A 72,089-nucleotide genomic window follows, 5' to 3' on the forward strand; every position below is an offset into this window, starting at 1 on the left:
GTCAATCATTTATGCTTTTTGATGCGAAAAAGGAGATTGGTTATCATCATTAGAAAGTTTGGCAAGGTCTAAATGAAGATTGATATGCACTAGATTCTTATGCTTTATGTTTTCACGGTTTTTGGTTTATTGATGTGATGAGAGGAGATGTTCTCTTGATGATTGGCTCATGTCCGTAGGAGTGGAGTTTGATGGGAGACTTCACCTTTAAGTACAAGAAGTGGAGTTACACTAAGTTCACCTCTCATAGCTTTGGAGATGGTAGGGATTTGGGTGTGGTTTAGTCTTCTTCTTCTTCTGTGCGTGATAACTTTGTGCTGACCATCTCATTTGATTAAGGCTACTATGGTGGTGACAATTTGCATATATTACAGTTGGCCCTCCTTTGTTTTTATGTTAAATTATGTATACATTTGGCTCCTCTTTGATTTGTAAAGAACTTCAGGTCTATGATAGTTTAATATAATACCAAGTATATCACTACTTTAAAAAAAATCAATAATTACGTTACCCAAGATGACTTGATGGTCACCTTTCAAACTCTTTGTATAGGAAGTAAATCTGGTGTGCTCAGAGTTGCATGGCTCTCTGGAGTGTGGACTAAACACTTTCTAGACTCTATAATCAGGAATGATAAACAACCAAATATGGCATATTAGAGACTCTAAAAGAAATCAAAATAAGCATTTTAAAAAGGTTTGGGTAGGACCAAGTGAAAAATTTAATCTCTTAAGTCTTGGTGATAACATGGCTAAAAGGGGATTTGGGTATGCATCATGTAGATTCAATGGTCAATTGGAAACTGTAAAACATTTGTTTATTTAATGCCCTAATATCAGAGCACTATGGGAAACTATTACCATAGATGTCATGGAAAGAGGTCCTTTTATCACATGTGTATGAAAAGCAAGCCACAAGGAATTCACATTATTTGGGATGCACGTTATGTAGATTCAAGGGTCAATTGGAGACTGTAAAACATCTATTTATTTAATGCCCTAATATTAGAGCACTATGGGATATCGTTACTATGCACGTCATGGAAAGAGGTCTTTTTAGTAGATGTGCATGAAAGCAAACCACAAGGAATTCACATTATTTAGGATGCAACTATCTGGTCAATCTAGAGGCCTAGATGCTGCATTTCATTTCAAAGAATTAGAATAATGTGTTATCATTCTTTTAAAAAATCATGGGAAGTCTATTTGGTTAAAGAAATCCATTGAATTGTAACGGTGGTGATCAATTAGAACAATAAGGGCTAGTGATGAGTATATACTCACATCAAATTTTTTCATCTTTGATAAAGACTAACATTGTCGATGGTGTGCTTCATCCTTAGTTCAGAGTAGGGTTGCAATGGTGTGCTTCATCCTTAGTTCAGAGTAGGGTTGCAATGGTTAACCACCTATGCGAAATGAGCTTCGTATGGTGCTGATATAAAATTCACCACTTTGTGTGCTTTTCTAGGCTAGTTTATGGAGTAATAAGCTTTTGTAAGCTTGATATTTTTGGTACTTTTGTGAACTTTTATTGTTGACATAGTCATTTCCCAAAAAAAAAACAACTTTTGTAACAACCAAATATCTTCGAGCACTCTATTATTATACGACACATTTGTTAACATATTTAATAGTCAATAAACCAAATGCAAAGTCCAAGCTACAGAAGGATCCAATGCTGATTAGTAAGCTTACATAGCTAAGAGAAGTCTATGGTAATAAGAGATGCATGGGAAACTTTAATTAATAGCAAGGGAGGGATCTAATGCTTGTTAGGAAGGTTATATATAGGAAGAGAGGAGGATGGTTAACAAGAGATGTATGGGCAACTTTGATTAATGCCAAAGGTAATGTGAGACAATGGGAAGAGTTTGCTTGTGCACGTTGGTAAGGGTGTGCTAAGCACCATCTAAGAATCATGCCTTTTGATTAGTAAGGAGTCTATGTAGAGAGTGGATTGCCTTGTTGGCTTCAATGTTTGGTTGACAAAGGTAGGCACTTTAGTGCTAGTGAGTGACAAATCTCCTTGTAACCCACATGCACTTTGTCATTGCAAAGTGATGGTGGAGCGTTATGTTGGAGGATTGTTGAGCCAAGTCTTGAATGTGTCCTTTATCTTGTTTTTGTTTCTTATTACACCTCCATAGATATTTAGAGCTTGATTTTAGAAACTTATATTTTGTACAATCAATTCTTAGCTGGAAAGAATCTTAGGTATATAGTCAATAAAATTCAATTATTAATTCTTACTTGGGAACGAATCTTAGGTATATAGTTTGTATACAATCAATTCTTAGTTGGGAAGGAATCTTATGAATATAGTCAATAAAATTTAATTATTGGCTGAGGAGGCATATAGTCAATATAAATCTTTTAAACATAATCTTTCTTAAAACAGTTTATTCAATGTCATCCCTCTCTCTCCATGACGTGTGATTCTTTCATGTGACACTCAAAGCATGCACAATAAGGTTTCATCCGTTCATTGATTGTTTTTCTTAGTTCATAGGTACCATTCTACTACTGTGAGAGCCTTTGAGCCTCATGGAGTTTTTGTTGTTTGCTAGGGTTAAGCTTTTGTTGTTATTGAGGCTAAGATTTTATGGAGTAGGAGATTAACTTTGTGGAGACAACAACCTTTGTGGAGAATGGCTGAAAATGGGTGATGAGTTGTCATTATTAGTTTTGTGTGTGAGAAAAGCCTCATGATAATGTGAAGACTGTTTCTAAGGCAGAGAGAGAGAGAGAGAGAGAGAGAGAGAGAGAGAGAGAGAGAGAGAGAGAGTATAAATGATTTCAAAGATTTCCTTCCAAAAAAGATGTTTTTTTTTGGGACCAATAACATTTATTTATCTTAACTATTCAAAATCAGGTATACATCACCCCAAAGACTCAACTATCTACTCCTTTTTAACCTCATTCAAGATTTTTACTAAGAAATTCCCATCTTTTATCCTCACTCAAGAAACTAGACTGATCTCATGAGATCTGATACCCCAGTAATAAACAAGCCTCTATCATGGCCTCAGTAGTGCAGCCCCGGGGAGACTTTTTTTTAAACATTACCCCATGCTTTGACCACACCTTGACAGTAGGTATAGTGCCAACCGGGTTCTCAATAAAGGCCACAAAGGTGTGATCCATCTGTTTTACCTTACGGTACCATCTCTGAGTTTTAGGCCCAAATGTTGGAGGCCTTTTCTCCAACAAACCAACATTAGGGGGAGAACCCTAGTATGCATGAAGCTCAGCCAAAATCAGGGAAATAATCAAGGCATATTCCTCTATAGATTCTGAATCAACAAATCCAAAAAAGATGGTTTTCATAAATTGCCAAACCACATGCTCATTCTTATAAATAATCAAATATGCTATTGCGTCCCAACTAAGTTAGTGTAGTGGTCAAAGCTTGTGACTTGTAACCTCTAGGTTATGAGTTCAAGTCCCACTAGGCTCTCTCATGTTATAAAGGGACACCTATGCTCGCTTGATGTGTTTGGTTGCTCGGGCTCTTGCCCCTTGAACAGTCGAGTGACTCCTCCTCCTCGGGTGGTGGATTACCCGAGATAGGAGGATCCATACGAGACCCCTTCGCTGTTCCAGCGCTCGACTCATCGCGGTGGTCATGGGGGGTGCCTAATTCGTGGCCCTTGCCCGATGGTACGTGGCCCTTGCCCGACCATGATAATTGGCTAATTGTTGGAAGGGGAAATCGGCTCCACCCACTTGAGTGGGCCTCGGGTGTGTACGAAAAAAAAATCAAATATGCTATTGCATGTTTTTTACATGGGGGTCTATAAAGGCTATTGATCTAAAAAGGGAGGTCTTAAGCTTGCACCTATGCAAGTACAACAATACATTAGAATGTAGAATAAGATAATGTCGTGGCAATTGGAACACACACATCAAAACTATGAAACATGGAAATGAATGAGATAGAAGGGATGTATGTTGGATAGAAAAGAGTGTGTGCGTACGTATTTGAAGTTTTCTGAGTTATTCGCCTGTGCAGAAGCCACCAGCGTGTGAAGAAAGGGGGTCAGTCGCACAGCACGGAGAAAACTAGAGTATGATATGGTTCCTGCTCGCCTCCACGCCCTTTCTCTCCCGCCCAGCGTTCGTGTAAGTTTTTAACTTTTGAAAGTTGAAAATATTCACAGAATAAAAGAAATAGAAAGCGGGTTACTATGTTTCAATAATTTATTTATTTATTTATTTGTTGGGGGGGGGGGGGGGGGGGAGAGAGGAGGAGGAGGAGGAGGAGGAGGAGTTCTGGTGGGCGCGGGGAGGCACTTGGTTGGGATTCTTGGTGGTTAATTTCTGAACATCTTTTCCAAAAGAATTCTTCCATCGGCTTTTTTTTTTCTTTCGGGGGGGGGGGGGGTGGGTGGCTGGGTGTGGGGAATCATTTTATTTAACAATGATTCTGTATTAAAAAAAATGAATTTATCTTCCTTATAGTTTAACTATTAATCAAGCTCCCTTTATTATTACCACTGTTAATTTCTGTTTTGGTTTGGGTGTAAATTGCTTATATTTGGCAATATTCACCATGTTTTGTACTTGCTTTTTTTCTTCTGCAGGCTCCTCCTGGTGTGTTTAAGTCATGGCCAGTTTCTCAGATGCCTTCAAGGTTATTGAAAAGCAAGGTGATCATATCCATGAAAAGCAATAACCCTGGGGACATTGGATCAAATGGAGAATTCCACAAGCTGTCCCGATCGTTATTCATGGATGAGGTTCATCTTTCAAACCTTCAGTCATTACCATGCATTCACGCCCCACCCACACGCACTCACCCCACCGACCCACAGGCACATGCACTCACACATACACAGCCTGAAAGTGACCATTGCGTTATTCAGTTTATAAGCTAGTCCAGCATGATAGACAAAAAGAGATTTCCTTACGAGAGTGATTTAGGACCCCTTTTTTCATGGGTAAGGTTGAAGTTGAAAAGATGGTCTGGACAACTAGTATTGAAGATACTGGATTATTGGGGCCTGCTAGTAGCAAACTATGGGGTATTTTAGTCCAAGGAATTTTACGACACGTGTATGGCATCTTTTAGATGTGTCGAGAGAGTGAGCCATTGGAATCTTCTGTGATGAAAGCTTGAAGGCGGAATCAGTGCACATGGAAGACTAGTGACCTGTACTGCAAAGAATGTGAAGGGAATGGCATTACACCACTATAGAGCCATAATTTTTGGAGTTGCAATTTTGCAAATCTTCTAGTGAGGGGATTGATGGAAAGCTGACAGGCTAAGATAACTCTGTTTCTAAAATTATGGGCACCTTGTGTTTCCAATCAATGCTGTATGGACCAAGTAAATGTCACATCCGAAGGCCCTTCAGTGGGTAATTTGGGACCCAATTTGGTGTACAATTCTCATCTCTCTCTCTCTCATATCTCTCTAAAGTTTGAAGTATTAAAGTGGATTGCTAAACTCACGAAACCCAGGATACAGAAGACGGTGTGGGCATTTGTGTGATAGGATCCTCCAATACGAAGACTTCCACTGTAATCACCATGCATATTGGAAGTTTTGTTCTTCCGATTTTGCTCCTCTTGTAGCAACAAACCAACCAACTCTTCAAACAAGATTGGTTCAGGGTTACCCCGCATAGATAGAGTGAGCGATGTGTGGAAATTTGAGTAGGTTTCTGGTAAAGATGAAAGTGTCTTGGAAACCAACTCCTTTTCGGAAATGACCTCATCAATCTTGAGTAGCTGCTCCCGAAGATCTTGGATCTTCGTAAGATGATCAGCCATACTATCACCTTCATTCATGTCGAAGTTCTCAAGCTCTTTCTTGAGAAATGCAACCCTGGCCTCATTCTTTGCCTGATACATGGTTTCGAGTACATCCCAAGCTTGTCATGAGGTCCTGCAAGACCGAATATGCGGTATGATTGATTGCTTTACTAACAAAGCAATCAAAGCCATCGCTTGGGCATCTCGAATATCCTATCTTTTCTGCTCCTGTGAGGGAGGAGTGGGTATTGCTGCTTGTTGAGCACCACGGCCAGGCATGTTAGGTGCTATGTCAACAGGGCGTACATCTTCACCTGACACATAACCCCATAATCCTTTGGCCACAATTAGATTTCAGACCATGAAACTCCAGAGGGAGTAATTACTACCATCCAATTTGTCCTCTTGACAGATAACCCCATAATCCTTTGGCCACAAGTAGATTTCGGACCATGAAACCCCGAATATATCGGTCGTACTTCTAGCCATTTGCTCAAATCTATTCACTAAGAGATATGCAAACACGTGCACTCAAAGATGCTGTAAAAAGCATTTGCAGGCAAAATCCAAAATGCATCGGAGTGCAATGCCAGGTAACCACAATGTCCTATGCAAATGTTTTGCCCCAAATTTCAGGCTGCAATGTTGAAAATCCCCAAATGTTTGAGCACCAATGGCGTAATTTATGTGTCAATTGCACATAATTGACAAAAGCTCCAAAATCTGTGTACCAATGAGCTTCAATTTTGTGATTAAGCAATGATTTCACGAAAGCCCCAATTTTCTCTGTATCCTGTAGATGCAATTGTACAAATTCTGGAAAAATTCCCAAATTTTCCCTGAATTTTGTAGCCAAATGTTGCCTTGACCTATTGCCTACACCTGGTTTTTGCAATGAAGCAAGAAATTCACTAAAGCCCCTAAATCCAATGAAAAATCAGTTACCTGATGAAACCTTGATTTTTGTAGTAGGCTCGTGATTTATGAAGTAGGCTCCTAACCCTTCTCCACAATGCTGTTGGTTGCTGACGTGGCGGGAGGAGCTGCTGGTGGTGGGTTGACTTGCTGCTGGTGAAATAGGCAGGAGGTGGGACTCTGACGGCGAAGCACCGGAGGCAGGCGACAATTGGGAGGCATGAAGACGGGCGGAGCTGTGGGAGCCGCATGTGTTGGTGGGCTGCTCTGTGCAGAGATGGAGACTGTGCAGACGGGCTCCTCAGGCGGCCAATAGATGGTGAGGAGCAGCCGGGCAGACCAGGCGACATGTGGCGAGGAGGAGTCGGCAAGAAGCAGAGTAGGCGGGGAGGTGACCAGACGTGGCGAACACGGTAGGCACTGTCGCCGGATGTAGCAAACACGGCGGGGACATAAGCTGGACGGTGACGACATCAAAGTGCCCGGATGCAAGCCCAAAATAACACCGATTTCCGTCGAATGCCACATACGTCCGGAGTGGGGCTGAGCGCCGCCGGGGGCCGTCTGCTCTCGTGTGAGCGCTGCTCTTGGGCGGGGTGGTGGAGGAGAAAAGTGCCCTTGGTTAGCCCATGTTCACATGTGGCACTACTCATAGCATATGTGGCATAACTCATAGCATATATGCCAATAATGATGAATCAGTTTGTGGTTGGTAAGGGAGCATCGGCAAGTTCTAGTATGGAGTTCTCTAGGGTTGAGGAGCAGCCTAAGAATGAGAGCATTGATCCAAGTGAGGGAGAGCTTTCAAGGTAGGAGGAGCTCTTGGGTGATACTATCACTTATGTTAAGATTCCAACAGAGGTTTCATTGCCCGAGTTGCCAATGTTCAAACCCAAACTCGAACCCAAATGAGAACCCGAACTTGAACCAGAGTGCCAGCGGGAGCCCGAGGGAAGAAGGATGGGATCAGCGTGATAGTTTTAGAGGTGGTGGATCTAATTGAATCCCAAGAGGAGAATGGGCCCAATGTATTGGTTCTCCAGGAGTGTCAAGAGTGTCTTTCCGAAGTTGATAAGGAGGATGAGGTCACCAAGCCAGAGATCTTGGAGATCGAGCCGGCGAAGCCTCCTGATGGATTGGACTAGAAGTGGAGCAAAGGTGCATCATGTGCCTCAATGCTCCAAGTTTAGCAAGAATGGATCAGGCACACGTCCCGTGTAATCCACAAGTCCAAAAATGATCTATCAAGCCCGAGTCCTGTTCTTGAGCAGCCATAATGATGTCCGTGGTGCCCGGAACCCAAATTTTAGAAGGTATGAAACATGTTTCATAGCAACCTTCTCTTCCCAAAAGCCTCTTTTTTTTTTTTGTTTCATGCCCCTATACATGTTAGTTGCACCTTCGATGTTTTTACCATGGTCCTGGACTCTTTGTGTTTTTTGTCAATCATTAATAATAGGCTTAACGCAAGCTTCATTATGAATTGAACACTGCCCTTCGTCCCCCTTCCCCCCTTCTTCTTTTTTCTTCTCCCCTGCAAGTCGGTGTCGTTCCTTCCTCGTATGGTAGGGTAATGCGTTTAGTTACTTGTACCTAAGGGGTTGTCTACCGCTCTTCGATTTTTTCCCCAAGCTTTGCCTTCACATTTTTTCCGTTTTGCTGCAACATTTTTTGCTCCCCTCAAGTACCTTGTCTTATTGCTAGCACTTGTCACTCCTTTCACAGCAAGAGATTGAACAAGTCAAGATAGCTTCTAAGTATGGGGCTTGGAGTTCTTTTAAAAAGTCTATAATCTCTATAATTCCTTGGGCCTTGTGCTATCTACTGCATGGCATGTAGCAGTTTGTAAATATGATTGCTTGTAATTTGATAATTTTGTTTTGGCTGAGCTACTAGATGAATTGCTTGTGCAGGACATAGGTGCTGAGCATGGCGAGGGATTTGAAACTTTCAGGCCTCGTGGTCCATTGAAGGTGGATGTGGTGAGCTCGCCTCTCTAGCATATATTGACCCTTGGTGATGCCAAAAGTTACGAAGTTTAAAGGAGTTCATGTTCTCTAGGGATCTTAGTGTTGTTTCTGTTGATGGTGGAGGTTTCTAGGAGCAGTGCAATGTGTATTTTCTGCTTTACTATTTTCACAGGATTTCTTGAACGATCGAATGTGTGAGAGGGGCCTACAAAGGATTCGATATGCCATGAAGCCTGATGAAGCTTTTGGGTTGATCTATTCATGGGACAATGTTTTGGTGCGTGATTTTTTTTTCTCTTGAAATCAAGTCTTGGACAACCTCGATGGCATGTGGTAGTTCTAATGCTAGACTCCTTCAATGCTTGTGTGGAGGTGCTCCATGAGCACATGGTTTTATGAGGGTGCTCTTACTTTGATGCAACATTGTAAGTCATTTTTCCTTCAAATATGCAGGCAGACACTCGGGCTATAATGCTGGATGCTTGGAAACAGCTCGCTTTTGAAGAAGGTATTTACCTTTTCAAATTGTGTTTTTTTTTGAGATACATATTATTTATTCAGTCATAGGCATCCATCGGGTGTAGGCTGGTACCACTACCATCAAGTCTATACGCCTGTGGAGTTAAAATGCAAATTTCTATACGTCCAATTCCTTGACAAGTTAAAAAATGAGGGAGCTCTTTGAAGGGTAGTCTTGCTTGAACGATGTCAGTAGCCAAGGAGCTCTAGATGGGAATGAAGAGAAGCAGTTGGCATTGGAATTAGTAAATGAACTGGAAGTGGAGGCCCCTGTCTATGAGAAGATAACCTCATATCAAAGACCCAAGCTGACAGCGGGCAGCAATGAGCTTTGATGTAGATGGACAGCAAGACTCAAAGGCCATAGAACTCGAAACCAAACGAAGCCAAGTCAGGGATATACAGAAGAATTTCCTTGACATGCGGCCAAAAGAAAGGCTAGTAGACATGGTTGAGCCTCGAGGAGGCAGGGCAGAAATTTTGAATCCTAGACCTGACCATCATAATAGGGCAGCTGTTAAGGATTTCCCCTTGCTACCTTGATTTGATCAGTTACCAGATTGGATCGAAGAAGCAATGGAGAGCTTGTTGAAATAGAAGCTTTCTTTGATTAGACACTAGTAGGTATTTTGTGATTGTGCACGTGAAGGAATCCAGCGTTGCACATGAAGAAATCGTAAAGCTTTTATAGCTTTATTAACATGATTAAGACTTATTTAATGAACATAAGACAAATACTGCAGGAAAAGACTGAGTGATTGCATTGAGACGGGGGCCTTTCTTAAATAGAGGCCGAAAAGGTACAACTGAAGAGGCACATCCCTGTGAAGGGGTGTGGCTCTTGAATCAATGGTTATGTCCTTAGGACGTAGGGGTGTGTCTTTAATGAATAGGCATGTCCTTTGATAGTGACCCATGTGCAAGGGTGTGATCCTTCTCACAGTTGTCTTTATAGTCAATGAGGGATTAAGGAGTAATTAGGGAGAGATTAAGAGAGTTAGTCACAATCGTGACATTCCCTTCTACTTAAAATAAGACTCCATCTAAGAAGAGATGGTTGTCTTTGAAAGAATTCTCGAAGAAGTTATGGATATTCCTGTAAGTCTTCATCACTTTGCCAAGTAGAGTCAGAATCATCAAGATCTTTCCATTTAACCAAAAATTTTGTAGTGAGCTTATGTCGTGTTTCTTTCTATCTGACATCAAGAATTGTTTCTGGAATTAAGAGTATGTGTTTAACTTCGATTTCTGGAATATAATCCAAAATATCTAAAACTGGAAAATCACCGTCCATAAACTTCTTGAGCCAAGAAATATGGAAAGTTGGATAAATTCTACTCCAAGAAGGCAATAATTCCAACTTATAACTGAGGGATAAGTTCTTCTTAATAATACGAAAGGGTCCATAATATCTTGGGCAAAGCTTTGTAAAGACTGACTTCACTGTCTTGTATCGTTGAGGGGCAATATATAATAATACCAAGTCTGTCAGAATACGCAGCGGAGATGATGACCAGATCTGGAAACACGAGCAAAAATGCATGCAGAAAAACAGCACAAGAGAGAGAGAGAGAAGTAGGCGTGTAACTTTGCTCTGATATACACAAGAAGATTCCGAATATGATACACTGAGTGGTATGGGGTTGGGGGCCTATTTATATGCCCCCAGATGGGCAGTCGGCCTGGTGAAAAGGGTCTCCACGACTGCATCAACAGTCGGCCAGCAGCAGATGAGGCCCACGACTGCAAACATCCAGTCGGCCAGCATCACAGAAGTCCACGACTGATGTCTGGGCAGTCGGCCAGCTACTAGTCCTCTAGCCGCCTCAGGGCTGCCTCCCAAGCCACAAAAAAAATGGGAAAAATAGGGGAAAAATACGGAGAGTGGGGAAAAATGATAAAACACCTCATAAGGGCGGGCACACCCACAACAAAGGCCCTGGTGTATAAAACTGGACAGGAGATGACTTCTAACACCCCCTCTCAGCTCCTGGCTGTGAAACCAACCACTGGGAGCTGGGGTGCCGCCTGAGCAAATCCTGAGAGAGCGACTTCGTGAAGAGGTCCACCGTACTGTCCTCCGTCGAACAGAACTCTAGCAAGATGTCATCAGCAACGATCTGTTCACGAACAAAGTGCCTCTGGATGACCATGGGTTCCTCCAGTGGAAGCCCAAACCTGCAATGCAACCTTTGCATCCTCACCACCTCACAAGCAGCACCACAAACAGCCCGGTACTCTGTCTCTGTCCGTGACAAGGCAAAAGATGACTGCCTCTTACTGCTCCAAAAAACTGCTCCTGGGCCTGAAGTAGATTCCCTCGTGTCCGGATCTCCTCCCCAAACCGAGTCACTCCAATCGTGGAGTCGGACTCCATCCAACAATCCCCCTCCTGTGTACAAGAGTCCATGATCCTTCGCATGCCGCAGAAACCACATGAAACGCAATCCTGCCTCCCAAAGAGTCATCCGTAACCATGAGCTCAACTGCCTCATCAGGAAGCTCCCGTCCAATCTGGTGTCCATCAACCAAATCAATGAACCATTCTGCTTCTGAGTCAAAGAGACATCACACTGCTCACAAGGATCAACACCTGTTACGGTGCACAAACATCTCATGATCTTTCCCCTCTCTGAAATAGAAGAAAGATCTTGTTTTAACCTATTTTGACCTAAAGAGAGAAAATGTCTAAAGAGTGATAATTCAAAATTGAGATATCTTTGGATACAAAAATTCTTTTAGTGTCTAAAATGGATTCCCTTGAAACAGAAGTTCAAAATAAACTTTTCAATGTACATTAGGAATTAATTGAAAATGGTATAAGGGAGACCTTAGCTTAAGGGTCGACATTTTCAGAAATTTTTGAATTATGATCCAATTAAAGTTTCAATGGACCAATTAGATTAATCCAAGTGTTGGGATGAGATAAATCCAAAGAATTAAAAAAAATACCCAAAAATGAATAAATGCTCACATAAAATAAAGAGTTGACTGAGTACAAGGTTTATTAATCTTTATGCTTAATTGTAATGCTTTCTTTAAGTAAATCTCTCTCTCTAAAAGAGTAGCCATCTTTATGACTAAATTTCTTGAAAAATGATGCTTCTCAATGATAGTCTCTTAATTCAAATCTAAACTCTAGGCTCGATGAGCTAGAGGATAAGAATTGATATTTCATAATTTTGAATTAGTGAAAATAATGATTAATTCTTTATAGATTGTTTATGAGTAAATAAAGATTACTTTAATTCATTCTAAAAGAGAAAGATTATCCTAGTAAATTGAAAAAAAAGAAACGTCTAAATTAACTTAATCTAGTGAAATTATCATAATTATGTTTATAGTTATGGTTAAAATTATGATTTGAATACATAGTTTGATTTTAAGCATAAAAGAAGAACTTCTATCATATTTTCATTACAAGCTTTTATTCTTTTAGAAAAAATTGAGAATTATCAATAATAGCAGCGAAGCTATGGCAAATTTTTCAAAAAATAATACATATCTTATTTTTATACATAATGCTAAAAGAGGACTTTCTACCATATTTTAGGGTTAGACATCTTATGCAAAAAGAATGATTTTCATCATATTCATGAGAAATATTTTTTTAGTATTTATGCATAAATATTTAATTTAAAAAAAAGAATTTTTTTTTATAAATTTATTTTTATGCAAAAAGAGAAATTCCCATGATATTCGAGATCCAAATAATTAAATGTTAAAAGAAGAATTTTTGACATAATTCAAATTATGAGTATTTATCAAAAGTAAAATTTTGAGTTTTTTTTTTAATTGAGAAATATGGCTAGAATTGATTTTTATAAATTCCATGAATCTTTTATTCAAAAAAAAGAATATTGAATATATCTTAATTGAAAAATTTAAGAAAGACTGTGAAAATATCCATCGAACAAACTTGAATAATTCTTATTCAGAAAAGAGAATCTGGAATCCCAGTGGAAAGATGGAGGATCCCATGAGTAAACGGAAGTTTAGAATTAGTTCTCATTAATGAAGCTTAAGGAATGAAAATACAATATGTAAATGCTCTTTCTGAGTTTTTACTATTCAATTTTAATAAAGTTTATTTTCTTTTTTTAAACCTTCAACAACACTCTCATACTTACATTTAATGGGATCGAGTAAAAATACCTTTAACTAAGTCAAGCAATTGACAGAAACTTAGAAAAGTCTTATCAGTATCGAAAGCAAAGAAACTATACTAAAAGTAGATGTGATAAGATATGATGTGGATCTCAATAGATGTAGATGGATATGATGAGATGTGATGTGGATCTGAATGAATGTAAATGGATGTGATGGGATGTAAATGGATGCGATATGATGAGATGAGATGTAAATGTGATATGATGAGATATGAATGTGATGTGATGAGATGTGAGTGGATGTGATGAGATGTGATGTAAATGGATGAGAATGAGATGCGATGATATATGAATGGGTGTAATGAGATGTGAATGAATGGATGGATGTAAATGAATGTGATGAGATGTAAGTGGATATGATAAGATGTGGATGAGATGTGATGTAAATGGATATAGATGTGAATGTGAATGTGATCAGATGTGATGATATGTGAACAGATGTGATGTGATGTAAACGGATGAGAATGAGATGTGATGATATGTGAATAGGTGTGATGAGATGTGAATGAATGTGATGAGATGTGAGTGGATGTGATGTAAATAGATATAGATGGATGTAATGATATGTGAATGGATGTGATGTGATGTAAATGGATGAGAATGAGATGTGATGATATATGAATGGGTGTGATGAGATGTGAATGAATGGATGGATGTGAATAAATATAATGAGATATCAATGGATAAGATGTGATGTGATAGATGTAAATGTGAATGAATGGATGGATGTCGATGAATGTGATGAGATGTGAATGGATGTGATGTGATATGCATAGAAGTGGATGGAATGAATGTAATGTGATGTGGATGGATGTGAACGAGATGTGATAAGATGAAGATGGATGTGACGAGATGTGAATGAATGTGATGTGATGTAAATAGAAGTGATGAGATGTGAATGGATGTGATTAGAAGTGAATGAATGCGATGAGATGTGAATGGATGTGATGTGATGTAAATAGAAGCGATGAGATGTGAATGGATGTGAATGTGATGTGATGATATCTAAAAAGATGTGGTGAGATGTGAATGTGATGTGATGAGATGAGATGTGATGTGGATCTGGTTCGATATGAATGGATGAGATATGATGTGGATAGATGAGATGAGATGTGATGTGATGTGGATCTAGATAGATGTGAATAAATGTGAAGTGATGTAAATAGATATGAACGTGATGTGATGACATGTGGATGTGATGTGAATCTGAATGAATGTAGATGGATGCGATGTGATATGAATGGATGAGATGTGATGTGGATATGTTGTGACGTGGATAGATGTGATGTAATGTAATGTGGACTTGGATAGATGTGAATGGATGAGATGTGATACGGATGAATGTGACGTGATGTGATGAGGATAGATGTGGGATAGATGTGATGTAATGTGATGTGAACCTGGATAGATGTGAATGGATGAGATGTGATGTGGATGGATGTGACGTGATGTGATGAGGATAGATGTGGATAAATGTGATGTGACGTGATGTGATGAGGATAGATGAGGATAGATGTGGATAAATGTGATGAGATGTAATATGATGTGATTGGACGAGAATGAATGAAGGACGATGGGAATACATATAACTAGATGTGGAATAAGCAATGTAAATTGATATAGAAGAATGTGAAATTACGAGAAATGATGTAGAACAATGTGGAAAGATGAGAGTTTGTTAGAAACTGTATTTATGAAACCTGTTTTTAAATGACTGTTTTATGTTAAGAATGCTAAGGAAGCATTTTGACCATCTTGTGAATGAGGTCGTGGGGACCTAAGTGATAAAGTCGCAACAGCTGGTTTCATTAAAAGATTGTCAATGGAGGACGTCTTGCGTAGCAAGGTCGGCCGAGGTCTTGGACAGCCTCGGTACGATTTAAATGGTGAGCTTCTGGTACGGTGAATAAGGGACCAAGGAAGCGGCCTATGAGTGAAGCGCTAGGTGAGCTGCGAAGAAGCCTAGAGGGTGCTGACCATACGGTGCTCGAGCTCTGGGTCGCCGAAGATACCCACGCGTGCGTCGGGGAAGAAAATGGAACAATAAGTTAGAGTTGTTTTTTGAACTCAGGTATGGATCTGGTTGATTGGCCTTACCCATGGCTCTTTTATATAGATCTGTTGGTTGATCTTGCTGATGTTCAACGGAGAGTCCATCTGGATTTTTCTTATGTGATTATATTTCCGGATAATATAAGCTAGGAACTATTGAAAAGGCTCCTGAGTGAACAGGTGGTGAGCGTTCTCGTTGCCAATGATGCCATAGGTACACCGATGAAGGAATGATTGGAAATTAGAATTCAAGCTAGATATTTTGGAGGATTATGATCAGTGATACTATGGTTTCATTAAAAGATTGTTTTAAAGACAGCTGAATCTGTGAAACAAGCAATTTCATATTGGGTGTGTAAGTGGTGTGACTATCTTGAAGTTTGCTTGAAGCACCGGCTAGAAGACCCGGGAACTCTTTTCCCTGGTACCCGGGACAAAACATAACCAAATTTCTAAATGGATCCTATCACTACAGTGGTCAGGCGGTTGGCTAACCCATGGGATTGGAGGGGATTGGCTGGACTAATGGATCCCTAAAATGAGACTCAATTCTGTTATGTTACAATAGTTGAAGTAAAATCTCGGATAACCCTTGTTCTATGGAAAAGAATCAACAGATGTGCCTCTTGATGAGGAAAAAAGCATTGGTCTCTATGATCCCAAGTGCAAGTCTCTTCCTTGATCGGACCATGTGACTTACAGGTTCGGTCAGATCAGTTTGGTTAATTAAGGCTCTTGACTACGTTAGAATAGATTTTTCCCAGTGGAATTGCCTGTCTGCTGGGTGAGGGAAGTTTTTCCGGATTCGGTTTTGGAAGAACCGAGGGATTAGTCTCTTGTCCGGATATCCATGGGCGAGGCCCCGAGTGGGAGACTCTGCCCTACGCAAGAAGTGCTACCTCCACTACTAGCACCCCTGAATTCGTTGCACTGAGGGGGCAAGGATCTTTCAACACATCCGGCACCCTCCAGCCGATGGTTCTTACTAGAGCCCAGCAGCGTCACCAGCAGCAAAAAGCCCCAGAGCCTCATCACCTTGCACATCAGCATCTTCTCTCATGGCTGAACCTGTTGACACACCGGCTCCTCCAGAATGGCAACAAGCTTTGCAGCAACTTCAGCAGCAATTCCAATAGCAACTCCAGGAGTCCATGGTATTCTTGGCTTCACAGGTCCAGCAGCTCCACACGGATCGCCACTCCCACACGAGTTTTGTACCAGCAGCAAATGTTTTAGCAACAGTACTAGCAGACGAAGACGTCATTTCTTTTGAGGTAGAAGGTGATGACCTTAAAGCTCTAAACCCCCTGAATCTTATGGTGGTCAGCGCAATAAGCATATCTTAGACCAATGGCTCTACAAACTGCAGTTATACTTTGAAACCATGAACCTTTCTGATTCCAAAAAGGTGATTTTTGCAGTATCCCTCCTCAAAGACACTGCTTTATTGTGGTAGCAACGACGACAGCACGCCGGAAAATCGGTTACATTGTGGGGAAAAATCCAAGCGGGTCCTCCGTAAGCAATTCATACCTGCCAATGCGGATTTCCAAGCCCGTACTCGCTTACGCCATTTGGACCAAAATGGTTCCTTGGCCTCTTATATATCCCAGTTCACCAACTTGATACTGGAGATTGACTCTTTGTCCCCAGCGGACGAACTCCATGCCTTCGTTGAAGGTCTTAACCACACACTACGAACCAATGTTTAGAGACATAGTCCTGTCGATCTTGCCGACGCCATACACTACGCCAAGCACTTTGCAGACATTAATTCTCGAAATTTGGCCTCTTCCGGTCGAGCTAATGCCTTTCAGAAAGCCAATGGGTCTCGTATGAACCGAGATAGTCGAAGAGAATCTTTTGGCACTTCTACCTCCCAACCTAATCCCCAATGGAATAATTCTCAACACCCTCGCCGATCAGAAGGATCGTCCTCTTTTCAGTCCCGACGTCCTCAGTCCTTCCAACCACGCAGTTCGGATCGTGGACGTGACCAATCTCGCAATCCTTGTCCTTCCACTCTCTTCTGGACGGGATCAACAAAAGACAGGATTGTGCACAATTTGCAATGGACCTCATCGTTGGTTTGAGTGTCCCAAAAGACCAACCCATCGACAGAATTCTAATGCTAAACCCTCCGCTTCCGAGGAGAAACCCCCGGTTGCTGACAAAGGAAAGTGTGCGGTTACCATTCTATTGCACATGCTTCGGTGATCACCGCTACTGCCACAGCTCAACCTGCCTCTTCATCATTGCCCCAGTGGTCTACTCAGGTTTTGGTTCTTCAAGGTTCTATTTCCAATCACCCTATTCATGTGCTCATCGACAGTGGGTGTTCTCATAACTTTGTGGGAACTACCTTGACCCAGAGATTGAAGATTCGGACTTCTCAAAGTGCTGTTATTTATGAAGTAGAGCTTGCCGATGGTTCCACATCCTTGTGTAAGTGTAACACCGTTGCCAAACATCTCTCCTTTCGAATTCAGCACTATCGTGACAAATTGGATTTCCAAGTCATGTCTTTGGCACATTATGATATGATTCTTGGTCAAGAATGGTTATATCAATATGATCCCCTGATCAGTTTCCGGAACCATTCCATACAATTTGCTCAAAATGATACGCTTGTGGCACTCGAAGGCGTCCGAGACCAACCCTTTCAGCTCTTCAAGCAAAACGATGAGCCCGCAAGAGTGGTTGTTCCTCAACACTTTTAATGGTCTATTCAACCAATGATCCTCCCGCAGACATGGATACGAAGATGATGTACCTCAAGCAACCTTTTCTTTGCTCCATACTTGGATCTTTTTCCTCAGGAGCTTCCTGCGGTTCTCCCACCTCGGCAACCAGTCGACCATGTTATCGATCTCCTTCCTGGCAGTACTCCACCTACTCGTGCTCCATATCGAGTTTCTTTTACGGAATCTCAGGAGATATAGCAACAACTTACTGAACTTTTGGAAAAAGAACATATTTGACCAAGCAAAAGCCCTTTTGGAGCTCCAGTACTTTTGGTGAAAAAGAAGGATAAGTCTATGCGCCTTTGCATCGACTATCGTATCCTTAATAAGTTGACTATTAAGAATAAGTACTCTCTTCCGCGCATTGATGAATTGTTTAATCAATTGCTCCATGCAAAGGTCTTCTCCGAAATTGATCTTAAGTCTGGATATCATCATATTCGAATTCGCGAAGGTGATGAATATAAGACGGCTTTTCGCACAAAATATGGTGATTTACCAGTACCTGGTCATGCCATTCGGGTTAACCAATGCCCCTGCAACATTTATGAGCCTAATGAATGATCTTTTTCATCCTTTTCTGGACAAGTTCGTTATTATCTATCTTGACAACATCCTGGTGTTCAGTCGTAATATGGAAGAACACAAGGCACATCTTAAGATCGTCTTCAAGGTGCTTTGTGACAATGCTCTTTATATTAATCCAGGCAAAAGTGAATTCTTAAAAACATCCTTGGAGTACCTTAGACATGTTGTTTCAGCAGATGGTATTTCTGTGGATCCGAAGAAAATACAAGTTATTATCAATTGGCCAACTCCCACAAACATCCATGATGTTCGTTCTTTCTTGGGACTTGCCAACTTCTATATCACACAAAGGTTCATCGATTTTCAGAAATAGCTGCTCCTCTCACAAAACTTTTAAAGTTCGCTCCTGCATTCAAGTGGACTGAAGCTGCAACACAAGCTTTTTAAAGACTGAAGACAGCTTTGACCACAACTCCTGTCATGGCTATTCCTGACCCTACTCTCTCTTTTGATGTTTATATGGATGCTTCTGATATTACCACTGGTGCTGTCTTGATGCAACAAGGACGTGCTATTGCATTTGACAGTCATAAGCACTTTGCGATTTAAGTAAGATACCCAGTATATGACAGAAATTTTTGGCTATTGTTCATGTCTATCGTGCATGGAAACATTATCTCCTTGGTGCGGATTCAATGGTGAAAACAGATCATCATTCTTTGAAATACATATTCACACAGCCAGTTATGAATGCTAGGCAAGCGTGTTGGGTCGAATTCTTAGCCAATTTTCATATGACAATTGAGTATGTTCCTGGTCTTACCAATGTGGTTGCAGATGCCCTTAGTCGTATGCCGCCAGCTTCGGTCTTGGCTATTTCTGCAGTTGAAATGGATATACCTCAAAGTTTCAAGGATCGTTATTCAAAGGATCGTGATTTTGGAAATGAATTTCGAATTCTCAATTCTCAGAATGCAACTCCTTCCGAATTGAAGATTTATGGAGCATATACATTAGTGGATGGTTTATTATATTATCAGGATCGTATTAGTGTACCTCATGATACTCATGTTTGAAGAGTCTTGGTGAAAGAACATCACGAGGTTACTTATGCTGCACATCTAAGCATCAACAAGACATCGTCTTTTGATGGCTACATACTATTGGCCTCAAATGAAGCAAGATGTTATTAAGTTTGTCACAGCATGTCTTTCGCGCCAACGTATGAAAGCTGGCAGACAAGTTCCAGCTGGTCTTATTCAACCACTTCCAGTTCCCAATGAACGTTGGCTGGATTTTATCACTTCATTGCCACGTTCTTCTAAAGGCAATACACAGATTCTTGTGGTGGTTGACAGATTTTCTAAGATGGCACATTTCACTCCGTGCAAGAAAGCAGCCTAGGCTTCGGATATTGCAATAATGTTCATACAGTATATCTTCAAACTTCATGGGTTGCCAAAATCTATAGTTTCTGATCGAGATCCAAAATTTACAAGACATTTTTGGACTTCAATATTCAAGTCTCTTGGTACAAATTTACTCTTTAGCTCTACTTATCATCCACAGACACATGGACAACGAGTTAATCAGATTCAGGAAGAAATACTGCGTCATTATGATTAGCTTCATGGGAAGAATATTTACCTTCGGTGGAAGTTGCTTATAATAATTCTTATCCTTCAGCTATTGGAATGACACCTTTTCAAGCAGTTTATGGCCATACTCCCCTTGTTCCTGCCAACTTTGTTCTTCAACATAAAGTGGCTTTAGCAAACCAACTCATTCAAGAGATGCAAGATTTTCTGTTACAGATTAAGAATAAGATGATCGGCGTACAAGAGCAATATCAACGCACAGCTACCTTATAAGCATCGTCGTCACATTGAATTTCAAGGAGACTATTAGAAGTCATCTCTTGTCCAGTTTTATACACCAGGGCCTTTGTTGTGGGTGTGCCCGCCCTTATGAGGTGTTTTATCATTTTTCCCCACTCTCCGCATTTTTCCCATTTTTTTTGTGGCTTGGGAGGCAGCCCTGAGGCGGCTGGAGGACCAGTAGCTGGCCGACTGCCCAGACGTCAGTTGTGGACCTCTGTGATGCTGACCGACTGGATGTATGCAGTCGTGGGCCTCATCTGCTGCTGGCCGACTGTTGATGCAGTCGTGGAGGCCCTTTTCAGCAAGCCGACTGCCCATCTGGGGGCATATAAATAGGCCCCCAACCCCATACCACTCAGTGTATCATATTCGGGATCTTCTTGTGTATATCAGAGCATTCTGACATGGTATCAGAGCCCTAGGCTCTAGATAGTTCTTGGGATTTGTGTGAGCAAGAGGGGGACTGTTTTGTGGCTGATTGGTAGACTGTTTTGGACTGTTCGGGAAGAGGAGAAGCAAGAGGAAGGCGGGCTGATTTGCTGGACAGCCACTTGCAGGTTTTAGTTCTTCTTTGTTCCCACGCACCCACCCTTTTCAGAGTACATCCCCACAATGGCAGATCTGTTTGAGATGGCCGAAAGACATGTGAAGATCCCGACACTCCCCACGTTCCCGGTGGACCGTCAGTTGGACGGGAGTAACTACGGCATACGGAAGGTTATGATGGAATCTGTTCTGGAGTCTTACGGCCTCGCTGATTTCGTCGTTGTTAGTGTTCCACGGCCGAAAGTAGAGGAAGGGGAGTTACCGTCGATCCGAAAGGACCGGGAGGCTCAGACACAGATGTGGGATCGTGTCAACGCCAGGGTCCGTTCGTTTATCTTTCTCAACTGCACACCACAAGTAATCAACCATGTAAAGCATATGACGCTGGCCAGAGGTATATGGCAGCATTTGGCTTCTCTTTACAACAAGGTATCGCCCCCATGAAGAGGATTTCCTTGGAAGTAAAGATGCGGGTTATGAGCCCTGCACAGTCGTCAACGATGCGGGAGCATATTAACAAGCTGCAGGCTCTTCAGCAGGAAGTTCTTCAGGTTGGGAAGGAGATATCGTCAGAGGACATGGCCATCACGTTGCTGTCACATTTGCCCTCTTCGTACTCAGCATTTTACTCGTCTTTGATTACCAGTGGCAGGCTCAGCACCATCACATGGGAGGAGCTTGTGCCCATGGTCGTGTACCAGGAGGAACGATTCACGAACCCTCCTCTGGGTGGAGGTTCGGAGGCCTTAACTGGCCAACGGTCGAAAGGCCGCAACTCGGTCAAAGAGAAGGCTTCATCGGAGAAGTCTTTTGAGAAGAAGTTCGATGCTGACCGCGAGAAACTGAAGGCAGAGAGGACCTGTAATGATTGTGGCGAGAAAGGCCACTATTGGAGGCAGTGTCCCAAGCGGAAGACCGAGAAGGGTGAAGATTCCTCAGTAGCAATCATGAAGACTCCGGCTTTTGTGCACCTGGAGGTGATGGACACCGATGTTTCATTTTCTTCAGGTAGGGAGATTGGAGGACTCTCCGCAACGGATACTCGGGAGTGGATTCTCGATAGTGGTGCTTCCAGGCACATGACTCCTTCCCGTTCTGGTTTACAGGATCTCTACAGGCTTTCTGGTCATATTCTTACTGGGGATACGTCCACTATCCCAGTTCACAGTGAGGGCAGGATGGAGATAGTTCCCGATGGCAGAGGGGGGAAGCATTCCTCCCAGGTGTTGTATGTTCCGGCACTTGGTTTTCATCTGTTGTCAGTGCATCAGGTTTGCAAGACTGGCGTACGGGTGGAGTTTGATGAGCATTTTGTTGCTCTCCGGGACAAAGCAACAGGCCAAGTGGTTTGGGAAGGTGGAGTGGAGAATGGAGTTTACAAGCTTTCAGCACTCTCTCTCTCCCAGGTCCTCAGGATTGTGATGAGTGGCAGTCTGGTAATGGCTACTCAAGTGTGGATACGCTACAGGTACAGGCTTTCCGGGACCAGATGGTGGATAGCTTACCAGTAGATGGCAGCAGTTGGCAGGAACTTTCTAGTACTGATGCTGGTAGTTCTTGTGTTCGTGAGTCAGAGGAAGCTGAACAGGTCACTTATGCTCTGATGTCTCGTAGTATTTGGGACATAGAACTTCCAGTAGTTGAGGATGTTCTTTCCACGGGGACCTTTCGGAAAGCCAGACAGGTAGCAGGTGCTTACTTACAGAAGGAGGTGGTTTCTCCAGGCTTTGTGGTTCCGGATTCAGAGGGGGTGGTTGACAGGTTTCAGAAGGCCTTGCATGGTCTTCAGGAGGTTTCCAGGACTACAAAAGGGGAGGTTCTTACACCTTTACATCTCAAAAGCTGGAGGGAGGAATCTTACATCCTACCTCACTTAAAAAACGCGAGATGTCCTCATCTCGCAGCTGGAGGAGAATCTCTTTCATCTTAAGATCCAAGTGATTCTGGGCTTCCTTATAGTCTGGTCAACCATCACAGAATCTTGGGATAAAGATTCCTTCTACAAGAAGAACATACAGAACTCATTATCAGAAAACAATTCATTCATATTCTTAACACAATAATGGTCCATCAGACCGAAAATCCCATCTGAACATTCCTCCACGAGAATTTCAGCTATGCAAGTTCTCAATTTGTCATTCCTTAATTAGATCCACTGGGTCAAAGGTCAAACAGCAACAATCTGTCAGCACAATCCACTAATCTCATAGTGATGTGCTGAAAGTCATAATCGTCTTCCAGTTACTAACATCATCATTGGGATTCGTCCCATTCATCCTCATTGTGGCTTTGTTCAACTTATCTTCTTTCAACCAAAATTCAAAAATCATCATCTTTCAATCAAAATCCAAATCAACTCATCAATTCTCAACTAGAATTCTAAAATCATATCAACTAGCATTCGAATTTCATCATCTGGATAGCATTTTTGCTTCAATTCGCTTTGATATCAGCTGAAAGATCCTTGCCTCCTCAGCGCAACGAATTCAGGGGTTCTAGCAGCGGAGATAGCACTTCTTGTGCAAGACAGAGTCTCCCACTCGGGGCCTCACCCACGGATATCCGGACAAAAGACTAATCCCTCGGTTCTTCCAAAACCGAACTCGGAAAAACTTTCCTTGCTTAGCAGACAGGCGATTCCACCGGGGAAAATCTATTCTAACGTAGTCAAGAGCCTTAACTAACCAAACTGATCTGACCGAACCTGTAAGTCACATGGTCCGATCAAGCAAGAGACTTGCAATTGGATCATAGATGCCAAAGCTTTTTTCCTCATCAAGAGACACAACCGTTGATTCTTTTTCATAGAACGAGGGTTATCCGGGATTTTACTTCAACTATCGTAACATAACAGAATTGAGTCTCATTTTAGGGTCCATGAGTCCAGCCAAACCTCATCCAATCCCATGGGTTAGCCAACCGCCCAATCATTGTAATGATAGGATCCATTTAGAAATTTGGTTATATTTTACTCTTGGTACTAGGGAAAAGAGTTCCCAGGTCCTCTCGCCGGCGCTTCAAGTAAACTTCAAGATAGTCACACCACTTACATGTTGAAATATACAAGTGAATAGGGTGTGTGCGGGAAGAGGCTGTAAAAGAGAATCTGTAAATGTGAGAGAACCTGTGAAAAGGTGAGAAGAATCTACTTGGAGAGAATAAAGGGTAGCATGAGAAGATTTAAGAAGTGTGGAGATATTATGGGAGAGGTGGAGAGAATCAAGCAAAAGAGGTGGAGTGAATCAAGGAGAAATCAGTGGGATTTGATGCTTGGACGTAAACACTATAAATTGAGGCATTGGCCTAATGAGAATTTGTTGGTTTTTGATTATCCATGCCTACATTAAGCTATTAGTTAATTGCTCACTAATCACGTCTTAATTATCATCTAATCACTTTGTTAATGATGTTGATTCTAGCATTTGATCCACCATAGCTCATCACATTGGTGTAATTTTAACATGGTATCAGAGCGAAGTCTAGAATTCATCAAGTTTATGAGCCCATTATCTAGTTAATTAGGATTAGTAGATAATTAGGAAGTAATCAAATTTTTTTAGCTATTTTCAAGAAGCCTTTTGTACCCCTAGCTTGTGGAGGAGCTTTATCTCCTTGCACACATCAACCCTTTTACAACTCAATCTGGTGTTTAAGAGATGATTACAAACAGATTTATCAGCATAAAATCACCAAAAATTCCATTAAATCAAGGGTAACTAATTTGTACGGAATGGTTGGAGTATCAAACCATCTCCGAATTGCAATCTGAAGTTATAGGAATCTGTATCAAATACCTAATGGTTAATTTGAACCCTCAATTGCACCAAAATACAGTGATTAGCACTGATTAATCACTGATTAGCAAATTAATTCTCTGTTTTGTGTGCAGAAAACAAAGTATGCGGGGAGCCCAGATCTGAGGCCTTAGAGTTCAAATGAGCTCAAATTCTTTCAAGGCCATCAATAGCAATTAGTCTAGTAGAGGATTAAGCCAAGAAACACAAGATTTGACCAAACATTGAATGCTTAATCTCTATTTTACCAAAGTCACCTGCAGATTTGATGAAGAGCTTGGATCTCACTGTAGACTTGATCAAATCAATTTCTAACTTCACCAGCTTGTAGAGCATGCTTGAAAACACTTGGGACTAAGAGGAATTAGACCCATTTGATTTGATGAAGTGGAAATCACTGATTTGCTGTAGAAAAACGACGCTTGATAAAAACGCGATTTCTCCTCATTCCGCCGGCGGTTTGCGCTTCTGATTCGACTGGCTGGAGCACCTATGAGTTGGCTATGTATGGCTAGAAGCAGCACAAGAGGTAAGACCCCCTTCACATCATCATGAGTACAGCACAAGAAATAGCCAAATTTAATGGGGAGCAGTTTTACACATGGCAAACAAAAACCATGTATTTGCTCATGAGGAAAAATCTGTGGGGGCTAGTTGAGGGAAGAGATGAATGCCCAGAGGTGAGAGGGGAAAATGAGTGGAAGAGCAGGAATGAAAAAGCATTGGGACTTATTGCACTCAGTTTAAATGATGAAATCATTCATCACATCACAGGGATACAATGGGCAAAAGATGCATGGGATGAACTCAATAAATTATTTGGCACACAAGCTAAACATTCAAAGATAAATCTGTTAATGCAATTCTACACATTGGATATGAAGGAAAGTGAACCTTTAATCATACACGTGAACAGATATAAAAGCATTAAGCAACAACTGGCAGCTATTGGCAAAAAGGTAGAAGATGATGAGGCACTAGCAGTGCTTCTGAAGAGTGTGGACAAAGGTGAATATGAAAATATTGTAGCAACACTAAAGAATGTACCTAAATTGAAGCTACACGAGATAGAAGGAGCTCTACTAGAGCAAGAGAGCAGAGGCAAAGAGAAGAAATTGCTCGACTCAACAGCAAGAGAAGAAAAAGCATTCTTCACCTGAGGAGGATTCTCTCGAGGACGAGGAAGAGGCAGAGTAGGAGGAAGGACCTTCACTTGCCACAACTGTGGAAAGCCAGGACACATGGCAAGAGACTGCTACAGCAAACCTAGTGAAGAAGGAACGACATCGGCAAACTTCATGGAGGCTCCTAAGGAAGAGGAGTCGGATCATCTTTTCTGAGAGAGAGAGAGCGAGAGAGAGAGAGAGAGAGAGAGAGAGAGACCCCACAACCCAATGTAACCTGCCCCAACAAAGTAAAACCACCTTTGAGCCACCGATGATGTAGGCCACGTGGTAGATATATGTGTGAGCCCTTTAGTCAAGGTCGCGGGCACTTGTAGTAAGCCTTGGACACAGAGAGAGAGAGAGAGAGTGTCAAGGACTATGAGTTTGGGGACTTGAGGCACTGGTCGCGGGCTATCAAGTAAGAGAGAAACTTGGTACAGGGTCCAGGTGTGCTAAGTTAACTTGAGGGGAGGTGTGCTAGGCACTGGTCGCGGACTATCAAGTAAGAGGGAAACTTGGTATAGGATCCAGGTGTGCTAGGAGTATTCACTTGAGGGGAGGTGTTGAAATATAGAAGTGAATAGGGTGTGTGCGGGAACAGGCCCTTGGTTAGAATCTGTAAAAGAGAATCTGTAAATATGAGAGAAACTGTGAAAAGGTGAGAAGAATCTACTGGGAGAGAATAAAGGGTAGCATGAGAAGATTTAGGAAGTGTGGAGATATTTTGAGAGAGGTGGAGAGAATCAAGCAAAAGAGGTGGAGTGAATCAAGGAGAAATCAGTGGGATTTGATGCTTGGATGTAAACACTATAAATTGAGGCATTGGCCTAATGAGAATTTGCTGGTTTTTGATTATCCATGCCTACATTAAGCTATTAGTTAATTACGTCTTAATTATCGTCTAATCACTCTGTTAATGATGTTGATTCTAGCATTTGATCCACCATAGCTCATCACATTGTTGTAATTTTAACATTACACACCCAATATGAAATTGCTTGTTTCATGGATTCAGCTGTCTTTAAAACAATCTTTTAATGAAACCATAGTATCACTTATCATAATCCTCCAAAATATCTAGCTTGAATTCTTATTTCCAGTCATTCCTTCATCGGTGTACCTATGGCATCATTGGCAACCAGAACGTTCACCACCTGTTCACTCAAGGACCTTTTCAATAGTTCCTAGCTCATAGTACCCGGAAATATAATCACATAAGAAAAATCCAGATGGACTCTCCGTTGAACGAAGCAAACGATGAAGGGGACTGAGGCGTGCAGAATCCGTGGAGAAGAGAGGCGACTGCAGGCTGGTACGCTGAACCGTGTGCAGGGCGATTGAAAACTGTATGAATACGGGCAGTTGGTGCCGATTCCTGAGTTTTTTTTTTTAAATTATTATTTTTTTGGTTTGTATACGTGGCAACTTAGAGCCTTAGAGTCATAACCTTTGGGAGTGGGCACGATGTGTGCTTGCTTAAAAAAATAAAATAAAATAAATCAGCAAGGCGACGTGCGCTTCTCAACGGGCAACTGACTGGAGGAAAATCCACAAAGAAGGGATGCGCCGATTCAATGGAGGGGTGCCTGTCCATGAAAGGGTGCCGGCTGAAAGGTAAGCCTCCATATTGAGGGGTTACGTGCTGTCTTGCCTGTGTTCAAGAGTTTTTTGCATATGGTTGGCCTGAAATTAATCAGCAAAAATTGGGAGTTGGGGCCTGAATTTGATGGGGCATTCTCTCCTGCTCTTCCATTCAACACTTGTTACACCCAATTTTAGGGTTTGGGCTCATTGATTTTAGGGTTAGGGTTAGGATTGATTTTAGGGTTAGGGCCAGGGTTTGGGCATGTCACAGGTCGGAAAAGTTTGCTTTGATACCACTGTTAAGCTTTTATAGCTTTATTAACATGATTAAGACTTAATTAATGAACATAAGACAAATACTGCATGAAAAGATTGAGTGATTGCATTGAGACGGGGACCTTTCTTAAATAGAGGCCGAAAAGGTACAATTGAAGAGGCACATCCCTGTGAAGGGGTGTGGCTCTTGAATCAATGGTTATGTCCTTAGGACTTGGGGTGTCTTTAATGAATATGTATGTCCTTTGATAGTGACCCATGTGCAAGGGTGTGACCTTTCACAGGTGTCTTTACAATTAATGAGGAATTAAGGAGTAATTAGGGAGAGATTAAGAGAGTTAAGCACAATCATGACAGAAATCCAGCATTGAAGTGTCATATCTTGGCTGATGGAATACATCGTGAACCTGTACGATCTTAAGTTAGAAGCACTGATGAGAGGGCAGTATCCCTTAATAAAATAGTGTTATTGGGATCTGTTTCTGCTGGTTTGAAAGATGGACTTTGATAATCATATCCACTCGAAAAGGCCTTGCATGATTGAGAAAAAGTGCAATGCAGCAGAGGATTTCCTTGTTGGGTACAAAGTAAAAGATTTTGAATTGCAGTGAAGAACAAAGATGCGAATATGTGTAACGGAGTTTTGAAGTAGAGTGGGCATTGTTATAAGGTCCCTACCTGCAATGTTAGAAGTATAGATATAAAGATTTCGTTGACTTTTTATTCATGAAACACACTTTTCCTAATAACATTGGTCTTCCAAGTTTTATTCATAGGATTTCTTATTTCAATGCAGGGAAAACATTAGAAGATAATCGAGAGACACAACGACACATTCTAAGCATGGGGACTGAAAATGTTTTGAAAAAGGTGATGATGGTTTATGTAATACTGGAACAAAACTGATTTTGTCTAAAGAACTTTCTTCTGTACATTGCTGATGGCACATGCTGCTGAGGTTAGTACATCAATCCTGTATAGATCTGGTTTTATTTATATGTATAGGCTGTCCCAATACAGTGGACTGCTTATAAATCTAACAATCTAAAATGCATATATATATATTTGTATGTATATACACGTATGTGTGTGCACGCATGTGTCTGCATGCATGCATACATGCTAGTGTTGCCTGTATTGTAGGAATAAGAGTGAGGAGTTCTTCGAAGAACAAATGTTCCAGGAACAAAATGTAGAGCAAGGGATGCATACAAGAAATTAAGTAGACATATACATGCAAGTGCATGCATGCACACACATGCATATTTAAATATAATTTTAAATACATAAATAACAAATTATATATATACATGCAAGTGCACAGACACACCTGCATGCACTGACACAGACTCAGCCAAGCAAACACGTGCGTGTGTATCTTCTTTTTAAAACAAGGAAGCAAAAATGTGATATGGGGTATTGGGGCGTGTTGCGCCAGGTGCAGCCAGCCATCTACTGGGCCCATTATGGATGCCTAAGTTGGGAACCTTTTCTAGCAACCCTTCTTTTCCAATGGGCACCCTGTTTCACTTCCCAGCCTGGCCAGAATCACAGCAGCCCATTCCTGGTTGCTCATAGCATGCTACAATGCTTCTCATTCTATTCCCACCTCTCCCCACCTGTGCTTGGAAGTTACTGCTGTGCACAGTCTTGCAGTCTACTACGTGTCTACATAGTGACATGGCCTATGAGAGAGATGCACGTTTAGTAGTGGTAAATGTGTTAGGGGGTTAGGACTAAATGCTTGGGGCATACACACTGTAATTCACCCCGTTGGGTGTGAGCACGGATTGGACACCGTCTCATAAATAACAATAAAACACTTTATGGAATGGAAACTGCACAAAACATAGAGTAAGCTGAAAAATAAAATTTTCTCAAAGACACCACACTGCTGAGCATCTCACCAAAGTCAAGGATTTGAGAGCGCTGTTGTTGAATATTGATGAGGGTTTACCAGACAGGCAGTTGGTTTCAACCACTTTGCACTCTTTTTCTCCTTCCTATCTCAATTTCCATACCTCTCTCAATCTCTCGATGAAAGTAGGTGCCAATTCCATCAGCTTTGATGAGCATACAAGAGCTAATCTTTCAGGCTCCCGTGGTGGAGATCAAGCATTTTCAGCCAAGGATAAGAGCAAAACCAAAGCTTCTGGGCATGGTGGGCACCAGTCCACCAAAGCTGATTCGCCAAAGCTGATTCTGGACAGCAGTCTTCTAGGGCTGATTTGTCAGGTTTGTCATAATCCATGACAATACATTAGTGAATGCTGAAAAGACTTGCTAACAGGAAGAAGAAGAAAGAGTATGGTGATGCAGTTTCAGATGCCTCACAAAGTAAGCAAGAGCCATCAACCAATCTTGTGCAAGATGATTGGTCTTTCTTGATTATGGAACAGATTAAGGATGATGCGTTTACTTCTCTTGATATGTCTCTAATGCTTCAGATCATCAGCACTTAGTGTGGTATATAGATGGCGGTGCTACCCCCCATATCACTTCGAGGAGAGATGTATTGAGTAGCGTGGAGACTGTTGGAGGTAGGAGTGTGTCATGTGCATACCACTCATCCCACCCTGTCCAAGGTGTTGGCAAAGTGCTTTTGGATTGTTCTATGCCGAGGGGGTGATTTTCAGCTAAGTGCTTATAGTGATTCTGAGACTTTGACACTAGACAATCCACTAGTTTTTTGTTGGGAAATTCTTCCATTTCATGGTTTAGCAAGAAGCAACTTACTCTTCACAGCCATGATTGAGTGTGTATGGTTGAAAAGGTTTTTGGTAGACTTGTATGCCTAGTCATTAGGGTGCTACACCTATACTCATAGATAGTTTGAGTGCTATGGCTGTTGGCAGGAATCCTGTGTTCCATGCACGGACAAAGCATATTGAGGTTCATCACCATCATTATGTGAGAGAGCACCTACATGCAAGTAACATCAGCCTTATCTTTTGTCCATCTTAGGACAACCTAGCAGAAATGTTCACGAAGGTGCTTCCATGAAAAAAGTTCGAAAAGCTTTGGGCTTACTTCCTTTTTAGGATTGATATACTCTCTGCACATACACATTACCACTACAGGGGGGATTTGTGAGAGTTAGTAGTGGTAAATGTGCTAGGGGATTAGGAATAAGTGCTTGGAGCACACACACTATAGTGTTAGCAATGAATGTTTAGAAACTTTAGTACTCACTTATATAGTACTAGTGACACTTGGCATAAGTGTAGGGACTTTCTATTATGCACGTAGCAAAGGTTTGTATTAGGCAAAAAATAGAATGCAATTATGTGTGCTTGTCCTCTCTCTCTCTCTCTCTCTCTCTCTATCAAAGGCTAATACAATGCAATAAATGAGCTTATCCTCCACTCCACTCTCTCTCTGTGCATGCTTCTTTGTGCATCATTTTGTCTGTCTGTGAGCTCTCTCTCTCTCTCTCTCTCTCTCTCTCTCTCTCTCCCCTGGATAAAACGTAACAGGGCCAGCTTGAATATCCATATCAGATGGATCTGGATTCTTAGTTTGAGACTTTTGAATGGTGCTTTGCGTATTACATGATGTGTATTGCATGATCCTGGATATAGCTGGTTAGGAATCTTGTAGCAAACTTGATGACTGGTTACAATTCTTGGCAGGTGCTTTGCTGGGTGGACAGAAACAGTTCAGTTGACCATTTCAAAGGGCGCCTTGCCAAGATTTATTATGAAAAGCTATCCACGGTAAAGTATATTTCATGATGCATTGAGCACAACAAGAGGTCTTTTGCATGCTTATCTTTATTCAACACTTTTGGATCAGATACGGGCTCCGAGGGAGGGACTGAAGGAGTGGCTAGAAGCATTACAAACAGCCGGAGTTCCCTGTGCTGTTGCGTCGTCCCTAGACCGGTTTAACCTGCTCGCTGCTCTTCAAAGGATGGGCCTTTACAAATACTTCCAGGTTGCTTCTCGCAGATAGCTGTGTCGGCTAATATTGTGGACCCTTACAAGGTTTTGGTTCTAATATTGGCTTGTACTATGTAGGCTGTTATAACACAAGAAGATGGGATGGATTCTATGGCTCATAGGTTTTTATCTGCTGCTGTGAAGGTGGGTGCCCAAGTTGAAAGCTGGCCATACATAGGATCATAGTTTTTATACTCTGGGCTGGTTTACAGATTGGTCGCCTGTCTGTGGGTCATAATCTTGTCCATCTAACTCTCTGCCTATCCTGCAGTACAGAACCTCTCTGCCAATGGGGCCTCCATATTGTTTGCTTGTGGGGGATGGATGGGCAATTTTGCCTGTACCAGTCCTGGTCCATCCATCAAAGAAATCAAAACCTCTACATTGGGGGCCATCTTGGCTAGTTGAACATCAGGGTTGGCTGGATAATCTTGCCTTTAACTGCCTCCAGTCACATGGCACAGAACATTTCTACCCTTTTTGGCTGATGCGATGGGCAATGGATATTATAGAATAATCTTCTGGATCTGAACATAGTTTCTCAACAATTTTGTAATTTGTGATGTTTTATACGCTCAAAGTAGTTCGTGTGTGATCTGACTTTTGGCACCTGTGGTGTTCTGGTAGCTGGATCGTCCTCCAGCCAAATGCGTAGTGTTTGAAGATGACCCACGTGGCATTGCTGCTGCACATAACTGTTCCATGAAAGCTGTTGCCTTGATCGGGTCCCATCCTGCGTAAGAAGCCTTTGGAACTACCATGAAACATATTTTATTACGTGCTTGCATGCCTTGGTCATCACCATATTTTGCGAGCATAGAATGATGGAGCTATCTAATAATTTGTTTGCAGTTATGAATTGACACAAGCAGACCTTGCCGTGAGTAGCTTCAGCGAGCTGTCTGTGATCAATCTCCGCCGGCTGTTTGCAAATAAAGGGGCAGAGTTCATGGATTTGCAGAAGCAGCCTGCAGAGAAAAAGCCTCAAAAGAGAAAGATAAGGACCGACACAATCTCGTGAGATGATTTCTGAGTAGTTAACTTGAAGCCAATGAAATCAGGTATACCTCGCCATGGGTGTCCATATGCTAAGGCTGTAGAAAGGCATGCTAGTAAGATTCATACAGTGCAAAGGCTTAGCATATATCTCGTGTGCATGGCTTGGCATGTATCTCTGAAAGTGTATAACCTGGCAGCTTGATGTGCTGCTAGGTTTGTTGTAGAGAAGCTTTGTGTGCTTCTCAAGTGATGGATCAGAATGTGTCCTCTTTGATTTGCGTATCATCTTCTGGTATGAGCAGCAAAGCAATGGCTGGTTAATATGCAGCCCCTCATTGTATAGGCATTCAACTCACAGCTCGTGAGATTCAAATTTGATTATACAAAAGCTGGTGGCCCTTAGTTGTGAAAAGCATCCTTCTATGATTCTGTGAGTCATTTTGGCACCTCATGTGTACGACTCTGGCCATGTAATTTTTTTAAAAAAATTCAGTGAGCATACAGAGGAGGAACTTGCCATCTGTTCAATCACATTGTTGCAAATTCTGCTTAAAATGTACTCAGGTCATGCAGCCATTTTTGGTGCATCACAATCATAGCTTACTCTCTGAACTGCTCCATTTATGAAGTTGCCGTAGTGTGGAGATGTGGATCAACTGGGCACCTTAGATTGTTTTTCTAAAACTTTCTCCTCTACCGTCTCTCAAACTGCACAGCTTTGATTTTTGCATCTCACGAGAGTATGTATTGGCTCCTTGATCATGACTAGATTAGAGACCCCAATCTCTTTAGATTTCACAACTTATGCACTCGTAGATGATCTCCTTTCCCTACTCAGTCCAAATAGACATAAATAGAAATTTATGAACAACCTTCTGCAAGCGTTTCAAGCTTCCAAAGCTACCACCAACTTCCAGAAACTTGGTTGAATGAGGTGTTCGAACAGCATTTGTGGACGACCTACACGCTTAGAAATAGCTGAATAGTGGATGGCAATTCAATTATAAAAATAGCTTAATACGTGTGCATGTATGTACACATGCACACGTCCTTCCACATATATCCCTAAGCCCTTCACCAAATCCCTTAATTTTCTTTTGACATTTATTTTGTATCAACACATACTAATGAGTATCTTTGACATTTTTCAACAAATACTAATGATTAGCCTATCAACAAATATTAACCTCAATTTTCTTTGACATTTATTTTCTATCAACAAATACTAATGATTATAGCCTGTGTCATCATGGTCTCTAAGCTATGTAGGCATCACATAAATCCTCATTTTGAGATGTGTTGTAACAAATCTTTGACTGATATCTTGCTTAGAATTGTGAACAACCATGATAGTTCATTTGGATCATCAAGCTAGACAGGTTTGGCAAGCAAGTTGGTTGGTCAAACTAGTAAACTTGTCAGGCAAGATGGTTGGCTTAATGTGAACCAGCTCAAGAAACAAAGATTCTAATGAGTGAATAGCCCAATGGTTTTTATTAGAGATGTAGGTTATACTTCTTAGCATAATCGTGTTTTTAAGTTGATAATTAAGAAATTCTAGCACGAGTCTTTTAATTGCCATCACCTTACTATTGGAAGCCTCTTCCAAAGTATTATAAGTGGCTAGAGTCTCGTTATTATTTAAGTTTAGTTCATTTGAAGTGATACAATGATAGTTCCAATGGAAAGTGAGGGGGTGCAAGAATGGGAGGAGCAAGAGATTGTCAAGTTCATGCCCAAGATCACACAAACATGTTACTTTTTACCTTAAAAATTATACCTTGAGCAGCAAATTGACCGCCTCATGCCTCTCAAATTGAAAGACATTCCCTAGCATCACATGGTTTCATGGTAGAGACTCGGAGCTATACTAACCACCATGAGCGAAGTCTCTCATATACTGTAGACAGAAACTTATTTTCTTTATTGCCAGAAAAGAAGAAAGAGGGCAAATATCACCATATCCCAAATCTTGTGGAAAAGTGCTTAGTGTGAACTATGATGATCCAGATGGTGATACTGTCTTGCTTCAAGTAGATGATTCACATACAATTAGGGAGTTTGGGGTGAGTGAGAGGCTTCTTATCAATAATTGATGGGTCCTCAATTAAGCAATTCTTTAATCAGTGATAATATCGTTGTCGTACTTGTAAGAAGTCCAATCTCAAGCTCATTTGACAAAGCCTGAGAAAAAGCTTCATAAAATGGATGGTGGTAAACCTCAAAAGGATCTTCAAAGCATACACAACAACAAAGGCAAGAGGGTCAACATAGCATGGAAGCGAATGAGGAGGAGCAGGAGACGGATCATCACATGGGGTGGTGAAATTAGTTCAACGATTCTAAATAAAAGTGAGAGAAAGCATTGAACTATGATTCTTGTGAGTGAAAAATTTAAGACCTTCCAATTGAGAAATTCCATAGACCCCTCAAGATCCATCAATAAGAAGACCTTTGGAGGTCATGGCATTGACAGCAAAAATGAAGATCAATCCTCATGCTACTATTGTACAGTTTATAGCTATGGTTGATTAATCCTCATGCTACTGTTGTACCATTTATTATGGGTTGATCAATCCTCATGCTATTGTTGTACCACTTATAATTATGGTTGATCCTGAGCAGTGCCCTAGTTTTGAAGACCTTCATGCTCAATCATATGATTACTATTTGATTGGGGAGTCACATTCTATTGAAGCAAGAAGGCAACTAGTGTGTGAGCACTCTAACGCGGTTTTTTTCAAGTATATGGAATGTAAGGTTTATGCTAGATTCATCAAAGGGTGGATGTGACTGTTTTAGAGGGTGTGAAGTGTACCCTTGGCATCCTTTGCAAGAGAGGAGACACTTTTATATCTTAAACCATGCATTAAATTATATATAGAAAAGGGAGTTACAATAAGACCTCCACTGCATCAAGGCAAAAATAATTGCATGATTATTGACCCAGTAAGCCTACATCCCTCATAGCCTGTGTCTTCTCAAGTTAATCAGAAAAGAAGATGGATGTTTCTTTAATGCAGCAATAGGGACTCCACCCACTAAACATGGCTGAAGAATAATAAGATGACCATCAAAAACATCACAGCACTGATCACACAAAGGCATCCCTCATGATATGAAAGCATTCTGGGTGAACAGACAAATCATCTTCAAGGATCAACTCTTTTCAATTGACAGGAGTAGGATGACAGAACACTACAGACCATCAACTCACAGACAACGAAGAAAATTATGAAAACCAGATTTGGGAGCCTGACATATTCTATATTCAAGTCTCTCAAAACCTCTAGCTCTCATGTCCAGATGACTTTAAGACACATGAAGCATTCCAGATGGCTTTTTCACTGTATCCTGCCCAAAGTCTACTTAACCTAATATTCCATGTTCTCCTGGACTATTTGAGTCTTCTGAATAGAACATTGCATTCAGCATTTTAATTCTGCCTTTCCAATAGAAAACCTTCAATGAGAACTGCACAGGTAACAATAAATATAACAATTGATCTGCACACTAAAGTGGAATTCTACTCAGAACTAGATGGACCTCTACAGTTGAGGTGGTAATAAGGTTATCCCTACACATCCAGTTGCCTATTGATAAGATCTCTTGTTTCACACCTCTCTTTTTAGATAACTTCTTTCCCAGTTTCTACTCAATCGGGTCCAAAGGGTGCAAGGGAAAATTCAGAGGAAACCAAATGGAGTGCTTTGGCTATCTCTTGTCAAATCCAATCCATTGGATGGTAGGTTTCTGACTTGGCCATGCCAACCAAAGTCCTTTCCACAAATCACAGTCTTTAGGAGAAAAAAGATCAGATTGGCCATAATAGAAAAATCAGTCCATTTGGTCCTCTATGAAACCAAATTGGAACTCCATCAGGACCATGAGCTTGAAATCACTTCATTTTTAGTCTAACCTTAATTTGGGACATGCATCGCAAGGAAATTCAAATTTTGATTTTTAAATAAAAATGGTTTTGGAGCATTGGGAAGCATGTAATCAATTGTAAGGTGTTTTTTTTTGGTCTATTCCTCTGATTTCTTCATTTGAGGCAGAATTGTCACACTGACTCACTAAGAAAAGCTATCTGAAGACCTTCATGCTCAATCATATGATTACTATTTGATTCGGGAGTCACATTCTATTGAAGCAACTAGTGTGTGAGCACTGTAACACGGTTTTTTTCAAGTATGTGGAATGTAAGGTTTATGCTAGATTAATCAAAGACTAAACATGATTGAAGAATAATAAGATGACCATCAAAAACATCACAGCACTGATCACACAAAGGCATCCCTGATGATACGAAAGCATTCTGGGTGAACAGACAAGTCATTTGCAAGGATTAACTCTTTTCAATTGACAGGAGTAGGATGACAGAACACTAACACTGAGATAGTTTTCCTCCACAGACCAGCGACTCGCGGACAATGAAGAAAAAATATGAAAACCAGATCTGGGAGCCTGACATATTCTATATTCAAGTCTGACAAAACCTCTAGCTCTCATGTCCAGATGACTTTAAGACACATCAACCATTCCAGATGGCTTTTTCACTGTATCCAGCCCAAACTCTACTTAACCTAATATTCCATGTTCTCCTGGAATACTTGATCTTCTGAATAGATCATTGCATTCAGGGATATCTGACATTTTAATTCTGCCTTTCCAACAGAAAGCCTTCAATGAGACAACTGATCTGCACACTCAAGTGGAATTCTACTCAGACTTAGATGGACCTCTACAGTGGAGGTGGAAACCAAATGGAGTGCTTCGGTTGTCTCTTGTGTCAAATCCAGTCCATTGGATGGTAGGTTTCTGACTTGGCCATGCCAGCCAAAGGCCTTTCCACAAATCAGAGCCTTTAGGAGAAAAAAGATCAGATTAGCCATAATAGAAAAATCAGTCCATTGGGTCCTCTATGAAACTAAGATGGAACTCCATCAGGACCATGAGATTTTCTAAGGGCCTTAGAGAGGGGTAGCCTCTTCCAATTCACTTAAAGAAATAGGTCCTGACCTGTGTACATTCCACTCTAGCATCCACCTTCATGAAGGACATATCCTTAGCGTGACCTAGGATATTGGCAAAGTGTTCCCCTTTATTGACTATATACCTAAGATTTCTTCCCAACTAAGAATTGATTGTACAAACTATATACCTAAGGGTCCCAACTGAGTTAGTGTAGTGGTCAAAGCTTGTGACTTGTAACCTCTAGGTTATGAGTTCAAGTCCCACTAGGCTCTCTCATGTTATAAAGGGACACCTATGCTCGCTTGATGTGTTTGGTTGCTCGGGCTCTTGCCCCTTGAACACTCGAGTGACTCCTCCTCCTCGGGTGGTGGATCACCCGAGATAGGAGGATCCATACGAGACCCCTCCGCTGTTCCAGCGCTCGACTCATCGCGGTGGTCATGGGGATGCCTAATTCGTGGCTCTTGCCCGATGGTACGTGGCCCTTGCCCGACCATGATAATTGGCTAATTGTTGGAAGGGGAAATTGGCTCCACCCACTTGAGCGGGCCCCGGGTGTGTGCGAAAAAAAAAAAACTATATACCTAAGGTTCATTCCCAACTAAGAATTAATGATTAAAATTTATTGACTAAATACCTAAGATTCCTTCCCAACTAAGAATTGATTGTACAAAATGTAAGTTTTTAAAATCAAGCTCTAAATGTCTATGGAGGCATAATAAGAGATGAGACTCTTGTTACCATACCCTTCTCTTAGCTATGTAAGCATTGGATCCACAGAATCTACTGGACGTGCATCCCAAATAATGTGCATTCCTTGTGGCCTGCTTTCATGCACATCTGCTAAAAGGACATGCATGGTGATACTATCCCATAGTGATCTGATATTAGGGCATTGAATAGACAAATGCTGTACAGTTTCCAATTGACCACTGAATCTATATGCCGCATACCCAAATCCCCTATTAGCCATTTTATCACGAGGACACATTAACTAGCTTAAGACATCAAATTTTTCACTTGGTCCTACCCAAACCCTTCTGAAATGCTTATTCTGATAGAGTCTCTGATATGCCATCTTTGGTTGAGTTTATCATTCATGATTATAGAGTCTAGAAAGTGTTTAGTCCACACTCCAGAGAGCCATGCAACTCTGAACACACCAGATTTACTTCCTATACAAAGAGTTTGAAGGTGACCATCAAGTAATTCTCCCTCAATGGGATATCCCCTCTTGTAGAGGACTCCATGACTTGCATGTCCGAGCTACTATTCTTGTAGAGGACTCCTTGAGTTGCATGCCCCCACATAATGCTTGTGCCACTGGTGCTATGAGTGATGGCATGCCCACTTTGGTTACTTCAAATGATAGCCCAAGAATACACCCTTTAAAAAAACAACTACTAAACCTCCAAAAGAAGAGGGAATTATTAAACACATGCCATGCTCAAGTTGTCAAGACTTTGCACAAAAAGCTAACACAAGCTTAGAAAGAAAGATAACAAATGCTTAAGAGCCATCAAAATATTAATCCACTTGCAGGAGAAAATGCAAGAGGCCCCATGCCAATATGCAAAGCTCAAGGTGAGATAGCCCAAGAAAGAAGGAAATGTAGATATCCACAGAACTAGACAAAGAAGCAAAGAGCAAAAGGAAAGGTAATTATTGCTCAAGATATTAGGCTTTCCATGGGAAGCTCACACAAGCTCGGAATCAAATGCTTAAGAGACATCAAAATGCATCTGCAGTAGAAACAAATGTAACACACCCACATCGATATGCAGTTAAAGCTCAATGTGAAATAGCCCAAGCAAGAAGGGAAATACAGACATCCATAGATTTGGATAAGGAAGCAGGGAGCAATATGCAGAACCACAAGAAGCCAGAGCCACTAAAGAGAGGTGATGATCACTAAATAGCTTAAATGATATACAGATAGATATGCTATCCCATAGTAGTAACGTCAATACTCCATGTTGACCTTTACCTCTTAGATCGATCCTACTACTAATTATTATTTCACCCTTTATCCGATAGTGCTTAATTTCAAATCTTGGTGTAGAATACTTCAAAACTCCATCATATTGGATGCCAGGGAAGATTTCCTAGAACTATCCATTCTACATAACCTTCTCACTATGCCTGCTACTACATTAGAAATTATTCCAAGCTAGTCCAGAATGGTTTCAAATGCAAGGGTGGATAGAAGCATATGACTCTCAGTTATATCTTAAGCTTCATGATGAAAATACTATGTACCCCCACATGGCATTATTAAATTATACAATACATTTACAAACATCTAATATCCATGCATACTTCATTAGTTATAATGATTTTGCTTTAGAACATATTAAATATCCTCAATATGTAAATCATAATGATTCTGCTCAATTAGAAAGCTTTTTTTTTCTCCAAAAAACCACCATCACCACCTAGGGATGATGAGGGAGGAGAGTCAGAGTACATGACCCAATTAATGTGGCAACTCTGGAGTAGGCTCATGACCCCATCAATGTGGCAATTTCATCAGAAGGCTCCTCAGCAGGAGGTTCAGGACTAAAATAATAAGTGATGTAGACCTTGCCACTTACAAATTACAAAGAGATGATCTGCACATGTAACCCACTACTTAAACTAAAGGTGATGTGTAAGTCTCTAATGGAGATTACTCCATTTAATCTAGCTATAACAATTTACCGACGATCCAAAGAAGCACTTATGGATGCCACATCCCATTAGAGCATAGAGAACAAAAGGCCAAATGGATAAAGCTCATGCCCATGGCAGGAGAAGGAACTCTATGGGAGAACATGGCAAAGCACACCAAGTTCTAGCCAACTTGTAAGTGCAAGACTTGTTTAAAAATTGATTGGTCACCGGTTGGATCTACATGCATGAAATACAGGTCCTCAAAGTTGATCCTACCTATACATGTCCATGAAGAGAAGATACACTCCACTTAAGTTTCAAGGTGAGAAAGGAAGGGATTCCTATTTGTGCTACAAATTTTCATATTTTTAGCCACTAGTAGTGTTCACAACACAATACAAAATTAAGAAGTATTGATGAACTCCTATCACCATTTTAGATGCTTACAATCATCTATGCAACATACGTTAGTTGGATTAGGGCTTGGCAAAAAAAGTGGTCAAAGCATGTAGGTTTATAAAGCTAATTGTGGTACTTATCGACTAACAAAAGGAAGGGTGTGAAGGCTATGGCCCCAAGATTCTCTCCTTCGACATGAATCAAGGCCCAACATAAGTACTGTGATAAACTACTATCATCATCTTAGATGCTTACGATCATATATGCATTAAAATTTTGAAGACATAGTTGACACTGAATTCATGCCATACCCATACTTCAAGCAAACACTCAAAAGCAATGCTATAAAATCACTACCGCTTCAAACTTGGTGATCAAGCTTTTAGGCCATTACCGAATTCCAAGGACATAATATAAGACGACGTTGGAACATATAAAGCAGCCTTACATATGCTTAATGTCAAATAGGAAAAGTCTACAGACTATGCAACAATATATGAAAGCATTTTGGGCTTCAACTATCATCCTGGCCTTCTTCGTCTACCCTAAATTGCAATGAAGGTGGCAACTTCAACTCAAAGAGGAGCCTCCTTTGCCTCTTTGATGATGCCAAAAGCTCTCCATATCCCAATGGATGTTGTTGCTTTCACCTCTAGCATGTTCTTGTCTACAAGGTCTATCACATTCTCTGTTGTGAGCTTCTAGTAGAGCTCCTGCACTTCAGACGTTGTTGTCCATGCTTCCATAAGGGCATCCGATCCAGGTTCCTTTTCTTTGAGGTGTATGAAAGATTGAAGAGCTTTACTTGAGATGCTTGCAAACGAAGTAGCATTAGACGGATTGCTGGATGAAGCCATAATAAAAGAGTTTACAAAGAGCCTATTTGCAATATGAAGATATAAGGGGAGGGCGGGGTGGGACGTGTTCCTAGAAGAAGAGTATTGGAACATGGCAATCTGTACTGTATTTATAGCTTCTTAGAAATAAAAATTACTATTTTAAGCATAAAAATAAATATTTTAAGCACAAAAATAATTATTTTAAGGTCTCACTCAAATTCTCTTTTTCTGTTTCACTCACACTCTCTCTCATGTCCTTCAGATCTCGATCCATCCTGCTCCATCTCTCTCAATTGTCAATTTAATTACCTAAAGGGTCATGAAAGAAGTTAAAAACAATGCCATTGACATAATTTGAGTGTACAACAATAATATCTAGAACAATATATTTCTTTCATTATAGGTGAGTGAAATACATCAGTATGGATGCCGTGGGCACTGGTGGAAGAAGGAAGGTGGTATGGGGTAGGGAGCTCTACCAAATGGTGCACGTGCGGGTGGGAATAGCAACCTCACAAGTTCAAGACTTGGTGCCCATGATGAGGGCATTGTAAAAGAACCCACGGGGGATATCTGTGGCATGAACGGTCGATATTGGGGCTCCCTTGGAACACTAGGTGGCCATGATGAGGCACTTGACTGTGTTGGGATCATGGGTACTAGGGCAAGCTGAGGATATGGGTGAGGAACGTGTTGAGATGATGCCCCCACGTCCCTTTGTTGCTCCCGTCGAGCATACTCAATGACCTCACCCCTGAAAAATTGTTGACCCAAATCATTGTGAACGTACACAAGTGGTCGTAGACCCAAATTAAGGCACAACACATTGCTCTCCACGTTGATGCAATGTCGTTGCAGTATCTTGCATACTCTAGCCATGGTACCAATACTGGCAAAGCAATATGGGACTGTATCCCCATGAGATCAGTGAACGTCCCGAGTAACCACCTGCCATAGTACAAGCTCACAATTGGCATATATATAAATGGATGACAATATGAAAGACGATGACTATATAACGATTACACTACTTGAATCGAGTTGTAATAAAGTGAGTACTGTAATGACCTTGCGCGATAGTCTTGCTATGCTCAACAACATCGCGGATGGGATTCCCATCCGCATCTAACTGGCGAGGTTCCCTCTTGCGGTTTCGGCTCCTGTGAGATATCGTCGTCCGCCTCAAAACCTGAACAATCTACAGCTACCTCGCCTCCTTGCCTGTCATACTTTGGATGATTGGACATACTCTCATTAGGGTGTGTGAAGATGGCGATGACCAAAACAGTGACCTATGTGCACACACTAGTAAGTACACTAGAGAAATCATTGAGCTTCACTTTGATAAAAAAACACTCACCCCTTACTGGCCACTTCTGACATGACATACAAGTATTGCGACGACGGGAAGTGCAAGAATAAAGTCCTTCACACTGTGAAGCTCCAAGTCCCTGCCTCTTGCATAGCAATCCCCAGGTGCTCCACATGTAGAGTGCACACCCTAGTGCCGTCCCGACGGCATGTAGGAACTTTGTAGCACAAAAGATGACTCCACAAGTACCTCCCTAAAAACATTCCATCGAGGAACCACAACCTTGTCCATTTGTTGGAAAATTGGCCCACACCAAGCGCATGCCTCCAAGGCTATTGAAGGTGTCCATGCTTCCCTACCACCTCGTTAGAGATCCCATGAATGATTTGCGATATTGTAAGATTCCTGGAACAACAAAGCATATAAGTGGACTACAAACTTTATAACGATGACAAATGGAGAGAGTCAATAGCACATGTTAGAGATTATACATGTGGTTTCGCTTCCCCAAAAGTTTGAGACGGAGGTGATGAATGTTGGAGCTCAGAACTAAGTGTATAGGGTCCACCACATGTGGACAATAGTCTTCATTTAGACAAGACCAAACACATGTTATTACTCTTGTTCAATAAATGAACTAATGAATTTTCAAACATGTTAATTTCACCTATTAGCTCCCAAGAGGCCTGCATCATCCTCTTTTGAACTCTTCGACCCTTGCCCTTTCCTCTCACCATGCGGGGTCACTTGCTCATTGCCCTATGCATGGGACTGCTGCTCATTATTATGCTCATCATCCTTAGAGTGGCTATCCTCAGCATCCTCATCAATGTCATCCCCTTCCCACTCTTGCCATGACCTCTTTTTGGGCGTTGCTGTCAACTGTCGTGGATGATGGAGGCTCCTCATTTGTTGATTTTTTGCCCTTTTTCTTCTCGAGGGTGGATTTACTGGTCGGTGCCAGGATTATTTCCCTTCTTTGCTCCTGCATTAAACCAACATAGGAACTTTAAACTCCCAAAAAACAAGCTTCATAGTTCATACAAATGTTCAACCCTACACAATGAAACGTCTTCTGAAACTGCTTAGTCTCCTTTGGAGGAAACTCCCCCTCTGGGTAGTCTATTCACCATGGGCATAATATCCAAGTGTCCTTGCCCGGGAGATCTTCGATCCACTCCTCGAGGTGTAATCCTATCTCCTCTATCTCAGACTGCACCCATGCATCAGGGTGGTTGTTGGGAATATATATACCCGATCAAACTACACCCATGCATCAGGGTGGTCGGGAATATATATAACCGATCAAACAGACTTCTTCTCCACCACCTAATACAAAAACATTCTAAGAAACCAATATAATAATAATAATAAAAACTTCTCCACCACGTAATGCGATAAAATAACAATAATAATATTGTGGCATGCTACTACATACCTGTACAAGAGGCGTGCCGTGCACGATAGGTGTGGTTGTTGGTCAGGATCCAAGGTGGCACACATTTTCCCTTTCCACCTTATGAATGCTTTCTCAAAGTGAGTCTTCTTGTTATATTTGAGGGCATCTGTGATACCTACCCCAGAGTCCACTGTGGATCTCTTATACATGTCGGCTATGGTGGGTGAGCCCGTCTCCAACTTCACGTACAATTGTAGCGTGTACTCGGTCAATTGGAACTAGTTTACGTGACGATGGATCCACACAAAGAATGCTCTATCGGACGGTGGAATTTGGGCATCCCTCATAGCAAACTTGCCATGCCGCCAATATGTTAAGGAGACTATATTTCCTGTATTGTGAACGAGCGTTATGTTTCGACCTACGTATAAAAGATATTTTAATGTGTCGAGGGAGTTAGAGATCTTGCTCTCCATTTGAAATATGTGCTCTAGCGATCTCTGTTAGCTTGGGAGTAGTGAATTTATTAGTCTTTCTAGGTAGGAGATCACTTTCTTGAAAAACTCTTTTCCATAGTCAGGGTTGGCAATTTGTGCTAGCTTATGTTCTCTCTTAGTAAATAGTGCCTTCGTCTCCTTCAAGGCTTCTTTGTAATTCTTGTCAAAAATTTTTACATTCAAAAGATATTCTCTACTCCCTCGCTCCTCGGGCAAGCCGCTGATCTTGGCTTGGTACGTGGCATCGAACTCCGACTGCAATGCATTTATGTTTAAGAAACATATTTCAAAATTAAAACATGACTTTATTGTGGTATGAGAACGAGGCGCACACATATCTTGAAATCCAATTGTGAGAGGATTGCCATGGGAAGCTTTAGCTAACTTCGATATGTTAGGTCCTCGATGAGTAATAGCTTTCTTGGCCCATGCACGATCAGTGTCATTGAACTTTGATGACAACAAGGATTGTGGATTGGCAAGGTCCACACGTTGTATCATAAATATATCATGTGCCAGTGTGTTTGACACATGAATGGTAGTGACATTGGCAATTTTGCATGCATATAAAATAAGGTAAATGATGACATATAAGATGTTTGTTCATTCAAATAACAAAAAAACAATCTACAATCCACTTCCTTTTTATCATGCGCAACACCAACAAGAACTCTGCCTCCTCCTCCTCAAGGAATCTGACCACTCTACAAATCACCTTGGGAACCCTCTCTCTTTCAACTTGATTCGTTTTTGCCCATTCTTACGAGTGCAAGAGCTCTTTGAAGGGGGGGGCACGTTGAGCAGGGAAGGCTGTTGTATCATTGTCCAATGGCTTAAAAAGCCGTTAGAGACAACGATAGGCTGTGCCGCGTGGCATGCACATGACATGCGATACTGTCTCACATGTCATTCTCGAGCTCGGCTATTACACGTGGCATGCCATGTGTAATGCCCATGGTCGGGCATTACACGTGGTGCCAAATCATTGTGGTGCTGTGTGTAATGCCGGAGCTCGGGCATTACACGTGGCAATCGCCACGTGTAAGGCAATGCCCATGTGGGCAGTGGAGAGAGAGAGAGAGGAGAAGAGGGAAAGAGGAGAGAGAGATAGAGGAGGGAGGGAGAGAGGAGGGAGGAGGGAGGAGAGGGGGAGAGAGAGAGGAGGGAGGGAGAGAGAGAGAGGGAGAGAGGAGAGAGAGAGAGAGGAGGGAGGGAGAGAGAAGGGAGGAGAGTGAGAGAGGAGAGGGAGAGGAGGAAAGAGAGAGGAGGTGGAGAGAGTGAGAGTGGAGAGAGGAGGTGGAGAGAGTGAGAGTGGAGAGAGAGAGGAGGGAGGAGAGGGAGAGAGGAGGGAGGAGAGGGAGAGAGGAGGGAGGAGGGAGGAGAGGGAGAGAGAGAAGAGAGAAGAGAGAAGAGAGAGAGAGAGAGAGAGAGAGAGAGAGAGAGAGAGATGTTCCCACCATCTTGGAACATTTAGAATCTCCATCTGTGGTTTGTCTTTCTTCGAAGGTGCCACACTTATTGGTGGATGCACTAGTGAGGCAGGAAATGAAGTGAGGCAATTAGCTCCTCTACCATCTTGGTATTCCATCTATATATTATTTATGGCATTCTAACCCATCATGCCTCTTATGGCATTTCATCCCATAATGCCTCTTGTTGGCATTCCATCTTTATTTTCTTGTGTTTCCCTAGATAAGGAAGATATCTATGAGTTTCCATTGGCACATCTACTAAGCTTTAACTTTATGTTATTTTATGCATATTATTATTTAGGAAGATGACCCATCTATAGCAGTTATCAAATAAGAATGAGTCCTTTATGAGCAAGGAATTATGTCTTGAGATTTCTTAGTCCTTTAAGAGAGAGAGAGAGAGAGAGAGAGAGAGAGAGAGAGAGAGGGAGAGAGAAGACGGAGTGGGAGAGAGAGAGAGAATGTAGGGATGCTAATTTTTGAAAAAAATAATAATGTAATAATATATATATATATATATATATCACATAATTTGTTTATTTTTTGGATTTTTTTAAAATCAATATTTTTTTTCAAAAATAATAATGACTTTAAATGGTCAAATTAAAAACGGCTAACTTATTTAAGGGTGTTAATCACCATTCATTTCATGTATACTTGGTACCTGTTATGTCATTGTTTCTTGTTCTTGTGTACTTTTTTGTTCCTCTCAATGAGCTGTACAATCACATTCCCATCTTCTAAGAAGAAACTATGTTTTAGCAATGGACGAGTTCTCATGAGTGCAAAGTTCTTACAACGCACAAGTAGCTCCCCACTCATTCTATGGATTGTAAGCAATAGTAAATATTGGGTCCCAATAGTTGCATGTCCCTCTAGAGGAAACCTCTAATCATGAGGGGGAGGAGTTCTATATACTTGAGGACTCTCTTTCAGCCAATAATAGTTGATGCTTCCATTAACTCAAACCCATAACCAATAGCCATCTTAGATAGCCCACCCATAAGAGCCATGTGATTTATCCTTGACCAAGAAATGTTGAGATGTCAAGCTCAACATGAGCTGACACTCACGAGGCGCCTATGTGACTGTTCGACATTTACATCACTGGCGGGTTTGGTAGCTGGCACCGACATATCTTTACCCAGAGATTCTACAACTGGACTACATCGACTAGTCCACATCTATCCACTCTACTTAGCGTGTTCACATTATGGACCACTTATATATACTCTAGTATGTGTGTTAGTCACTTTATCTTTTTTGTAGACCTCTTTTGTTGTATGAAGAAGAAGAAGAATTTTGAGCCTCTCACCTTGTGTGTTCTCTTCTAGGGTTTGTGTGAGTGTGTGTGTGCTTGAAAGAGCTCAAGGTCTCTTCTCCCCTACATCTTTTCATGGTATTAGAACCTGGTTCATGCTAAGAGTTGAGTGGAAAGCAAGAGAAGCACAAGAAGGGGTACAAGGGTAAGAGCTTATCTACTCTTTCCCCTTTGTGTTGGCTACTACACCCTTGTCGGGAGCTCCTCGGGAGGCACTGGCAAATGAACTCCAATTGAGGAGCTTTCTTCGCAGGAGTGGAGCTTAAAAGCAAGTATATTATCCTTTGGACAGAATATTTTGGGCCAAAAATATGTTTTGGGTGCATCTAGACCTTCGTTTTTTAGTTCGCAGGTGTTAACGGGCACTGCGTTCGATTCTCTGCAGAACTCTGTTTTTGGAACTGCAAGAAGGGCGATTGGTTGTACAGACACTGTGTGTAATGCAAAGAGGTCTTAAAGTTTCCATTGGGTATATGTGTGCAAATTAAGGTCATTGGTTGTGATAGCTTGGGTGCAGTACAGTACTGCTGCAGAGAATACAACAGTTTGTGCATGTCAAACAAGAGTGCTCTTTTTTTGATGAGTTTATGTTGCGCACAAGATATCAGATGATGGAATTAACTAGATTATTGCAGAAAATCTTGATAAGAAAAACTTCCATGCTTGGAGGTTTAGATTAACAAATTTCCTGATAGGAAAAAGCTATTGGGACTACATTGAAGGTGAACATGAGGAGGCACTGAAGATACTGGAGATTAATCCAACTGCTGCAGATGTAAAAGAATACAATGATTAGAATCAAGGAGAAAGGAAAGTCATGTATTGGCTTTCTATTAGTATATATGACACTATGATTGGGCATATATAGGATGCTAAGTCACCCAAGGAGGCATGGGACACCTTGGTGTGAAGCTGTATGGAACTAACACCAAGGCACGAAAGATTCAGTTGAAGAATGAGCTTCATACTGTGGAGAAGAAAAATATGTTTGTGAATGATTATGCCTTGAAGATCAAGGGCATTATGGAATCCCTTGCATCCATTGGTGTTTCTATTGATGATGATGATAAGGTGGAAGTATGTCTACGTGGTCTCGGGCCACAATACAAGGCATTCAAGACGTCTATTTAGACTCGGGAGAACATTACCAACTTTGAAGAAAAGAGTTTGGGTGAAGACTAGTCTTCACAAAACAAAGGCAATTCGGAGCAACACGCCTTCTACACAAGTGTAGGCAGAGGACAAGAAGAGACCGAGGCCATGGCTAAGGTGGTGGTCGAACAGGTAATCAGAATTATGGTTTAGCAGCAGCAACAATCCCAGGATTCACAACAACAACACACAAGTGGAAGAGGCCAATTTAGAGACATGGGAGTTAAAGAGGTCATGGTAACTGCTGGGTGGCAAAGGCAGCATAATGATACATGAGGCTGTTTTAATTGTGGGTAAGCCTGGACATGTGTAGGCACATTGCTATAAGAAGTAGAATGACATGCAAAATGGAAAAGTGCAGCAAAATAACTATGCATCCTCTAGCATAAATAATGAGGATAATGAGAGGTTATTTGTTATGCAACATGTAGTAAATGATGTTGTCTAGAAATGATGTCGTAGCATGTAAGGATGATGTATGGTATCTTGATTTAGGTGCTTCGAACCACACATGACAAGTCATGGTGTCAACGAAATGAAGAGCCTTGAAAGACCAGGTTTTGTTGAAACAGGGGATGACATTGCTCATCCGATTGCCCATGTTGGAGATGTGCCATTGTGTATGCAGGATGGTAAGGTGAAGTACCTTGCAAATGTACTTCATGTTTCGAACATTACAAAGAATCTGGTTTCTGTTGGCCAGATGATTGAGCAGTAGGGTTTGCAGGTTTGGCTCAGCCTTGATGGTTGCTATGTGGAAGACTTTAAAGATAAGTGCAGGTTGGTTGCAAAAGGCAACAAAGTGGGCAGAATGGTTACGTTGAATGTAAATATAACTGAAGTGAGTGTTGCAATGTTTGCAAATGGTTTAGGAGTTGTTATAGATACATACATTTGGCATAAGAGAATTGGATATGTAAATGTACAAAGAATGAAGTCTATGCAGACTAAAGAAATTGTGACAGTTCTATATAAGTTTAAGGTTGAAGGTATGTAGAAAGTATGTGAAGCATGTCAACTTGGAAAGCAAACAAATCATGTATTTCCACATGATAGAAATGTGAGCAAGAATGTACTAGATGCTGTGCATTCATATGTATGGGGTCCTGCAAAAACTACGTCCATGGGTGGCTGTAGGTATTATGTAACATTCATTGATGACCACACGAGTAAAGTGTGGGTGTATTTCATGAAGGAGAAGAGTGAAGTGTGTGGACCAAGAGAGTCCTTATGCAGTGGTTCTGTTGATAGACCATGGAGTGGCAGGCTATGTCATAATACTAGTCCTAGAAATGTAATTGATACATCACATAAAGGCAAAGAGAAAATTGTTGAGCCCCTTGGTATGCCTGATATTTCTGCAAGGCATTCTCTTGTTGATGGTGGAGAGTTTAGTGGCTCAGAGATGAGCCTTGATGAGGAGCTTGGGATTTCAGCAAATGAGAAAAGCTGGTGTAAAGAAGGCTTTGGAAGCCATGAGTACAAAGTTACGAAGACCTAGGAGAGTCAAAAAAGTTACGAAGACCTAGGAGAGTCAAAAACCCTGTGCAGAGGCTGACTTATGATGGTTATGTGGCACATCACTATGCTTATATGGAAAAAGTTATGCAGGTTGTAGAGCCCACATGTTTTGACGAGGCTATTGAAAATGTGTATTGGAAGAAAGCTATGGATGAGGAGATGGATGCATTGTATGGAAATGAGACTTGGGATTTGGTGTCATTGCCTAAAGGCAAGAAAGCTATTAGATGTAAGTAGGGGTATAAGGTGAAACATAAGAAAGATGGTAGCATAAGCAGGTATAAGGCTAGATTGGTAGCCAAAGGATATGTGCAGACACATGGGGTTGATTATGAGAGGAGATGTTTGACCCGCTTGCAAAGATGGGAACTGTGAGAGCTGTGATTGCGATGGCTATAGCTAAAGGCTAGTTTTTACATCAGATGGATGTAAAAAATGCGTTCTTGCATGGTGACTTGTAAGAAGAAGTGTATATGGATCAGCCACCTAGTTTTGAGGATACAAGTCACCTTGATTATGAGAGGAGATGTTTGACCCACTTGCAAAGATGGGAACTGTGAGAGCTGTGATTGCGATGGCTGTAGCTAAAGGCTAGTTTTTACATCAAATGGATGTAAAAAATGCATTCTTGCATGGTGACTTGCAAGAAGAAGTGTATATGGATCAGGGACCTAGTTTTGAGGATACAAGTCACCTTGAGTATGTATGTAAGCTTCGTAAGGCCTTGTATGGGGGGCTAAAGCAAGCTCCACGAGCAGGGCATAACAAGATTGCTGAGTATCAAGTTGTCGCTATTGGTTTTCATATGACAGATGCAGATCACTCTTTGTATGTGCGCAAGAGTGATAAGGGTATTGTGATCATCACTATTTATGTAGATGATCTTATTGTTGGGGATGACAACTTGGAAGAGATTGAGCATGTGAAAAGTCTTCTAAAAAAGAAGTTTGACATGAAGGATTTGGGAGATCTGCGCTACTTTTTGGGTATTGAGGTCATTCGCACACCTGATGGTATTTGCCTATCACAGAGATAGTATGTATTGGACATGTTGTCCAAGTATGGGATGGTTGATTGTAAGTCAATCTCAATGCCATTAGATCAAAATGGCAAGCTTAGTGTGGATGCAGGTTATGTGTTGGAGGACCCCACTATGTATAAGAAGATTGTGGGGAGTTTGATCTATGTCACAATCTTAGTAGGTCAGGTTTGAGTTACACTGTTGGCTTAGAGAGCCAATTTATGTAGGTTTCGCGCCAAACCACATCTTGATAGTGTGCGACACACACTTTGATATTTGAGAGTCACTGTTGGATTATGCATTGTTTTATGCAGCAGGTGTACCATTGGAGCTATATGGGTACATAGATACAGATTGGGCAGGTAGCATCTCAGACAGGAGATCTACTAGTGGATTTATGTTTTCATTAGGGAGTGTTGCTATGACATGGAGCAGCAAGAAGCAGCCCACGGTTGCCTTGTTGAGTACAGAGGAGCTACGGTGGCAACATGTGAGGTATCTTGGTTATGTAAGCTACTTGTTGATTTGGAGTTGCATGTGGAGAGAAAGGTTGTCATATATGGTGACAATCTTAGTAGTATACAGTTGGCAAAGAGCCCAGTTAATTTAGGGTTGCATGTGGAGAGAAAGGTTATCATATGTAAGACCCCTACCCTACAGTTTAACTAAAAAATAGGCAACGGAATAACGACTATACAGGGAAGAGCGACTTACTCGAGGCCTCGCCCACGAATACCCGGGCAAGAGACTAATCCCTCTGTTCTTTCCAAAACCGATCCTGGAAAAATTTTTCTTGCTGGAAAAACATAGGCGATTCCTCCAAGTAATTTCTTTTCGAATCTTTCTAATGTAATCAAGAGCCTTAACTATCCTTTGTATTCCGACCAAACCTGCGACTCACATGGCCGAATCAAAGGAGGAACTTGCACTTGGTTCATAAAGATCAACGCTTTTTTTCCCTCACAAGTGAGGCACAGCTGTTGATTCTTTCCCATAGAACAATAATTTTCCCGTGACTTACTTCAACTATCATAACTTTGAACAGAATTGAACTTTATTATAGGAATCCACCAACCCATGGGTTAGCCAACCGCCCAACCACTGTATTGGTGGGATCCCTCTTTATAAAAATTTGGTTGTGTTTTGTCCCAGGTACCAGGGAAAAGAGTTCCCAGGTCCCCTAGCCGCCGGCACTCATGCAAAAATATTAAATAGACACACCACTTACGCACCCGATATGAAATTGCCTTTTTCTCAGATTCAACTATTTTCAAGACAGAATTGCAATAAAACCATAGTGTTTCCATCATAATCCTCAGTATTCTAGTTCCACGGTCCAAGTTCCAATTTTTCCAATTTCCAACCATAAAATCCAAATTCCATTCATACCTTCCTCAGCGTACCTATGGCATCATCTCAGCAACAACTAGAGCGTCCACCACCCGGTCAATCTCTCTAGGTTCACCTAGTACTTCACTCAAGGGCCGTTTCATGGTTCCTAACTCATAGTACCCATCGGGAGTATGATCTCTTTTATCCATAAAATCCATAAGGACTCTCCATTGAAGATTAGCTAAATCAACCAACGAGATCCAATTGGACTCATGCGCATCTAGGCCCCTGTTCAGAAAACAACTCCAACTCAATGTTCCATTTCTTCCTCGACACACGCGTGGGTATCCTGGGCGACCCAGAGCCCGAGCACCGTATGGTCAGCACCCTCTAGGATCCTTCGTAGGTGACCTAGCGCTTCACTCATAGGTCATTTCCTTGGCCCCTCATCCACCGTATCCGAAGCTCACCATTTTAACCAAACCGAGGTTGGTCAAGACCTCGACCGACCTTGCCATGTTTGTCTTTATTTGACTCTCCGTCTGGCTATTTGCAACATTCTCAACGTAGGTCCATGATCTCTTTCTAGAAGATAGTCAAAATGCTTCCTCCAGCATTCTTGACATAAAACAATCTTTAAAAATAGGTTTCACATGCAAATACATTTTTCAAGTAAGATTCCCATCTCTACACATCATTCCTCATCATTACACATCATTCCACATCATTTCTCATCATTCCATATTATTTCACATTATTCCACATCATTCCACATCATTTCTCATCATTCCTCATCATTTCTCATCATTCCACATCATTCCGCATTATTTCACATCATTCAACACCATTCCACATTATTTCACATCATTCCTCATCATTTCTCATCATTCCACATTATCCCACACATTAGTTCACATCATTCAACATCATTCCACATTATTTCACATCATTCCTCATCATTTCTAATCATTCCACATTATTCCACATTAGTTCGCATCATTCAACATCATTCCACATTATTTCACATCATTCCTCATCATTTCTCATCATTCCACATTATTCCACATTAGTTCACATCATTTAACATCATTCCACATTATTTCACATCATTCAACATCATTCCACATTATTTCACATCATTCCACATCATTCCATGTCATTTTACATCATTTCACATCATTCCACATCATTCCACATCATTTCACATCATTCCACATCATTCCACATCATTTCACATCATTCCATGTCATTTCACATTATTTCACATCATTCCACATCATTCCACATCATTCCACATCTTATTTGGACTTCCACAAACAAGATGGTCTCTTTTTGCTCTCAGATTTGGCTATCAACTTTCCTTGATCTAGTTATTAGAATTTTTGTTCCACAATCAACCAGGTTAAGAGTACAGTTACTCTACTTTTCATACTAACAGAACTTTCTAAGTCTTGGCTATTACTTGGATTAGTTAAAGACAACTTTATTCTCGACTTAATTCAATTAATTTTGAATTTCTGTTCACTTTTGGATCCTCGATCCTTTCAAGAATTCCAGAATCCTTTCCCAATGAATCTTGGAATAAGTTAATCTTAAGTATTTACATTCATATCCAACTAAGCATGTTTCTGATCTTTTTTTGGGAGAAATTCTTTTCCTGCCAAAAACCTAACCAAGAGACGGAATACGGGTTAGATTAGATTCTTTATCAGGTTATTTCAGTTAGTCTAAACCAATTCTTTAATCATAGTTGAAAGTCTTTATGTAATTTCCTTGTCCATAAATCATTAAATATGATTATGGTGGAATTCTTGATTTAACTAATAATTATGGTAAGAGTTTCCACTCACCTTTTTCCCATTCAGAACGTACTTAATATTCTATTTTTTGAGAATCTAGACATATACTTCATAATTCCAAAAGTTAAATATGCTCGTGATTCCTCTTTCTAGATTAAAAATTTATCTATGTTTTCTCGATGCATTCTTATGAATATTTTCACATTCTTTTCTCAAAATTTTCAAAATAAAATATGCTCAATATTCATTTTTTTGAATAAAAGATTTATACATACATCCTTATGGGATTTACAAAATCAATTATACCCATAATTCCTCTTTCAACATAAAATATTTATGCACACATACTAATTTATTTTTATCTAAATGAATTATATTCATAATCCCATTTAAAAATTAGAGAAGAATTGTACATAACCTTCTCAAAATTTCTAAAATATAATATACTCAAAAGTTCACTTTTGATGAAAGGAAATTTTTTTGAATCTTTCCATAATTTCCATAAACTGAATGAATCTAGAGAAATTTGTGCATAATGAATAATGCTCAAAACTCCACTTTAGCATAAAATTTATTATGCATAAATTTAAATTCATTTTCTAATGATAAAATTTATGCCATAGCTTCCCCGCATTTTCTATGAAATGAGAATGCTCAAAATTCTACTTTTAGCATAAAAAATTATTATGCATAAAATTCAACTTCTAAAAATTTTGCCATAGCTTCCCCGCATTATCCAAGTATCTAATATGGTAAAAATTCCACTTTTACTAATATGAGAATTTATGTATAAACTTCTCACATTTTCTAAACATGGACTATGATAAGAATTATTCTTCTAGTGTAAAATAATTTATGCATAACCTTCCCTCTTTCTCGAAATAATAAATATGATGAAAATTACACTTTTAGTGTAAAAATAATTTATGCATAAATTTCCCCCTTTTTTAAAATATCAAATATGATAAAAATTACACTTTTAGTGTAATGAAATTTTGACATAACTTTCCCGCATTTCCTATGCATGGGAGATAACACTTTCCATATAATAAAATTTCATTTATGCATATATTCTCAATCCATTTAACTCACCATGTTTAGAGAATAACTAATCCTTCTAATCAAGAAAGAGATTAAGGAAAGTTAAATCCATCATAAAAGAGATTAATCTAATCCATTTATGATTCTAATAAGATTAGCATGGTTTGGAATAGAGAGAAGATAGGGAAAGCCCTTTCAAGAGGCATAACCTTGAGAATCCTATTAATTCGTTCCCTTACACATGCTTAAAGATTGAAATCAAGATTCATCAATCAAAGACAACCATTCCTATTGCTGAGAATAGAATTAAGCAAGATTATGGAAGAAAAACTCATTAAGATAATGAATTTATGAAAACTGGGAGTAAACCTTTCAAGATAAGGCTTATTTCTTGATTTTCGAGGTCCTTTGGCTTGAGGAGAGAGCTTCCTTCCACTTCTAAGAGCAACTTTGCCAAGATTAGAAGAGGTGAAAACAAGAGAACAATTGATTTATGGTAAAAATCAATGTCCAATGCTGTCGGGAAATTATGAGAGTAACGGTGTATTCACACTGTTAAATTTTCTAAAGGGGGAGTCCTCTATTTATAGGAAAAAGTGAGCATCTAACCAAGCAAACTGACTCTAGAATTTTTCAGCTCTGTTTGGTCATTTTTGGACTATTTTTTGTCTAGTTTTGATCCGATTCAATTTAGTTTTCTAAGGTGTCACACTCACCCACATGCTTGAAAATGTTGAAAACAAGGAGGGAAGACTTTTTTACTAGGCACCTACATAAAGGCATGTCCTTGGCTACCCTTGGAGTGTCCCCCAAGCTACGTAAGGTGTCAATATTCACATTTTTTTAAGACTAAGTACCAATACTAGTCAACTCTTCATCTTATGTAAAAATTTACTCATTTTTGGTGGATTTTCTTTTCTTCTTCCATTTTTCTTATCCAAACACTTGGATTAATCCCATAGGCTCATTAGAACATTCTTTGGACCTTAATCTTAAATTTTTTGAAAACATGTACCCCTAGGTTAAGGTGTCTAGTGCACATATTCAATTAATTTCTAATGCACATTGAAAAACTCTTTTTAAACTTCTGTTTCAAGGGAATTCATCTTAAAGTTAAAGGGTAACTTTATATCCAAAAATATCTAAAAACTATATTATCTCTCTCTAAAATATTTTCTCTCACTAAGTCAATTTAAGAGAAAATAAACCATTTCAAAGATTAAAGTCAAGGGAAAGGTGTATAGTGATGTCTTAACCTTCTAGATATAGAAGAGGAGGAATCTTAAGGTTGAGTACAGAGGAGCTACAGTGGCAGCATGTGAGGTAGCTTGGTTACGCAAGCTACTTATTGATTTGGGGTTGCATTATGTGGAGAGAAAGGTTGTTATATATTGTGAGGTAGTTTGAACCCAGTTTTCCATGTGCGGACAAAACACATTGAGGTACATTACCACTTCATAGGGAGAGAGTCTTGGCAGGCGACATCGACTTGGCCTACGTCAACACACAATATCAGGTTGCTGACATCTTTACGAAGGCCTTGGGAGGAGCTAAGAAGCTCTGTAGATTTCGAGACATGCTTGGAGTTCACGAGTTGGAGTTGAGCTTGAGGGGGAGTGTTGAGATGTCAAGCTCAACATGATCTAACACTCACGAGGTGCCTGCATGACTATTCGACATTTACATCACTGGCGGGTTTGGTAGCTAGTATCGACATATCTTCACCAGAGATCTACAGCTGGACTACACCAACTAGTCCACACCAATCCACTCCACTTAGCGTGTTCACATTATGGACCACTTGTATATACTCTAGTATGTGTGTTAGTCACTTTTATCTCTTTTGTAGACCTCTTTTGTTGTGTGAAGAAGAAGAAGAATTTTCAGCCTCTCACCTTGTGTGTTCTCTTTTAGGGTTTATGTGAGTGCGTGTGTGTTTGCAAGAGCTCAAGCTCTCTTCTCCCTTGCATAATAGGAAAAGATTATATTAAAGTAGACTTGGATTATTAAAAAATATGTTAAAAATTAAAGTAAATTAACATACACTAGGTTTCTTATTTAGGATAAGATTATATTAAAACATGCTTAGATTAATAAACAATATGTACAATTAAATTAAGATTAACATACATTGGATTTCTTATTTAGGCTAAATTTAGCTGAATTAGATAAAATTTAGCTACTATCTTTATATCAATAAAATTGCAAAACTTTAGAGCAGGACACCTCACGATTCATGTATACCACAAAGATCAGCTTAAGTGTTATATGCACATTATGTGTGCATATACTAGGAGGCTAACCCACATTAGGCTTGTGAGCATGGGAGCATGGGAACAAGCTCTAGTGGAGCATGGGTTAGGACTAACCTTAAGGGTTAAGGTTAGGGTTAGGCATCCAGGGGTCACACATGGGAGATGGAGAGTCAAGAGTCACTTGAGGGCCCTCCTATATAATAGGGGCATGGGCACACTCAAGGGAGGCTTAGGCTATGGTCTCTTGATGCTATCTTGAGGCTAGGTTATGATATGATGTTCTCTTGTATTATAGAGGATTATATCTACTCACCTACCATTTCACACTATAGCTACATGCTACTAGATTGGAGTTATACCTCTTGATGGTATGGGACATCAAGGTAAAGGTATGAAGTACTTCATTATAATTCATGTGTGCATCCCTTGGGCTCGGGGGTGGATGAGTTTATGCCTGATTTATGCATGTTTATGCATAACAATTATCTAGAGAGATCTTAGGGTTTTCACAGTGGTATCAGAGCAATCTCTAGTTAATTGTTGTTATTTTTTCTTTCTTATTGTAATTTTTAGTATTTTTTGAAGTAAATTTTAATATTTACTAAATAAAAATATTATTTTATTGATTTATTTTGATGATTTTACACATGGATTATCGATATGGCAGTTGAAATGCGTGTTTCTTCTATTGAATGGACGAATCGATGTTGTGGGGGAATTTCGTGAGTTTAATGCTAATTTTTCCTATTTTTTGTGGTTTAAAATAAGCATTAATGGAAATTTTTACCAAAATACCATATATTTTATTATGGATATTTTTAATAGAATGGATTCCCTGATTTTTTACAATTTTAAGAAATTTTTATCTAATTTTTAAAAAAATTTTAGAGCTTTTTTATGGTTAAAAATGTATTTTTTTACATTTTTACGAGTTTTCCACGGATATTCTTTCGATTTTCTACCAAATTTTTGCTAAAATGCAGAGTGGGGTAGTCAATTGATGCATGGAATGCTCTCGCATGTGCGTGGGATCCTCTTCGCCTGTCAATTTTGAATTTTTCTTCTATTTCTTCTCTCGCGCGTATGAAGGCCTCTTAATAGGCATAGTTTTATTAACTATTAATCATAATTAATTTTTAATTATGATTAAACAATAGTTAATTAAAAGTTAACCTTCTTCTCAGTTAACAGAGAAGGAAGGGGTAGAGAGAGAAGGACGACTTGAAGAAGAAGGAGAGAGAAGAGAGAGGCTCTCTCTCTCTCTCTCTCTCTCTCTCTCTCTCTTTGGAAATCGCAACACCGGGGTGAGGGGGTGGGGGGGCGGGGCGAGGGGGGGGAATCGCCACACCCCCATAAATCGTTTTTTTAATAAGCTTAAAACCAAATCTTATTAAAGGTTTTTAATTTATATTAAAAAAGGGTTTTTTTATTTAAAAAGCTTTTCAGTGTTTCTCAAAAAAGCTTGAAAAAAAAGGGAAAAAGAGATTTGGTTATCTGAAAATTTTTCTTTTTTCACTGAAAAGTTTTTCTTGGAATCTCTTGGCTTTTCGCATTCCCGGGAAACCTTTTGGCTTTCCAAATTCCGGAAAATCTTTTGACCTTTTGGATTTTGGAAACTTTTGACCTTTCACATTCTGATTTTTTTTTTGTCTTTTCATTTTCCCGAAACTGTTGGCTTTCTGTATTCCGGGAAAACTGTTGGGATTCCGAAATTTTGTGACCGTTCGTATTCTAAATGCGTTCGCGGCGGTAAATTAAAAATTTTAAAAAATTAGTGAAAAATTAGAAAAAGGTTATTTTAAATTTCTGGAAAATGTGGGGTTGGTGTTTGGCATGTGATGTGTCCATTCGGGCACCCATGACCATTCAAATTCCTTTAAAAATATATTTTTTGACCTAAAATATTAAAAAATCCATTAAAATTATAAATTTTCATTGGATTTGAGAATTGTCGAGTGGAATTAGAAATTTCGTGAATGATGGGATTCTCAGGAAAAATTAGGAATATTCTAGAAATTATTTTTAAAAATCCTAAAAATTAGTATTTTAAAAATATCAATGGTATTTTGGTAAAATTATTTGCTAAATTTTTTTGGAAAAATATAGGTTTGGAATGCCATAAGATAGGTTTGGTGGAATTCAAAATTATCGTATTTTGAGGCCCTATAAAATTAGAAAAAATTAGAAAAAAATCATGATAATTCTTTTTCTCGAGAATTTAATATTTTCGAGGGTTATTTAATATTGAAGTACGTTTTCTCGTGCTGACATTAGATAGATGCAGATTTTTCGCATATTATTAATATGATTGTACCTCGTATTAGTAGTTATTTTTGTTTGGATTAATTCTAAACGATGTTTTCATGATTTTTTTCCATTGTTTAGCCATTCTTTTTGGACATGTTCCTTAATTTCTTTTGATGGCTATAATTTACGTTCAAAGTGTGTTTCACCTTTGACACTTTTCCATGATAATTTATTTTACACTTGTTTAAGTGTGGTTTGTGCTTAATTTCTTAAGCCCAAGACAAATTCTATCATGGGTTAGTTGATCGGTTTGTTTTGGTGGATTTTATTAGATGTTTTCCAAGTTTTATTTGGACTCATCAGGTTCTATCTAGATCACTTATGTCTAGGGGTTTTTTAATGAGTGCTACACACATGTGTTTTCACTTGCTTACTTTGGAGTTTTTCTTGAATGACATCACGTTCATATACTTCAGATTAATGAGTTGGCTACCAATTTTAGTGCTTCTTTTGGAATGATTAATGTCCATTAGATGATATGCATTGATTTTTATGATCAACTATGATTTTCATGGATTTGAGGAGCTTCTATGCTTTTATCCATGGTTTTATAAGAATCTTTTGATCTTTTGGATAATTTCATGTGCTTTGAGGGTAGCATTTGCCTTCATTTTTTGCACATAATTTTGGAGTATATTGCTTGTACTCTTGTACATATTCCAACTTGGATACTTAGTTGCTTATGTATCTAGGTGAGTTATTTTTTACCCTAGCTTTAGTGTGTTTATTGGGTACTTATAATTAGAAAGGCGCCAATAATTCAAAATTCTTTTCTAATGATGTACTCGGAAAGAGTTATTCCTTGATGTAGTCTTAGGTATATAGAGACAGGTTTTAGTATGTGAAAGTCTGGGATAAGGCCATCTTATTCGTTTTATATAGGATTTTATTCATATTTCCTAGACGGCATACTAGGGAGTTTCAAATTGTTAAGGTATGTATGGGTGGTATCATGGTGGTATGGGACGCTAGCGATCCCTCACATATATTATCTTATGGGATAATTTGGGCTCAGGATTGTTGCTTCACTAACATCACTTAGCATGTTGACCTCAACATTCAAAGACAATCTCATTGTGTAAGAATTCATTTAAAGTTGTTGTGTAGGCATTCTCTAGATAAACTTCTTTTATCTATAGCCTATATGTTTTGATGAGTGTAATCTCGTTGGCATATTCATTTGTTGAAATCTCTTTCTTTAGAGTTCAACGAGATTATCTTGTTGTGTTTGGATTAAGAAAATTTGGATTCTTCCTTTTGTTGGTATTTTTTTTAAAGTTTCATACTTTAGGTGATTTATACAATCCACCTGATGGTTTATGGATATACATATGTGTTTCATCAAGACGTTGATGACTCCTTATGTTGATATGGGTAGCTCGGGATGCTGATGATTCTCTGTGCAGACATGGGTATGTCGAGTCACCCGATGGATCCCTGGTTCCTGCAGTTATAGTGCCATGTCTTCCTATTTTATTCCGAATGGTTTACAACAAATAAACTACTTTGAGTATGAATTCCTATGATCATTCACAGTCTGATGGGCAAACAGACGTATGAATCAGATTGTAGAGGATATGCTTCGTGCATATGTCTCTGGAAAAGCATCAAATTGGGAAAAATATATTCCAACAATGATGGAATTTGTGTATAACAGTTTTAAATATACGACTATTGGTTTTAGTCCGTTCATGCTTATGTATGGGTATCAACCCAGGGCACCTATTGATGTCGGTCACGTAAGGACATCGAGCTTGATGCATCGAGGGATTTCTTGTGTGATATGCAGGAAATGTTGATCGACGCTTGGGATTCTATCACAGGAGTGCTCAGGATAGGGCATGGTTCTATGCTGAGATAGAGGATGCTCAACTTGGTCTTTTGAACCAGGAGCATTGGTTTATTTAAAAGTTCCTAAAGATTTTCAGACTTTGTCAAAAGGAAAATGCTCAAACTTATCTCCTAGATATTGTTGTCCATTTCAATTTATACATCGGATTTGCATGGTTCCATATAAACTTAAACTACCTCCACATGTTAGAGTTCATCCAGTCTTTCACATTAATAGATTGAAAGGGAAACTGGGAGGTAAGAATAACATAGTTACTCCTCAAGAACTCGTTGAAGTAAAAGAATTATCCTATGTTCCACATGAACCTGATAAGGTACTTGAATTCAGGGAAAGGAAACTTTGTAGTTGACTAATCCTTGAGGTTAAAATTAGGTGGAAGATAGGGAAATAGAGGATTCAATTTGGGAGTTGGTTGAGATTGTTCAGTGCAGTTCTCCTTCTTTTCATTGTTGCAAGAGTGTAATGTTTTGAGAGAGGGGAAGTATGTTATATGCACATTATGTGTGCATATACTAGGAGGCTAACCCACATTAGGCTTGTGAGCATGGGAGCATGGGAAAAAGCTCTAGTGGAGCATGGGTTAGGACTAACCTTAAGGGTTAAGGTTAGGGTTAGGCATCCAAGGGTCACACATGGGAGATGGAGAGTCAAGAGTCACTTGAGGGCCCTCCTATATAATAGGGGCATGGGGCACACTCAAGGGAGGCTTAGGCTATGGTCTCTTGATGTTATCTTGAGGCTAGGTTATGATATGATGTTTTCTTGTATAGAGGATTATATTTACTCACCTACCATTTCACACTATAGCTACATGCTACTGGATTGGAGTTATACCTTCTTGATGGTATGGGACGTCAAGGTAAAGGTATGAAGTACTTCATTATAATTCATGTGTGCATCACTTGGGCTCCGGCGGGTGGATGAGTTTATGCCTGATTTATGCATGTTTATGCATAACAATTATCTAGAGAGATCTTAGGGTTTTAACATTAAGTCCTAGTTGTAAACCCCTTGCACCATCATTTGGCACCTACATGACCCAATCAAACACCTTAATCCCAAGGGATCCCATTGGGAAATTAAGTTCTCTTTACCAAAACAAAAACTAAGCAAGGGGTAGAAATCAACTAGATCATAATTATAATTCTTCTACTATATGGGGTAATAGATTATCCCATTTGGAACTCCACACTCCCATCAATGTTGATACCTAATCCCTATATCACTTATTTAGAGATACTTCCCAATAAGAGCTACCTTGGGTCTCACTCAAGCTAGCTATGAGAAATCAACACCCAATATCCTAAGTTTGTAGAATGGGCAATTATCCATAGTCCCTCTAAATTTGCTCACATTCTTGTAAGCTAAGGTGTGAGAAAAACCAAAAAGCCAAAAGATAACTCTTCACGATGGATGGAGGATAATGTCTTGAAATAGTTTCCAAAACATGACTCCTAGGCTCCTAAACCCAAGGAAACTAAAAGAAATAAAATAGGGGAAGACAAAGCTAAACCCAAGGACAAGGGAAAGAAGCATGAAGAAGAATCAATCCCAAGGGAGGAAAAGGCTACAAACGATGCTAAAGCATCAACCTCTAAGGCTATCTATGACACCAAGAAACCCACCTATGATGCACCTGTTTACAAGTGGAAAACATGAATTTTGTTTGTGTGAAGAAGAATCAATCCCAAGGGAGGAAAAGGCTACACATGATGCTAAAGCATTAACCTCTAAGGCTATCCATGAAACCAAGAAACCCACTTGTGATGCACTTGTTACAAGTGGCAAAAGGAAGTTCGTTTGTTTATGCAAGAATAATAGAAAACTGGTGAGATCTAGGGAGGATAAAATAATACCCAACACCTCATTCAATGCCAGTAAAAATCAAATCTAGGCAATAAAACTCAATGAACTGCCCAAGGTTGAGGACAAGGAGGCTAGCTATGAAGGGAGCTTCCTAACCCTGGTGGAAAAATTATGGAGAGCTTCAAAGCAAAGGAGTGGATTAATGGAAAAGGGTTAGAAAATTTTAGACATACTTGCTTAGAAAAATTTCATCAAAAAGCACTCCTTGAAGGTCCACATGTGCTGGGTTTGGACGGCACTGGACTTGCCCAATAGTAGCCATAAATTTGTCGATGTGTCAAGCTGATGGAAAGACAAACATTAGCTTTTGGAAATGGTGCTCATAGTAAATGTGCCAGCCTCTGGCCTCTGTCTTGCTTCACATCTTCAAAATTCTCCAAGAAAATTAGAAGAGTTGTAAAAATTTCAGGTTACCTACATGTCTTCTAAACTTTGATGTTATTATTATAGGAAGAGTTGCATGACAGTCTAGATCCAATCTTCATCTAGCTACTCTCCCTATGGCAATGATGGTAGCTTCAAAAAATTCACTAGGTAAGTACATATTCTAGGTGTAGATCCTTGGAAGTGGCATGTACTGACGATCTATCCTTTGTGAAATTGGGGCATGTCTGTATGTATCCTGGTAAAGATCCTCTTTGCAGAACCATGGGAGCCACCATCCTGGTTGATTTTGTATGGCGCCCTGCGTGTATAAATTATCTTTTAGGGGCTCGTGAATCCAAATCTCATGTGTTAAAGATTATTCTCCTTCAATTCTTTCCATCTGGCTTCCAAATATTCTTTTAATATTGGCATATCCATGTGGTATATTTACAGGGTCGCCTTTGATGGCTTGTGATAGCAACAATTGCATGGATGAGCTTGTTATATTTGGTGATGTTTCATCTGAGTAAACTATCATTATCTAGTGGGAGATCATAAAAATCCTCCTCTGAGGGGTGCTCATTCATCACTTAGATCCCAGTCAATGGGAGGGAGTTTCCAATGCGTCAGCTCTATCCAGGAGGTCCTCATTGGGTTTGGCTATTTGTAGTTTGGATCTTGTGCTCAATGGGTTTGGTGGTGGCAGAGAGATATCTACATACAACTTTGGTAAGTCCTTAATAGCCTCCTCCAATTTTCCTTTGCCTTTGTCTTTTTGTGGACCTTCCTTGTTTCCTCGTTGTTGTTTCTCACCTTCATCTTTCTAAGTTGTCATCTTCATCATTTTTTCTTGGCTTCTCTAGGCTCTTCTTCTTATCACCCCCCTATGAATCCTTATCCTTCTTTGGCTCTAGCTCATTTTCAATTTCCATTAGTAGGTCATCAAGATCATTATGCTCATCAAGCTCTAGATAATTCAAGTATGCGACATGCTCTGTGTCAAAGTATTCCATTATGTTTCCTTCTCCATATGCTTACAAATATGTAGATATAGCACTAGGAATAGCTTTGGGGAATAGGCTAGGTACTTAAGTATATTAAGCTTTTGGTACCCTGTGATTGCCAACCTTTGCCCTTGTCTATCAAAGCCACTCCATGTATTTATTACATTGTTTTTCTTTGGAAGGGTGACTTTATCTATACACCTCTACTTCTAGCTCAATCCTTTGCTCTTAATCCGGCTTCTTTGGTTGCATTATCAAAAAGACAAAACCAAGATATTTAGTTGGTTTTGATTGAGTGTTGGTTAGCAGTATAGATGTCCATGGGATCTTGAAGTGAAATGGACCCTTGAAACACCAACATTGTGATATAATTGTCCCATCAGCATTGGCACCTACTTATTTATGATTGGGTGTTGGTCACAGTAGTGTAGATGTCCACGGGATCTTGCAATGAAATGGACCCTTGACATGAGTATTGTGATATAACTATCCACATCAGCATTGGCACCTACTTGTTTATGATTTCCAAGATAAGCAAAGGTAGAGGCACTTCCCAGTGATATATTTTGGTATAGGGTCATGAGGCCGAGTGCATGTCTTACCAACTTAATATATTTTGGTGGGTAGTGGTTTTAATGAATGAGTCCGGGAGCTTTGTGGCTATTTGGCTTAACACCGTTTCTTTATCTCAGTCTCTGAGAATGGAGAGGAGGGTGTTGAGGGGCTTCCTACTTCTCTCTACTTTGATGTACCACCTCTACCTCTAGCCTTTTGATTTGTTCATCCCCTCTGTATCCAAATGAGTCTTCATGCTTGCATTTGTGCTATCAAGAGCCTTTTGATTTGTTCATCCCCTCTGTATCCAAATGAGCCTTCATGCTTGCATTTGTGCTATCAAGAGCCTTTTGCTGCATAGTTTCCAACTGAATGTATAGCCCTATCATGGTACCTTGGCCTTGTCCATTTCAATGTTGATCTTTCAATTGGTCTTCTCATTTTGTTTGAGGTACATGTTTTCCTTGGCCAGGTGGCTTTGTAGGGTGTCAGTTTTGTGTGTTTCTTCAAAAAGAGTGGCTTGCTTTAAGGGTTCAAAAGCTATTCATATTTTGCCTCTAGCAAGTCCTTTAAGCCTTCAATTTGTTGATTCCCCCTTTCTAGCTTGCTTATAGTTCAATATTTTTGGAGCTATACTTCATATTGCTCAGTTTTAGAAGTTTGGACTTGTAACAACTTGAGAGTGCTAAAGATAATGGATTCTACATAAGCCTCTGCAACTTTTGGCTCCAAAGTAGAGGGGGATATTGTCTCCTCCTTTGTTAAGATCTTCTTTGTCTCTTGAAAGCCTCTTAAACTAGCTAGACCATTGAGATGGGAGCATATCCCTATCCCATGTGTCTTCTTGCTTCTGCTCCTTGGCCTCTTGGGTAGGGCTATGCTATGGTTTTTGGCTTCCTCTTGGTTTGTGTCCTCCCCCTTCTTATCTGTCTTGGCCTCTTTTGTTTTTGTGTTTGTGTTTGTCTCTGAGCCCGATTGTTCTAATATTTGGCCCATGGTGACAAACAATTTTCTCCTCCTTTTCTTTGGTCTTTTTAATTCTTGTTGGCCTTCAAGTTATCTCTTTTTGCTAGGCTTCTACTCATGAGTGGTGCATAAGTGTGAAGGCTTTCGTTCATCCTTTAGAGTCTAGGTGGTTGGCCTTTGTTGCAATATGGAGGGAGCAACCTCTTTTTGGCCTTCATGCTATGATAAAGAATTTTGACAGAGCTGAAATTCCAAGGTATGGCTCCTTGGGGTTCTTCAACTTGCATAGCCTCACTTCTTCATAAAATGAATGAGCCTAGCAAAGTTTTCCTTTGCGTGTGCAAGGTTCTGGCATTTTAGAGCCTTGTTGAATCTAGTTAATATGCTCATATCTACTTGAGTTATCTTGTATAGTTTGTAGAATGACAGATATGAATAGTGGTTTGAAGGAGGGCATCATTAGTTGTGGTAAGATGATCTCGATCCTGTAGGGATTTTTCTGAGTGATCTTGAAGCACTCACTCTTTTTAGCTGGCGGCTGGGAAGCTGATCTTTTTGTCCCATTCCTTGTTCACTATTACGAGCAGATTTCACACTTAACAGATTAGGTCTAGTGTGATCTTCATAAGGTGTTTCTCTGTTTCATTCTGAAAAGAGCTGATGGGGACATACATTCTATTTTCTAGTTATAGGTGGCAATGTCCTCTCTCACAGCACCTTAAGAGGTCCATGTCACATGATGGTAACTCATCATTCCAATCCTATCCAAATCTTGTTTCGTGTGCTAGTTTCAAGTGCCAATTTCCTGCACTCGGGTGTAAGTACACAACATACATAATTGAGCTGGTGGGTGAGGAGATCTCAAAAATGAAAGTGGAATCTGAGGATGTTTCCCCCATCACTACGCCGCTTGTAAGTTCTCTTTGTCTATGTAGCTCTCTTTAGTCTCACTGAGGTCCATGATGGTGTGGGGTTCTAAATTGGGTTCCTAGGCCTTCTTTTTCCCTTTGGGGTGTAGGCTAAATCTTGAGGCCATAGTGTGTCTATGAAGCAATTTCAGCTTCCAGGGGTATTTTGAACCCTTAATCAATACAATGAAATTTTGTTCAATACACCTGCAAAGTGAGTGTGGTTTATAAGGGAGCTTGGTGGAGGGAGATTTTGTTTGCAACTCTTCTCTCTTAAAAATGTGGACATTCTCTCTCAAGTTCCTCCACCACTACCTCCTCCCATCTTCTCCTGTTGCTACCTCCACCACCACCAGCCCACTTTCTTCCCTCTAGCCCAACTTAGCTCCTCCCTTCTCTCTCTCTCTCTCTCTCTCTCTCTCTCTCTCCCTCTCTCTCTCTCTTCCTCCCTCTCTCCCTCTCCCACCCTCTTCCCCCCTCTCTGTCTCCTTTCCCACCCTCCTTGTCACTCTCTCTCCTTCCCCCCCTCTCTCTCCCTCTTTCCACCCTCTCTTCTTCCCCCCCCCCTCTCTCTCTCTCTCTCTCTCTCTCTCTCTCTGCCCCTCTCTCTCTCCCTCTCCCATTGTCTTCCCCCTCTCACTCTTTCTCCTTTCCCATCCTCCCTCTCACTCTCTCTCTCCTTCCCTCTCTCTCTCTCTCTCTCTCTCTCTCTCTCTCCCTCTTCCCACTCTCTTTCCTCTAGCTTTCTCTCCCACCCTCTCTCTCTCTCTCTCTCTCTCTCTCTCTCTCTCTCTCTCTCTCTCTCTCTCTCTCTCTCTCTCTCTCTCTCTATCCCCGCCTCCCAACCTCTTTCCTCTCTCCCTCCTTCTCCCTCTCCCACCCTCTTCCCTCTTTGTCTCTCCTTCCTTTCCCTCTCCCACCCTCTTCCCTCTTTGTCTCTCCTTCCTTTCCCTCTCCCACCCTCTTCTCTCACTCCTTCTTTGCCCTCTCCCACCATTGGTGCACACGATGCCAGGTTGTATCCAACAGCTCATACAAGATAGGTGGAGCACATGTGTACAGTGAATAAGCGGGACACAGAGCGCATTGCTACCCCACATTGCCAGTTGTAGTGTGTGTGTAGTGCCACGTATATAAGGCACACTTAGTCATTTTTATATGTTACCTAGCCCTCTCCTATGGTTCTCATCCATGTCATCATCCGCACTTGGTCGTTCCACTACCTCATGAAGACCATATGTCCGAACATGCTCAATTGTTATACGAGGTTGTCGTATATACTGGCCCTTGTATCGATTGCACACACACATTGAGTTTTTTCTCTCAACCTTGCCTCGAAACCAACTTTCGGTCCTTGATGATCATTGTTAGACATCTTTAACCTCGCCAAAACTGATTTAGGGTTCGTACAAAACACACAACATCTAGAACTATAAACAGAAAATTACGCAGGGTTTCGCTGCATACAGCGACCACAGCAACTTTTTTTCGTTGACCAACATCGAAGCTAGCAACAACAAAGCAACGACTTGCGAATTATGACGCCCACCTAAATCACCGCAAATGGCTGTTGGATACCTACCTACGTCCCCTATCTTATACATGCATAGCCTACGCCTACAACCCGACTATTCCTCTCACCACACCTCTTCTCTCAAGGGTTTTGCATATCAATCAAGTCTCCCTCTCCAAGGTAATCCCTTTTTGTTTTTCTTTAAGCTTTCATGGTTTTCTTTAATCTTTGTCTTCTTCCAAGCTTCCATGGAAAGCTTGGACCTTCCCCTATCTTTCCTCTCCCTTACCCTAACCCTAGCCTAATGCATGCATAGAGCTCTAATAGAGAGCTTTGATGGAGAGATCTCCATAAAAGCTTTTTATTAAGAATTATATGCATAGAGCTAGGGTTTAGGCGTAAATTAAACTAATTATTCACTTATAGATTAAGAGTAGGGATTAGGGTACCTCTTTTTGCTCTTGTTCTTCTTGTAGCTTACTAATGTGTTGATGAGAGGACTAACTTTTTTATTTATTATGTTTCTTTTCTGTAGGTTTATTCAAGTGAGCAAGGGTTTGTGCATAGCCTCTCATATAGTAAGCCCTCTTTCTTCATTTTTGCTTATGCTTCTTATCTTTGTGTTTTTGCACCCTTGGGTGCTGGGGATTAGGGTTAGGTCAATAGAAAATAGGCTTTATGCATAGGGCTTATGCAAAGGTCTTATGAATAGGCCTTATGCAATAGGCTATGCATAGGTCTCATGAATAGGCCTTATGCAATAGGTCTCTTTGCAATAGGCTATGCATATGCCTTATGTAATAGGGCTTATTGCATAGGGCTTATGCATAAGCCCTATGCAATAGGTTTATGCATAGCCTTATGCATAAGCCCTATGCAATATGTTTATGCATAGACTTATGTATAGGGCTTATGCAATAGGGATTTATGCATACATAGGGCTTATACAATAGGGCTTTATGCATATCCTTATGCATAGGGCTTATGCATAGGCTATGCATAGGGCTTATGCATAGCCTTATGGAGAGGGGTTATGCAATAGGGCTTTATGAATAGCCTTATGCATACGGCTTTATGAATAGCCTTATGCATAGGGCTTATGGATAGGCTATGCAATAGGACTTATGCATAGCCTTAACAATATGCATAGTCTATGCATAGGCTTATGCAATAGGTCTTATCCATAGCCTACTCATAGCTTATGCTTGCATAGTCTACGCATAGCCTATGCATAGTGCTTATGAACTAATGAACTAATGTTTTGATTTATTATGATAATGTTTTGTAGGTCTATTCAAGAGCGAACAACCACCAAGGGTTCCAGCCACGTAGCGGCTTGGTATCAGAGATTTGTGGTGGGAAAGCTAAGAAGAAAAAATGAATTCTTATTAGAAATTTATAATAAAAACCCAGAAAGAGCATTTACGTATTGTATTTTCATTCCTTAAGCTTCATTAATGAGAAGACTTTTAATCAATGAATTTGGTTTTATAGATGGAAGTTCCATGCTTATCCGGTATTCCAAATCTCACCCAGTCACAAGGTCTAAGGAAGAGATTTTGTCCCCCCAGATTTTAGAAACCAAGATGAATGAATTCTTAGAGTTAAAGTAGGGGAGCAAGACTATTGAAGAATATCACTAGGCGTTCGCTCTTCTCCTCAAGTACTCACCACCGCTAGATGAAGAGCAACTCATGGCCAGGTTCATTCAAGGAATGAACGAACCTTTGGACACCCTGGTCAAGAATGCCAAGCCAGTTTCCATGGTTGAAGCTGTAAGGATGGCGAAGGACTTCGCCAAAGCCTTTATTGTTAAAGTCTCGCCAGAGCCAGCTCCCTCATCCTTAAAGAGATTCCAAACACCGGGAAGTTCTTCCAACCTTCCGCCTCCAAAGAGACACCAAGGTCCTAATCAGAATCTGGAGACAAGAAATTTCAGGAATGAAGGAAGACATTTTCTTTGAAGCTCTTTCTTAGGAACTCTGGCTATTTCAAGAATGCAGAGGGAAGAGCTTCGAAGTGAGAACAGGTGTTTAGGTTGTCAGGGGATTGGGCACCAGCTCAAGGATTGCCCATCTCGCAACCCCAGAAGAGTGTCGGCTCAGCCTACAACCCCCATGCAAAGTAGTCTCCGAACTCCCTCCCAGAATTGGGGAAACCATAGAGAGAGTTCCACCTTAGACTGCAGCAGCAGCTAGAGCCATCACTATAGATGAGGAAGTGGAGGAAGAAAAAGGACAGATCTATGCCATGATTGAGCATCAGGGGACAGATCGTCAATTCTCAGTCCCCCAGACTCCAGCAGAGTACCATGGTAAGCAATTCAAGCTTTTGATTGATTCATGCAGTACTCATTCTTTTATTTTCCCAAGATCTTTGCGTAAGTTAGTCCTAAATCAAAAATCAGGGAAACCTATGCAAGTGGAATTGGCCAGTGGAAAGATTCTTTTCACACACCTTGAGACAGACTCTATTCAATTTAGTCTAGATGGAAACGTAATAGATTGCCAGTTCAGAGTCCTACCCTTGGGAATCTATGATGGAATCCTTGGAATGGATTGGCTTCATAAGAATCAGGTTGACATTCATTGTCACAATGGAACCATCTCTTTCCTTGACCTTCACGGGAATAAAGTTCAAGGAACTTAGAATTTTCGGATCCCCAGTGCTGCAAATTAGTCAAGGCTTCTAAATTGTTAAAAGGGCTCAAAAAGAGGCAAGCTGTTTATGTCGTTAAGATGAATCCGGTAGACATAAAATGCAAGGCTAAAGAACCAGAGTGGTTAAGTGAGTATGCAGATGTATTCCCTAAAGAGCTGACTGAGATGTCTCTGACTCACGAAGTAGATCATGAGATCGAGTTAACCCCCGGAGCTCAGCCACTAGCCCAGTGTGCATACAAAATGCTAGTCCCTGAAGCC

General features: G+C 40.4%; 1 protein-coding gene across 3 annotated transcripts; it reads left to right on the plus strand.

Moving 5' to 3' along the window:
- Window positions 1-3,842: 3,842 nt before the first annotated feature.
- On the plus strand, window positions 3,843-33,370 carry LOC147641121 (Haloacid dehalogenase-like hydrolase (HAD) superfamily protein). Of its 3 annotated transcripts, none has more exons than XR_015268910.1 (11): window positions 3,843-4,124; window positions 4,586-4,741; window positions 8,588-8,656; window positions 8,817-8,921; window positions 9,098-9,152; window positions 28,699-28,772; window positions 31,535-31,618; window positions 31,698-31,838; window positions 31,922-31,987; window positions 32,115-32,580; window positions 32,696-33,370. XR_015268910.1 is itself a non-coding variant. In XM_086818302.1 (11 exons), exons 1-11 carry the CDS (start codon window positions 4,077-4,079, stop codon window positions 32,862-32,864), a joined length of 1,077 nt encoding a protein of 358 aa, XP_086674428.1. In that variant the 5' UTR covers window positions 3,843-4,076; the 3' UTR covers window positions 32,865-33,370. The 3 variants fall into 3 exon arrangements, 1 of the variants encoding a protein (XP_086674428.1); XR_015268911.1 differs by having other exon boundaries at window positions 32,120-32,580; XM_086818302.1 differs by having other exon boundaries at window positions 32,471-32,580.
- The last annotated feature ends 38,719 nt before the right edge of the window (window positions 33,371-72,089 follow it).

This window comes from Cibotium barometz, chromosome 2 (genome assembly GCF_041138505.1).
Source record: "Cibotium barometz isolate CiBa-2024 chromosome 2, ASM4113850v1, whole genome shotgun sequence".
Taxonomy (NCBI): Eukaryota; Viridiplantae; Streptophyta; class Polypodiopsida; order Cyatheales; family Cibotiaceae; genus Cibotium; species Cibotium barometz.

Excerpts from the sequence above, each read along its gene's own strand:
- LOC147641121 (XM_086818302.1), top strand. The coding sequence starts at position 4,077 with ATGGTTCCTGCTCGCCTCCACGCCCTTTCTCTCCCGCCCAGCGTTCGT. Across the intron at positions 4,742-8,587 it reads GATCGTTATTCATGGATGAG|GACATAGGTGCTGAGCATGG; the intron begins GTTCATCTTTCA and ends TTGCTTGTGCAG. Across the intron at positions 8,922-9,097 it reads ATTCATGGGACAATGTTTTG|GCAGACACTCGGGCTATAAT; the intron begins GTGCGTGATTTT and ends TCAAATATGCAG.